We start from the raw sequence: 72,089 nt of genomic DNA, 5'->3' as shown, positions 1-72,089 counted from the left end.
TATAGTATCAAAACCAATAACATAAAATGATAGTTCTAAATTCCTCATCAATTATTAAAACAAAAACAATAATCCATAATACTAATTACATTGTCAAAATCCAAATTTTAACTAAAATATTGTAATAGTGAAGCGTCTAAAATATCGAATCAAAACTAAAAGAAAAGCCTCGCGAAACAAGCAAGGCATACCAACTAAAATTGAAAAGCTGGAACACTCAACAAAGTCCACTTACTAAAATAAACTAAGAACTTGAAATAATATTAAAAATGGGAGGTGAGTTCAACCAACTCAGTGAGAGAATAATATTTAATATACATTTTAGATATTAATAGATTGCAAGTTGATTTATCTTGATATACATATACATACTAAGCATATTATTAAAAAGTAGTCAGAGATCAAATGACACTTGAAGGTGACCATTTTGGAAGGATCAGTCGCCATAGGTTGGTGCCTCTCTCACCAACTAGGTATACATAATACTATATGCACATAGACTTATTACTCTCTGTTAGCATGGAGTTACTGACAAGTCCTATATCAAGGTATAATAGATATTCATATAATTATCAAAGCAATGTATATCATATCGAATAAAATTTAATTCAACGGGATGCGAATAAAATTCCAAGAATAGATGAGTACTAGGAAAATAAAGTAACAACTATATTCAAGAAATTAACTAGTTGTACTCATCATATAATCAACATACATATATTATTTATATCACATGCATATTAATGATCATCCCACTCACCCAGAAAACAAAAGCAAAAGATAAATGACTACAGAACCGGAGACTATTGAAGATTGTTAGGAGGAACGCCGGCAAAGTAACATAAAAGATTTAAAACTTTGAGCTTAGAGACCAAAACATAAATATAACATTGAACTATTTCACTTGATCAAGCTCGAACACAACCCAAACTTATCAAACCCAACAGACTCAATAAAACTCTACTGTCGGGTTAACCGATTGACTAGATTGACCAACCAATTGACCACTACACAAACCAACAGGTCGACCAGTAGCAACAAGTGAATCGATCGACTGGTTGATCAGGACTCCTAGAATCCTAATCTACTAGTCTTCAATTTTGTATATTACTAAAAAACACAAATTGTTCTTTAACAAACCCATAATCCTGACATCAAATCAATTCATTTCAGTCCAACTAACACCCTAATACATCAATTTAAACTCTTAAATCATTATGTCATCAAAATCATAACAACCTTAATTTTTTTTTAATCCTTCCATAATCAAACCATAAAAAAAAAAACAATAAGAAGGGAGGTACTTACTTACTTTTCAACCCATCTTGAAACCAAAACTCAAGTTAAAACCGATGTTCCATAGTGTATATGGGTGTATGTCACATTGTAAAGAGGAAGGAAAAAAAAAAGGAGAATCATTCCTCTTGCAACCTTTTCCTTATATACCTAGGTTAGCTTAGGTTGGGTTTCTGTACCTTGGGCTTTGGTTAGGTTAAGACTATGGGTCTTATAGAAATTAGTCATTGAAAAGTTAAGTCAAACCACTTATAACTTTTATAATATTTAGAGGAATATGATAGGTTGTTAAACATTGTACTTGATCTTCAAATATAAATAAATTAATTGTTGAATTGAAAATAAAATAAATTGTTTAATTTATTTAATAATTTCTTATTTAGAATTATGATTTATATTTAGACCAATTTATTAGGGAACCTAGCGGGTCACATACATAAGAAGTATTAGTCAAAAATTAAAATGAAATGATTAATTAAGTGTGACTTGAGTGTGTGTGTGAAGAGAAACCCAAATTTTAAATGTGCTAGTTGTTTTTTTAAAAAAAAAAGAATAAAAAATGCAAGTTCATTCTGAAATAATGTTGTTGGTAATTACCTGGATGTAATTTATATTACTATATGCTGAAAAGAAGGTGATGATAATAGTGTTGTTAAAAAATTGAAATTTTATAATAATTTTCAGAAGCCTAGTTATAAGTTGTCTTCCCTTTTTTTCAATTCATGCATGAATTACTAATTAGGAGCCCCATTTTATGTTTCTTATAGAGGGAGGCTTATTGCATGGTGCCTTATGGACATACATAGTAGTTGAAGAAATAGTTTATTAACTTTAATTAGTGAGTCTCTTAAGAAAAAAAATAAAACCTTTGATTATTTAGGAACTAGTAGGATAGCATCCTAAAATAATAATTAATTTGGTTTCAAATCAATCTACTTCACAATCAAGTATTTTACCGTAATTAGTGGGTCTTTTGTAAAGATAAGTTAAGCACTGGCATTGGATATGCGAGTAGTGATTGAAAACAACTATTTTTTTATCCCAAACAGTTAGTTTGATACTTTCATTCCATGATTCTCACTACAACATTATCCAGTTTTACCGACGGACTAATTCCGTCGGTGACAGTAATGAAATCCGTCGGTGAAAATAATACCGACGGACTCACCGACGGAGCACGTCCGTCGGTAAAACAGTCGTCGGTAAATCCCATTTCCGTCGCTAATTCTATCGCAAATAAAAAAAACCACCCACCGACGGAAACACCGACGGTTTACAGACGGATACGCGCGCGCCAAAAAAAAAGTTTCCCGCAGGAACATTACCGATGGAATAAATCCGTCGGTAATTTCAAGGGTAATTACCGACGGCATTACCGATGGAAACTCCGTCGGTAATTATGGCATGGCTGGTAATTTTGTTGCAACTCTCTGTGTAATACCGACGGATATTATCCGTCGGTAATGCCGTCGGAATTTAATCACCGCCGGATTATATCCGCCGGTGATGCCGTTGGTAATGATGGCATGGATGGTAATTGTTCGGCAACTCTCTGTTAAATACCGACGGATACTATCCGTCGGTATATCCATCGGTAGGTATTTAAAATATATAAAAATAATAATTTATTAATTGTAAAAAACCTTAATAAACAAATAGAAATGCATTAAACATTAATAATGTAAAAGTAATGTTAAATAATATTCATTACAAATTTAATGTGTTTAAAAAACAAAATTAAACTAGAATAGCGGCGGAGCTGGAGGAGGAGGCGGAGGAGAAGGAGGAGGCTGGTTGTTCCCGGGACCATACGGCCAAAATGAAGCTGCACAAGTATCGTCACCCATCTTTGATCTCATCTCCATGACTATTTGACGGAGCTCATCATAATTCGTCGAGAGTTGTTGATATGAGAGCTTCCAACAGTTGAGACACTACGAGTCGAACGTAAGTTGTCAGCCGTAGTTATGGAGAGCCCGTAGACCCTATTTTTATCGGGTCCACCAGACGATCCCGCCTCCATCCACAAATCTAGATCGAAATCTGGATGGGTCGACGGATTGTCCTCATATCTCTCCCTCAACCAGCTATTATAGGTCTCCTGAAAATTCCATCGGTAAAAAAATCATCAAATGCAATTCAAGATGCAATTCAAGAAAATAATAACTTACAAAATAAAATGAATGAACGAACATACCACGAAGTGCTGAGCACGGTTGTCCACGAACTGTTGCACCCCCTTTTGGCGGTCTTGACTCCGCACATGCGTCTCTAGAAACAGCTCCATTGAACTCGGTTCACGTCCAAGAGACGCAGCCTGTAAGGAAAAAATAGGTTGAAAGTTAAATATATTATAAGGAACGACAAATTAATTAACGATATATTTCATTAAAAATAATCTTACCATCCGCTTTGCATGTGCGCTGAATGGGATGGATCCACCAGTATACGTGGTCACCGAACCATAAATTTGCCGGTTCCGGTTGTCGGCGCCAGACTGTGAGCGCCATGAGAACCGCTCTGAGGTCACGTGCTCAATATATGCCGTCCATATTTCCCCCGAGATGAATGGCGGTTTGAATTCCTGCCAAACCGCCACCTCATTCCATCCTTCAAGACCGTTATCCCTCGCATGTCTTTTTGATTTTTTTTTGGTGTCATACCAAAAATCACGCAACCTACTTCCATAGTGACAAATTAGAATTTAAAACATAAAATTATAAAACAAAAATAAATATTATTTTCGATGTTACCTAGTTGCCGCGTGATTCTCCCATACCCTCCTCACAACATTGTTGTCCGCCCTATCCCACTCAAATTTGTTTTGTGTATATAAATAATTCATATAAAATAAAAATAGTACAAGATATAAAATTATAAAAATCATTTATTAAAAATTAACACCGACCTGAAATCGCTTAAACCATGCATTGATATTAGGTTTCCACTCAGGATGTTTGGAAACCTGGCTCCATTGAAACAATGGAATCTCCATCGACGATTTAAACGCCAATGTTATAGTCCTTGCAGCCTCAATGTTTGTGAACCTGAAATTAAATAAAAGTAGTAATTAATATTAATTAGTTGTTCATAAATTATGTTTTAAGTATATATATAAAAAACTAAAACCTAAACAAACTTACATTGAGAGGTCATCCTTCCATTGTGCCTGGTACTTGCGGGTGAATTGACCGCGCTGTGAAGGCACACCGCTTCTGCGCTGTGAAATCGCGCTAGAAGAGGCAACATCACAAGTTGGCGTAGATTCCTCGCCGTGATCAGCACCTAAGGATACGTCCTCCTCGCTGCTAGAAGAACTAGCTGCAACCGTCTTCTGACGACGTGCTGTAGATTTCATTCTACGCATCTACACAAATGTATACGAATAATTACATAATTAACTTCGATTATTTAAAAAAAATTCAACAGAGTCTCCCCTATACTGGGGGGTCCCAAGTTGTCGACAAAATCATATTACACTTCCAATTTTATTTCACATCCCGATTCAATCATCCTGGATCTCAACCCAACTCATCATCATCAACACAACATTTTATTCAATAACATCATATAGAATTACAACTATGAACATTCAAATTTACGGATTAATATTATATTTTTAACATAAATTCAACAATAACAATTATAGCAATCCAAACAATAATATCCTAAATTAAGATAAACTAATTAAATGCAATTCTATATATATAAATTAACATTTTTAAAATAAATCAACAATAACAATTATATTTATAAATTAACATTTTTAACATAAATTCAACAATAACAATTATAGCAATACAAACAATAATATCATAAATTAAGGTAAACTAATTAAATGCAATTCTATATATATAAATTAACATTTTTCAAATAAATCAACAATAACAATTATATTTATAAATTAACATTTTTAACATAAATTCAACAATAGCAATTATAGCAATACAAACAATAATATCCTAAATTAAGATAAACTAATTAAATGCAATTCTATATATATAAATTAACATTTTTAAAATAAATCAACAATAACAATTATATTTATAAATTAACATTTTTAACATAAATTCAACAATAACAATTATAGCAATACAAACAATAATATCCTAAATTAAGATAAACTAATTAAATGCAATTCTATATATATAAATTAACATTTTTAAAATAAATCAACAATAACAATTATATTTATAAATTAACATGTTTAACATAAATTCAACAATAACAATTATAGCAATCCAAACAATAATATCAAAACTAAAAAACTAAAATTAATAAATAAAATAAAAAAACTAAAAAACACTACACAACACACAACATAAACACAAAACAAACAATACACAAAACTAAAAAACATTATATCAATTCAAAATAAATTTGGGAATAAAAAATGCTTACCTTAATAATGTGTTGAATTTAAGATTTTATCTACAAACAATATACAAAACAAAGAACACCAAAAAAAATAATCATAATTAAAATAAAAAAAATACAAAGATAAAGAAAAAAAAATACATACCTTTTAAAACTACAACCAAAACAATAAAATCCTTCTAAAAGCTAAATATAAATGAGAGAAGAAGAGCAAGGGAGAAGAGAAAGGGAGAAGAGGAGAAGAGGAGAAAATGAACAAAGTGGGGGGATGGGCGGTATATAAAGCAATATTTCCGACGGAATTTCCGACGGAAATTAATTGTTGTCGGTGCAATTAATTTCTGTCGGTAATTCCGTCGGAAATTAATTGAAATTCGCACCAAAAAAGTTTGGAAATCCTGCCAAACTTTTCGATCCGTCGGCAACTCCGTCAGAATTCCCGTCGGTAATGGTGCAGACGGACACGTGTCAGACATGCGTGATCCGTCGGTAATGCCGTCGGTATTGGACGTCGGAAATTCCGTCGGTACTGGTGCAGACGGACACGTGTCAGACATGCATGATCCGTCGGTAAGGCCGTCGGTATTGGACGTCGGAAATTCCGTCGGTAATCGTGCAGACAGACACGTGTCAGACATGCGTGCGACAACCCGTCGGTGATTCCGTCGGTATTGGACGTCGGAAATCCGTCGGTGAATGTGGCAAAATCCCGTAATTTTTTTTGCAACTCTCTGTGAAATACCGACGGTTTATATTCCGTGTGGCAAATTGCAAGAGATAATGAGTTTGTGATAGGACTGACATGTGTTCTAAACCATGTGGCAAATTGTTCATCTTGTAATTGAAAGATCTGGGATTCGGCCAGCTGTGAGTTATTGGACAGTAAGTATCGTCGATGTTGCCTGCAAGGTTGTTCCAAAGTATATGAGTGTATGGTATCACTAAACATAAATAGTACACTCTTGACAAAGTTTAAGTCGAACATCCACTTACTTAATAAAAGGTCTAAGCTCATCACAGTTAAATAGGACATAATTGTGTGCTTGTCTGAACTCAATTTCAGACAAATATCTTCCCCTCACGGCATTTTTAGGTGTGGGTCGTCCAGGATTGGAGAATATTGACAAGTTCCCACTTGAATGCACTTCACCACCATCACCATGCCGTGGAACACGGTTTATCCTCGTTCTCAAATGAGGTTCGAAATAGTATGAGATAAATGTTGAGATCTCCTCAACAATATACGCCTCACATATTGACGCCTCAACATGCACCTTGTTCTTAACCTTTTTTTTAAGATTGAACAAGTACCTGCATATATATATATATTAATAAAAAATTATCAATTAAAAACATTAAAATAAAAATAAAAACATTTAATTATAAATGTCATAGCAACTGTAATATCTAACCTCTCGAATGGATACATCCATCTATACTGGACCGGTCCTCCAACTTTTACCTCAAACAGTAAATGTACGGGTAGATGCCCTATTGAGTCAAAAAATGATGGAGGGAATATCATCTTAAGTTTGCATATTGTCTCGACGATATTCTTTTCAAGCCTTTCAATGTGATCAACATTCAACTTGCTGGAGCATATGTCTCTGAAGAAATGACTAATCTCCGTTAGTGCATCCCATATCCCCTTTGGCAACAAATCACGAAAAGCTAATGGGATGAGTGTTTGCATAAACACATGGCAGTCATGACTCTTCATTCCATATAATCTGCATTCCTCCGTATTAACCAGCCTTGATATGTTCGAGGCATGTCCATCGGGGAAACGCAGACTCTTAAGCCATTTGTAGACTAGTAGTTGTGCGTTTTTCTCTAGCACGAAGCTTGCTCTTGGTTTTGCGACCCGTGACTCATCACAAACCAACTCCATATTTTTACGGTTACAGAACAGCGCTACATCCAATCTAGCCTTGATGTTGTCCTTTGTCTTCCCCTTCACATCCATGACGGTGTTGAAAATGTTCTCAAACACGTTCTTTTCAATGTGCATGACGTCAAGGTTATGGCGGAGAAGATTGGTCTTCCAATAAGGAAGCTCCCAAAATATACTTCGCTTCACCCAATTATGGGTCAAACCAAAACCAGGAAACTTCTGCTTACCTGATTGGAGACCAAACACAATTTCACTGTACTCTGACACAACATCAAACAATTCTTCACCAGAAAGACGCGGGGGTGCAACATCATTTTCAACTCTGCCAACAAATAAATCCTTTCTGTTCTTTCTGTACTTGTGGTTATGTGGCAAGAAACGACGGTGACAGTCAAAAAAAGAAGCTTTACCCCCGTTTGTTACCGTGAATGCCTTGTTGTTCTCCATACAATATGGACATGCTAGCTTTCCATGCGTGCTCCAACCAGAAACCATTCCATAAGCTGGGAAATCATTGATAGTCCACATCAAAGCTGCTCTCATAACAAAATTTTGTTTCCTCGAGATGTCATAAGTCAAAGGTCTAGAGGACCACAACTGCGTCAACGCATCAATCAACGGACGAAGACAAACATCTATATTCCGCCCCGGACTGCTTGGACCTGGTATGACCATAGATAAAAACATGAACTCCGGTCTCATACACATCCCCGGTGGCAAGTTATAAACCATCAGTATTACTGGCCAACAAGAATAAGGAGCAGCAAATGACCTGAATGGGTTGAATCCGTCTGTACACAACCCAAGACGCACATTCCTTGATTCAGCTGAAAAGGGAGGATGCATACTGTTAAAGTGTTTCCAGGCTTCACCGTCAGAATGATGAACCATCACTCCATCAACCGCATGGTGTGATTGGTGCCATGTCATGTGCTCAGCAATCCTTGGTGACATGAATAACCTCTGCAGTCTAGGTGTGATTGGGAAGTATCTAAGTTTTTTATATGCCACGAGAGTCTTCCCTCTACTAGTTCTGGGTTTGTAACGGGAATGCCCGCATGTCATGCACTCGGTCATCTCAGCATTTTCAAGGTAGTATAACATGCAGAAGTTAGGGCATATATCAATTTTATGGTATCCTAAACCAAGGGGTTTTATCATGGACTTGGCAGCATAGAAGTTCTCTTTCAGCCTGTTCCCTTCAGGTAAAATGCTTCTCACCCATTCAATAATCTTGTCATAACCGGCCTCACTCAACCCGTGATCTGACTTGATGGTGAACACCTGTGCTACGGCTGATAATTTACTGTGGTTCGTGCAGCCATCCCATAATGGTTCGTCAGAATCTCTCAACAGATCAAAAAACCTTGTTGCATCTGCATTAGGTTCTTCTTCTACGATTGGACATTCCCTGACATTACCTTCACTCATTCTCATTGCATCCATAACCATATTCCTGTAAGGATTACTGTTCGCATTTCCAACTTCATGCATGTTGCTAGCACTAGAAGTTGACCCAACCACCTGTTCTTCCATGCTCTCATCAGGAACAAATAGTTCTCCGTGAGCATACCAACACAGGTAATCTTCCATGAACCCTTTGGTTAGAAGATGCATCGTTACAACATCTTGATGCAGAAACTTTAAATTTTTACACTTCCTGCATGGACACCTAATACCGCCATCAGTAAAATTCCTCGAAATAGATGTTGCGAAATTAATAAAACCCTGGACACCGTTACAATAATCCATCCTCCGCAATCCTTGGGGTGAGTCCCGATACATCCATGAACGATCATCCATGACTTCTATTGAACCTCTATAAAACATAACAAAAATATTGGTTTTCCCCAACATTATCCAACAAACTAAAACAACACTTATGTTAAATATTCATTATCAATTATCAACTATCAACGTTCATACATACAAATTTATACAAATATAAATTTACAGAAATCACAACTTCGAAATATAATTCATAACAATTAAACAAGACACTTAAACAAGCTATTAATTATTTATTTCATCACAACGACACATTTAATTTGGTGTAATTCAAACAAAATTTCAACAATTTACAAACAAATATAATTTGACAAAATCTAAAACAAACTATAACAACTACAAAATTATACATTCATACTACAAGTTTCTTTGACAAATAACAATTAAACAAGTACAAACGTTAACAAAATACATATACTAAAACAATAAAATTCACAATTAAATATTAAAACTAAAAAGGATAGATTTACTTACAAAAAAATGATAAAATCTACAAGAAACGGATATTGTGACCACGTACAAGATATAAGAAACTTGAGTGCTCGTGTTGAGAATAGTGGAGAGTTTGGGATGGGTGTTTGGCTGCAGTTTGGGAGGGGAGAGGTGGGATGGGAAAGAAAAAGAAGGAGAAACAGAGGAAGAGAGTGTCGGCAGATGGGTGCATATAATGGTTTTTTCCGACGGAATCACCGACGGAAGGCATCCGTCGGTGATGCCGTCGGTGACAGTGCCACGTCACTGTACGGCTATCTCAGTTTGAATCCCTCAGTAATTTCCGTCGGTAAAATCACCTGACGTCACCACGCCATTGCATATTTACAGACGAATTGTATACCCCGTCGGCGAAACCATCGGTATATACCGATGGAATTACAGACGAAATAAATCCGTCGGTATATACCAACGGATTTTGAGATGGAATTATTTTCGTCGGTATATACCGACGGAAAAATTCTGTCGATAATTCCGTTGCTTTTCTCCGGTTTTCTGGTAGTGTCTGACATCCAAATTGGCCTAACACGTTCCTCTAATTACTTGACTTCCATCACTCTTGACTCAAGGAAACTCGGCTTGGATTCACTTGATCGTGGTTTGAATCATTGACTCAAGGAAACTCGGCTTGGATTCACTTGATGGTGCTTTGAATCATTGAATGCATGCAATTAGCCTATCAAGTGCTGAACCACTAGAGCTCTAGTTTTAGAACGGGTCAAAGATGAAAACATTTCTATAGTATACAGTGGTGGAGCCAAAAAAATCAACTACTCAATATTGTATCAAAAGAAAACCTTTCGTATTATGTCATTATTTAATTTTCAATTGAAATGTGACTTGTTAGAATATGATAATATGGGTGTGTGTGTGTGAAAGGATCAACCAATTAATACGCTAGTTGTTCTCAAGAAAACGAAAAAAGATATGTAAGTTCGTTTTGTTAACATTCACATAATGTTTTTTATAGTTGCCTGGATGTAATTGATAGTACTATATGTTAGAGAATTGTTTCCTGTTGATTCCTTTATTGTAGAAATTTCCTACATTCTATTACAAGGAAGTGATTATGGGTCTAGATATCCACAATTGTGTAAGCAGTTAAATTGAAACTTGTTTGACCTACCAAGTTGTCAGTGATTTAATTGACCTGAACAAACCTGTTTCAAACTTAACGGAGTCAATTACAAGAATGTTTATTTTAAGATTGAAATAATATAATTTTGGCTAAAATAATTGGCATAGTAACCCACAAGTTGACCTAGTAATCGAGGTTATTTTCAAGTTGGTTTCTTAATTTAATTTGACAATTATGCTTGTAGCTAGAAAGCAATCATGGTGAATATCAAGGGTAAAATTAATTTTGTTAGGGATCTAATTGGTGAAAACATAAGTTTGAGAGCCAACTTGGAATTTTAGAGGACCAAATCAAATTTTTACAAAGTCAATTGGTTCAAATCAGGGGTAAAATCGCAAGAAAATCAAAGTTTTGAGGTCAATTAGAGGTTAAATTAAAGAAATTCAGAACCAAGGATCATTTTGAAAAAGGCGCCGAACTCTAGGACCCAATTGATTGAAATCAAGGGTGAAATTGAATAAATCCAAAACCAGTTACCAAAATGAAAAAATTCGTTGAAATCTGGGGCTGATATTGAAGTTTGTCAGGGGCAAAATTGCATAAAATTGAAAGTTTAGGGCCAATTAGGGATGCGATTGAAAGCAATTAAAAGCCAAAGGACCAAACTAAACTTAAATTAGAACCCTAAAAAGTCCAAAACAACACCGTTTTGAACCGCAAAAAAAAAGACCAAACGATGTATCGTCTGGTTATTGCTCATCTTCTTTTTTCTAGTCACCTGAAAAAACTATCTAGGTGGCTGCTTTTCAAGAACATTAAATGCTCCATCTCTCAACCAAACCGGACAAATCATACACCACCATGATGGCCTGACATTGTACTACACCCTATAGTAGGTCTCGCTGGTCAACTGTACCTACAGCCGCCACGACGCCACTCCAAAATGGACAACTCAGGCAGCCTTTAGCTAGTAACTTTTTCATGTCATGATAGCAACTTTGAACCAATGGTTGGGATCCTAATAAAGACAAAGTGTTTCTCTTCCACCCCCTATAAATAAGGGTGCATTCCAAGCTTTAAGGGGGAAGAAATTAGTGCCAAAATTGGCTAAAAATCACATATCCTTTCATTCTCTTTCTCCATCGCTTCCTCAACCACCACAACCTCCCCCACGCCATGACCGATGACGACCTAGTAACTTATCAAACCCATCTCCTCATTGGCGATAGAGACAATCACTGCAAACTTCTCCCTCTTTGTCACAAGTTTCTTCTTCTTCCTGCACCACAATAGCTATTGTTTCTCTCTCCAGCCACGCCGTGAGCCACCAACGCCTCCACCTTCCTCACGCTAGACTAGTGATGACAACCACATCCTCTCCACGTCAGGTAGCCTTCCTCTTCCTTCCTTCACTTTCCCCCCACGACTTACAATTTCTCCAATTTCATGTAAAACATGAACATTGATTCACATTATGCAAAATAATGAACTTGGAAGCTGTGTTTGACCTGTTTCAACCTAGTCTAAATGGTTGGGTCGGGTCCATTCCAGCCCCCCCAAAAAAGAAAGATGTTAGGTTGAAAATCGACCCAACCCAATTGAGTCAGGATGGACCCATTTCAGCCCAGTTGGATGGCTAAGCCAAGTCCAGCCTAATATATTTAATAATAATATTAAAATATATTTTAAAAAAAAAAAAAATCAAATTTTCCAAAGCGTATTTTAAAAATATTTGTGGGTCCCTTGCATTTTTTTTCAAATATTTTGCATAATATCAAACTGCAAACTACACTGTAAGATACATATTTGATATTAAAAAACTCAGTTTCCTCTGAAACTTCAAAAAAAACAAAATTAAAAAAAAATCAATTAAAAAAACAAGAAAATAATGTGACAATAGAATGCTTGTTTGAACTTCATGTGAAAATTGTGTCTCCCATGTAGAAAACAAAACTTACAATGCTTTTTCTATCATTTGTATCTCTAACCCAATTACTATCACTATAACCCACAAGAACAAAGCTATTAGAATAACCATTGAATAAGCCAAAATATATGGTTTCTTTGATATATCATAGAACTTGCTTTGAGGCTTTTGATGTGAGTCATAGTTAGTGTTTCCATAAACCTACTCACAAGTCTTACTCCATAAAGAATATCTGGATGAGTACATGTCAAATATTTCAAACTCCTAACTAAACTTTTAAATGTTGTAGAGTTTATCTTCTTAATTTTGAGCATGCTTCTTGTCATATTAAGGATACTTCTATTCTTTCTCTCCACCATACCATTTTGTTATACGGATCTAGGCACCGTTAGGAGTCTCCTTATACCATGATCAAACAAACATGATTTGATAAGAACACAAACATTGACATGTATTTCTTATAAGGGTTGATTTGCTCTTGATGTAGACTCCTTTGAAAAACTCTTACGAAATTGCTTTCCCATTAAACATCCTTCACATAACTGATTTGGATGTATAATGGATAGTAGACCCTTTAACATCTCCTTTTGTGCCATCATCTTCAAGCTATCAAAGTTTACATGCCCAAGTTTCATATACCAAAGCCAAGTTTCATCTTTCACACATGCATTTGGGTATTTAGGCACATACGTCTCTATGTTTAGTAAGAACATTCTATTCTTTGTCATGGCTACCTTTGTAATCATATCTCCTTTAGTGTCAAGTAATGTTAAAGTACGATATTTCATCTTAATCTCATACCCTTTCTCCAACAATTGTCCTAAGCTTAATATGTTGCTTTTTATCGTTAGTATATAATAGACATCACCAATAAATTGATGACTTTCATCTTTTAATTTAATCAAAATCATACATTTTCCTTTTATGGCAACCTTTGAATAATTCACAAAGTTAACTTTACCTCTAATTACTTCATCAAGCTCTATAAAATTGTCTTTGTCTCCACACATATGGGTGTTGGCTCCATTGTCTAAATACCACATCTTCTCCTTGGTTTGTATTCATTCATTATGGAATAGTAATAGAGTGACTTCTTTCTCTTTTTCTATAACAAGATTGACATTCTCCTCAACCCTTCTGTTTGGATTCTAACAATCCTTAACATAATGACCCATTTTTGTATAATTGTAACATTTAACTTTTGTTTTGTCATACTTAGATCTTGGATTTCCAAATCTATCTCTTGCTCTTTTTCCTCAGCTTTATCCATGTCCTCTACCCTCCTTCGAAATATGCAGAACCGTCTTGTTTTAAAAAAGTGCTTGTGCACCCAACATCCTCTTGAATCACATTGACTCTTTCTTCTTGGGTTTGTAATTTTCCTTTTAGACCTTTTATTGAGAGAACATCTATATTTTGTGATTCCTTTATCGCGAACACCATATAATAAGATAAAACCCATAAGTCCTAAGTCTTTATCTATCTAATGATCCTATAAACCAAAATACCATTAAATACCATCATCCGTTCTTTCTTTTTGTAGCTAAGATGAATAAGGAATCCTTGTAAGAAAAGGATTCTGAAACATTAAAATTTTTGCCACACTTGTAGAACTAGAAGATTCCCAAAACAAGTTGTTACATCCTTGTAGGAAAAGGATCATTGCCACATAGGAAGTTCACTAGTAAAAAGAAAGTAAATAACAAAATTTCTATAGTTTGTTCTGACTTATATCATAAGTCCTTTCTTAACTCCAATTCACCTAAAAGTTTACTCCATCATAGACAAATACTTCTGGAATCCTCTGGTAAAGTTTTAGCTCAATTCAATGGTTGGATTTAGAGTTATCCTCAATAGCATAAAACTGGATGGTAGAAAATTTAACGCCAAAATCCAAAACTGACCTTGCTTTAATCGTATCATTCCTTCTCTCTTCAAGATGACTCATCCTTGAATCACCAATAAGTTTAATGGAAAATTCATTAGCCTCTTGTTGAAGCCTTTGAAGTTCTTTTCTTTCCTGCACTTGCATCCAACAACATTGTATGAAAGTTTTAGCTGATAATAATTTCAAATAAGCACACCTTGTCATCCATTAGCATATATATATATTTCTGAATGATAACCATTGTTGCCCTTTTTTATTTTTAACCTTTTGGTGTTATTCTTCATTTTTTATTGAAGCTTGAAGGTCATAAAATAATCTTCTACACTTATCAACCTTAACATTAGGTGGTTCAACTTTAGTAGGGACAAAAGGCTTTGGTTGGGTAACCCCAACTCCTCTTTGATTCAGCCTTTATGCTGATAAAGATGAAGCTGATTTAGTTTGAAAACATGTGTTGCCCTTTTTTTATTTGTCTTTCCACCTTCATTTCCATATGGACCATATCCTCCAACTCCACGTCATGTTGTAATTCTACCACATTCGTAATCTCCTTAGTCAGCCCATTAAGAAATCTAGTCATCATAGCCTCCTTATCCTTAATTAAATTAGCCCGAATCATTGTGATCTTTATCTCCTTGAAATACTCATCCATGGACTTAGAACCCTGATTCAAACCCTGTAATTTTAGATTTAAATCTCTATAATAGTGGTTACACACAAATCACCTCCTCATCAACACTTTCATCTCCTTCCACAATGCTATTGGCCTTTATCCACTCCTCCTTCAACTAATCATATTCTAATCCCACCAAATCAGTGTGTAATGTGTAAATTCAATGACTACCGATTTCACCTTCCTTGCCTCCAAATAGTTATAACATTTAAAAATCAAATCCACCTTCTCAATCCCACTGTAAATACTCCTCGGGATGTTTTTTACCTTGAAAAGTAGGTATTTTCAGTTTGATAGCATCCAAATCACCATCTACATCATCACGTCCTTAAAGTTACAAAAATTTCCCATTTGGCCGAGTTGGCCCCTAGTTCTATTCCCAAAATCCTTTTGCTTTCTAGGCTGCTGAAAACCTTTCCAATGGCTTATGGTCTCATCATTAAAACAACCATTACCAATATCATCAACATCCTCCTCAAAATCCTCATAATCAGCCCACCTTGGCCTTTCAGCCTTACTACCATTGTTTGATTTTGGATCAGCCCCAACCTTCCTCGCATCTTAGGTACTTATACCAGCCTCATAACCATGTTTATACATCCTTCCAAGTCTATTGCACACATTCCCCATATTAAAATTCATCCTCTCAATCAATCTTCATCATGACTTGAAGTTGAACTTAAGTTCACCCTCGGGAAGAGGTGGTGTGTTGTTTGAATCTGATATGACAGTGCTTGTAAAAATTGGTTAATGGTATAAAAATATCCTCATGTTGCTCATGTTTAACTCAAAATTAGGCTTTTCCCCTCGTCTCACCTTCTTTCGACTCATGCAGAACTGAAACCAATATCAAATAGTACCAACTCAGTAGCGCAATCTAAATAGGTGTATATGACTCAAGAAGCAATAAAAACATAGAAAACATGCAAGACAAAACTGTGATGATAGTCTCGCAAGTAGCAAGCGAATCTATTCGAAATATGAACGAAACTAAAGACTTGAATAAAAACAGAAATGAAGTATGAAATATAATGGAAAAACACCCAAATAAGTTAGATATGTTGTAAATATACTACAAGAAATATACTACAACATAAACAAAACAAGTTTTAAAAGTCGACGCAAATATAGACTCGTGTACGACAAGTTAAGTCTAAATCTCGAACCTAAGGTAAATGATTTTCAATTGAGCTACAATTTGAGATGTAGTGTAATTTCAACCAAAATAGATAGAATATTAAATTTCAGCAATTTATGATAAGGTGTGATATGCTAACACAAAAACATTATGAATCAGACCTAATTAGACAAAAAAATTGAAAACCTAAGCAAACAATATCTAATTGACCCCAAAATTAATATGTTCTGCGATTAGGATCTCAGTAATCAGAGTATCAAATTTGAGCTAATTCTGAGTTGATTTGATGTAGTTTCCTCTTGTTTAGTTTTCTGCGGCAATAACAAATATGTGTCTTTTGGAATGACTTTTTTTTTATTTTCTTTTATTTTTGTTTTTTTATGTTATTGATATATTTTGGATAGTAACAGGACAAAATAACAAACCCCTTTTTTTATATCCCAGTAATCCAGGAATTTTAGTTTTCTGCGGCAATAACAATTTCAAAAGAATATAACCTAATTAATAGAGCCAAGCTCTGATACCAAATGATGTAAACCTCTTGAACACTCGGTTAAGCAACCCATATGCAAAGACATAAATTCCTGGAAAACCAAGTAAATCAGGTTTGATAGGATTTCGACACAAAAATAACTCATCTGGGCACCAACTGTAAACCCCGGGAAAAAAATATAAAAAAATAAATAAAAAAAATAAAAGTGAAGAAATTCATGCATATGGTTAAATAAAAACAGAAATTCAGAAATTTTTGAATATAAATTTCCGGGCGAAATAATTCGAGACATTATAATAAACCCGGTACTGTTGAGGGTTGGATTTAATTGAAGAGAATAATACACTTAAAGGAAAAGGGGGGCTTAAATGCAAATAAGGGAAAATATAGAGTATAAATACTCTCTCCTCACCAAAAAAAAAGTTGTAGGAACCATAAGGAGAGAAGATAGGGGGTTTTATACCCATTCTTGAGAAATCAAGAGAGAAACACTAAGATTTCAGGAACCCATCCAAGATTAAGAGCTTATAGGTGGGATAAACACTTGAGAGCAAAGGATTGCCAAGAAATTGAACAAGAAGAAAAGAAAGGAGGGAGTTGAAAGTCTTCAACTGATTGAAGATCAAAATCTTAATTTGTACCGGGTAAGTTATTCTAAACATGATCTTAAAAAAATTCATTTTTAAATTCGATAAAAAATTGATGCCTTGATATTGAATCATAGGTTAGGGTTCTTAGACATAAATTGGGGAAAAAGTACTTATTGTTGAGATTAAGTTAATTCATGTGTGTGGTATGTGGTTTATGAAAGTATTGTGTGAAAGGGAGGGGGAGACAAATCTGGACAGACTTGTCTCCTGACTTTCGGTGAGATTTCAGGTAGGAGGATGAGGGAATTAGGATTGGGTTCCTCATAGGAATTGTAAATTTGAATGTTAGCTAACCAAGGAAACTAGTCTTGCTTAATTTGGAGATGTAGAACTCCAGTTATGGGTTATCAGCTGAGACTGAGTCATGACTGATTATGTAGGGTAGTAGGACTAATTAGTTAATGAGCAATTTTGACTATCTTGGAGGAAAAACTGGGTTCTCCTCCCCTTAGAGAACTTGTAGCCTCGTGTCTTAGCTTTCTAACGAGATTAATCTCACTTAAAATGAAGTTTTAGAACTTTAGATATAGTTAAAAACCTAGTGAGTGTTTAGACAGTAACAGTTCAAAATTAGACAGTAACGGTTGGACAGTAACAGTTGAAAATTAGACAGTAATGGTTGGACAGTAACAGTTGAAAATTAGATAGTAACAGTTCAAAATTAGATGGTAACAGTTGGACAGTAACAGTTGAATATTAGACAGTAACGGTTGGACAGTAACGGTTGAAAATTGGACAGTAACGGTTGAAAATTGGACAGTAATAGTTGAAAATTAGACAGTAACGATTGGACAGTAACAATTGAAAATTGGACAGTAACAATTCAAAATTAGACAGTAACGGTTGGACAGTAACAGTTGAAAATTAGACATTAACAGTTGAAAATTGGACAGTAACGGTTGAAAATTGGACAGTAACAGTTCAAAGTTGGACAGTAACAGTAGACTTTCACGTGAATACTATATATAAGAATATAAAAGAATTGAGTCATACGAATACTTGCACATTGAGATACTAACTCTGAAAATATACATGATATATGTATGTATGTTATTATGAGGAAATGAACATGCTTAGAAAGTAACATATGAGTAATGGATGAATATGGATTCTCTATAATATCGGCTTGAAGGAATCATAACCAAAAACTTCCTTATGATTTAGGAGGAGTAACCAGGATTGAATCTTCTGTTAGGGGAGGTCGCGATACAAGCAAAACAGGTGCGTGATTTTCCTCCTATTTGCACTTATACAATTTAAAATTCTTCTGGTGAATGCAATTACAATAAATGTTGTGTTCAATGTAAATAAAGTCTAGCGTAAATACAAGATTAGCTTCGGCTAATGGCATCCGTGATAGGATTTCCGGGAGATGATTTACAAGATTAGCTTTGGCTAATGGCATCCCTGATAGGATTGCTGGGAGATGATTTGCAAGATTAGCTTCGGCTAATGGCATCCGTGATAGGATTGCTAGGATATGAATTATAAGATTAGCTTCGGCTAATGGCATCCGTGATAGGATTTCCGGGAAATGAATTACAAGATTAGACTTTGCAAGGTCACCCAGTTCATGCAAGTAATTAAGAGTATTCAAACTAAGAATATACAAATGAATGTTAATTGGGTTTAAAAGATTTACAAGCAAAATATAAGTTCTCTGTTAGAATTCTTATGGATCCGATAGAAAGTTAATACTTCATTCGTATTTATTACATGAGCATATATATATTCTTTATCAACATAATGGTATGTTTATTTATGTGACAGGTCCATCAAATATCCAGGAAAATCATTAGTTTAGGACTCTACTTTGTGAAGCTTATGTAAATATTTAACTCAAAACAAAAAGGGAATTAACGTGTTTATGTGGTATACTATTATGTAAACCTTGATGTATTTATAAAAGTTCAGCTTAGCATGTAGTATTTTAGTTATCTTGTAATTAACCCTTTTGAAATATTTAAAAACACTTATTATGTTGTAAATATTTTCTTTGCATGTTAGTATTCCTTTTCTTTTAAATTTTATGATATGATGTTTGGACTATATTCATATTGAACTTACTCGTAGGATATGTATATATATATATATATATATATATATATTGTGTGGAATGTATGAGGCGTGGAATTATGAGGTTTGATATAAGGTCCGGAATTATGGGACCTTGTGATGATGGGTTGATTGAGTAAATTGATAGTAGTCGATAACTTGGGATGTCCTAAATGCAAACGAAACTTTGCCGAATTTTTAGAAAAAAAAATTACCCCAAATAAAGAGGATATGTTGGGATTTTTTAACATTGTTCGAGTCGTACAGTTCGGACTGTTACGCCAACACTATTCGAAACAAAAACCCCTACCCAATGAATATTGATTCACGAACAAAAAACATAAGGAAGGCGGCATGAAGTCAGTTGTTCTTCGATAAGTCGTTTCCAGTACTTTAGAGAACCAAGAAAGGAAAAATATCTCACCAACTCACACAACAAGGTACGACAATGAAGTTTTTATTCATTTGAATTATGTCCCCTCCATGTCTTGTTATGACTCTATTTATATTGAATTTAGACTAAAATAAACCATAATAGATCTCCATAGTGGATTTGTTTGGCTCACTAACAAATTGATTAGTACTTAAAAGTGCATTTTTATCAAGGTTTTATATCATCATTTTGCACTTAAAGTATCAATAACTCCTTAACTAAAGCATGTTTTATAATAACATATCTAATTATATAAGATACCTTTAATTTATGGTAAATGTTCATCTTAAATGCAGGTCTATCACATAAATGAAAGAATTGATTGATGAGTTGAAGTACTGAAATTGAAAGGACAAAGAGATGGCCAAACTTAGAAAAGAGATGCTGGTGCAGTCCAAACTGGAACACTGTTCGGTAATTGGGTCATATCTGGAGCTGTAGATCTTGGATTTAGGTCCATTTTATATGGATGGAAAGATAAGACATAGGCCTACAACTTTAATGTGGAGCCCAAGATTTAAAAATGCTGTTTTCAAGTCCAAATTGTAGCAACAACGAAGAAGTCCGAATCTGTCCTGCAGCCCAGACACTGTTCAGTGTTCAGCCCATATCTCGAGTTCTAGAAGTCCAAATGATCTCAAATTTTTACCCTGGAAAGATGAGACAATTTCCTAGAACTTTCATGATTCAAGTTTGTTCAAATTATGACGTCATCAATGACGTTTTTGCCAGACAAGAAGATAAGAATTGTCACCAAGTCAAGATGTGGCCACCCACTCATCAATTAGTCAACAAATCAATAGTTCCGAATTTTGGCCTATAAAAGGAGGCATTTGCCATGTATTTAGGCATCTTGGTGTTGAGATCAAGATCATGCTCTTGCTTTCTCTCTTTATATTTTGTAATGCTTAAGTTTTGCTTATATTAATTTCTTGCTTATGCTTTTCATTTCCTTTCCTTGTTTATTTATGTTTCTTCCTTTCATTATGTTTAACTAAGTTAATTATGTCAAGGTGAAAAGGGTACACTAATGGTGTAAGAATAAGTATAATATAAACTTAACATGGACCTTAATGTTGGATACTAACATGCTTTATATTTGTTATCTTGTTCACTTTTAATACTTTGCTTGTTAAATGGTTAATCTAGATTTATGTTGTATAACATTTGGTACAACAAATACTTGGCACTTTCATAGCCCATACTGTATGGTATAACCGACACCTGAGCTATGAAAGGAACTTGATTTGTTGTTAACATAAGTTATAATCATGAATGCCTGACAACATTTACAAGTATTAGCATTATTCGAATAAGATAACTAATGTAATCATGTTAACAATTTATAATCCGATTGGAACCTCCTTTATGTGTGGTTTCCAGTTGAATAATAAGAGTTTATACTATACTTGTTTGATATACCATTAGTGGATCCTCTAACCTTGACATTTGTTGTTATCATTGTTTAATCCTACGTTAATCTTCCATCTCAAAAGTTCTCATCAACTTCTTCCTCTTCTTCTTCACTATTATTATTATCATCATTGTTGTTATTGTTGTTGTTACTTTTGTATTATTGTTATCTATAATTTATACAATTAACCTCCCTGTGGTTCGACCCCGGTCTTGCCGGGTTATTTATTACTTCGACACTCCTGCACTTGGGAGAAGACATCAATCTTTTGGTCGTGTCAAGTTTTTGGCGCCGTTGCCGGGGAGGTAAATTCTTGTACAAATTATAGTATTTATTTTATTTTCTCTTTTCTCTTTTCTTGTATCTAACTTTGTTTCTTTTGTTTTGTTTCTTTTTCTATTGTTTTTCTTTTCTTCCTGTTATTCTCTTCTTACACGTGCATGAGAGTGTGGTCACGTACATTAAGTGGTAGACTTTGTAGGGTATCCTCATCATTTTCAGAAAATATGGCTGAAGAAGATAACCAATCTCTTCATAATGAAAATAATGAGAATATTCGGGTTAGAACTCTTAGAGACCACATGAATCCCACAAGGACAAGTGCACCCTCATGCATAGTTTTTCCTCCTGATGCATCTCATTTTAATTTTAAGACAGGCATTATTCAACTTTTACCATCTTTTCATGGCTTAGATTTAGAAAATCCATACTTGCATTTAAGGGAATTTGAGGAGGTTTGCAACACATATAATGACTCAAATTGTAGCATGAACACCATTAGATTGAAGCTTTTTCCTTTTTCATTAAAAGATAAAGCTAAAACATGGCTACAAAATTTGAGACCTGGATCCATTCGTGCTTGGGATGATATGCAACAACAATTTTTAAAGAAGTTTTTTCCCTCCCACAGAACAAACTCTTTCAAAAGACAAATCATTACTTTCTCTCAAAAACCAGGAGAAACATTTTATCAATGTTGGGATAGGTATCGAGACTTACTTAATACTTGCCCCCATCATGGTTTTGAAAGATGGAGATTAGTTTCACATTTTTATGAAGGGTTAACTCCTAGAGATAGGCAAATGGTTGAATTGATGTGCAATGGAACTTTTGAGGATAAAGACCCTAACGAAGCAATGGAGTACTTAGATTTGCTAGCTGAAAATGCACAAAATTGGGACACCACAGGAACTTATGAGGCACCAAGTAAAACCCAACCTCATACATCTAGTGGGGGCATGTACAACCTTAGGGAAGATCATGACCTCCAAGCCAAGTTTGCATCTTTAGCTAAAAAAGTCGAAGCACTAGAATTGAAAAAGAGTGGTCAATTAAAATCTGTTCAAGACATTGCATGTCAAATCTGTGAAACCAACGAGCATTCAACCAATGACTGTCCAACCTTGCCTTCTTTTAAAGAATGTCTCCATGAACAAGCCCATGCATTAAACAGTTTTCAAAGGTCCAACCATAACCCATATTCGCAAACATATAACCCTGGTTGGAGAAATCATCCAAATTTTAGTTGGAAGAGTGAGCACAATAATGCTCAAAATTCACAGCCACCGTTTCAAGCACATCATAATTTCCAAAATTCTCATGGATATGCACCTCCTTATGCTCCACCTCCTAGAAGAAATCTTGAGGAAACATTGCATGCATTTATGGAAAAGCAAGAGGCAATTAACACTCAACTTGCTCAAAGCATGACAGATTTTAAAGATACTCTTGCAAAATTGACATCTGCTCTCAGTTTCCAAGAGAAAGGTAAGTTTCCATCTCAACCACAACAAAATCCAAAGGGGCAATACAATGTGAATGCAAGTAGTTCGGGAAGCCAACACATGGATCATGTAAAATCAGTCATCACTCTTCGCAGTGGTAAGGTTATTGAAAAACCCATTCTTGAACCTTGTGAGAATGATGATGAATCAATCTCTGAGGGTAAGGAAGGGGTTGAATCTGATCATTGCAAAGAAAAGACTGATTCTCCGCCAGCACTTCCATTTCCTCATGCCATGACTAAACAGAGGAAAGTCAATCACAACTCTGAAATCTTTGAAACTTTCAAACAGGTAAGGATCAATATACCTTTGCTGGATGCTATCAAACAGGTTCCTTCTTATGCCAAATTTTTGAAAGATCTGTGCACTGTGAAGAGAAAACTGAATGTGAAAAAGAAAGCCTTTTTAGCCGAACAAGTAAGTGCCATTCTTCAAAACAATAATGCTTTGAAATATAAAGACCCTGGTTGTCCTACAATTTCTTGCTTTATTGGAGAACATAAAATTGAAAGAGCCTTACTTGATCTTGGAGCTAGTGTGAATTTACTTCCATATTCAGTTTTTCAAAGTCTCAATCTAGGTGAGTTAAAACCAACTTCTGTAACTCTTTTACTTGCCGATAGATCTGTAAAAGTGCCTAGAGGAATAGTTGAAGATGTGTTAGTACAAGTCGATAAGTTCATTTATCTTGTGGATTTTATTGTCTTGGACACACAACCTGTTGAAGCATGCAATTCATTTCGTGTTATTTTAGGACGTCCATTTCTTGCAACTTCTAATGCATTGATTAATTGTAGGAATGGACTGATGAAGCTATCATTTGGGAACATGACATTGGAGATGAATATTTTCAACATTTGCAAGCAACCTGGAGATGATAATGATTTACAAGAAGTAGATTTTATTGAAGAATTGGTTTATGATCAATTTGAATCTACTTTGAGTAATACTGAGTTTGATGAATTTGAAGATTTGCAAATGACTTATTCTCAGGAAGAAATCACGGATGAAAAAGGCATTGAAAATGTTGATGCGAATCTTTTGTCAAGAGCAACAACAGATTCGATATCTGACATCACATCAACCAATGATTACTTTCCTGACAAATCCTTACTTTCTCTTAGTTCAATGCCTTGGTTTGCTAAAAATATCAATTTCCTTGCCTCAGGAGATTTGCCAACTTATTGGAGTACCGAAGATAAAGGAAAGTTTTTGAACGAAGTGAAGAAATTTTATTGGGATGACCCTTACTTATTCGAATATTGTCCTGATCAAATATTTCGAAGATGCATTCCTGACAATGAGGTAAGTAATGTCATTAAATTTTGTCATTCTGAAGCATGTGGGAGTCATTTCTCATCAAAAAAGACCATTGCGAAAATCTTTCAAAATGGATTTTATTGGCCCACCATGTTCAAGGACACGCATGCATTCTGCAAAGCTTGTGAAAATTGTCAAAAGTCAGGATTTATTTCAAAACATAAGGAATCTTTAGATAATCTTCTATTGACTTTGGAGACATATCCTGGTGGAGATGTGCATTGTGCATTTCAAGACTTATGACCCCATTTCCTTAAAGAACGTGATCGACTTAGTCTTGGGAATCTGACTATAAAAGACCCTGTTTGCCAGTTTTTAAGAAAACTGGATGGGAAGCCTATCCCCGACCCATAGAGGGCGTTTAAGCCGTTCTTGGACGTAAAACCAAGGGAAGATGTGAGCCACAATCACAACTACGATTTGAGTCTGAGTTTGTAAAAATTTATGTCTTTCAGTTTTATTAATAGCATAATATTTTTTTTTCTGTTCTGTTATTTCTTATATTTGTTTAAGTGTGTTTCAGGTTTGTCAGTGTTCGTTGTTTCAGGTGATGTCTTCTATACTCTATCTTTCTACCTTAGGACATTGAGGACAATGTCTCGTTTTGGTTGGGGGGAGAGGGTAGTAGTAATTAAAAAAAAAAAAAAACTAACCAACTAACTGTTTTTGTTTTAAAAACCATTTGGCAAAACTGTTATTACTAGGATGGCAGAGTAAGGGGGAATGACTCTTGAGACGCATCTTAGTAAACATTTTCTAATGGTTATTTGCAATATTCATAACAAGGCCTATTAGAATACTTCTTGAAATATTCAGGTTTACAAACTCTCGCATTGTTATCACTTGGTTCTGCTCCTATACTCATTTAACAAATATTCTTAAACCTTCATTTTCACACACACACTTTAACATATGATTGTGGGTTGCACATTGGATTATTACATTATTTATGTTCTTTTGTTAAAGGTAACAACTAAGGGATAGGGATAGTCTATAATTTGCAAAAAAAAAAAGAAAAAAGAAAAAAAAAAGAAAAAAAAAAGAAAAAAAAATGATGATAATAAGAACGTAGATAAGTTTGATTTCGTAGCCTCCCTAACCTAAGCAATTAAGCCCGAAGGGGTGTTTTAACACCTAATACCCTAAAGTCAACTGACTTGGGAGCTATTGGCCCAAAGCTTGTTACATGGGTTAAGGAGAAAAGCTTAAGGGAATCAAACATTGCACTATCTACGTATCAGTATCTGCAACCCGAGTTACTAAGCTCGTAGGGGTGTCTCAACACCTAATGCCCTAAGATCAACTGGTCTGGGAGTCATTAGCCGAAAGCTCGTTACATGGGTTAAAGATGCATTGTGTTTTAAGTTATATGTATAGATATTAAAAAAAAAGAAAAAGAAAAAAAAAGAGTAAAATAAAATAAAATAAAATAATCCCAACCCAAGGAAGTTAACCTTAAACATTAGAACAAAATATTGTTTTCTTCCAATAAAAGCCCCATCATCTATGTTTCATACATTGAGCACATAACAAGGAAGGTTTATTAATATTTTGTTTAAGAGATATTGAGCAGATATACAAAATTTAATGAGAGTTTGTTTATCTGAATAGATTAATGGAAGTTGAATGATGAATGCCTTGCTTTGTGAAATTTGCAAATTGTTTTTCTACTTTAACGCTTTAATTACTAGGGACTAGTAATAAGCTGGTTGGGGGGTGTGATTAGTACTTAAAAGTGCATTTTTATCAAGGTTTTATATCATCATTTTGCACTTAAAGTATCAATAACTCCTTAACTAAAGCATGTTTTATAATAACATATCTAATTATATAAGATACCTTTAATTTATGGTAAATGTTCATCTTAAATGCAGGTCTATCACATAAATGAAAGAATTGATTGATGAGTTGAAGTACTGAAATTGAAAGGACAAAGAGATGGCCAAACTTAGAAAAGAGATGCTGGTGCAGTCCAAACTGGAACACTGTTCGGTAATTGGGTCATATCTGGAGCTGTAGATCTTGGATTTAGGTCCATTTTATATGGATGGAAAGATAAGACATAGGCCTACAACTTTAATGTGGAGCCCAAGATTTAAAAATGCTGTTTTCAAGTCCAAATTGTAGCAACAACGAAGAAGTCCGAATCTGTCCTGCAGCCCAGACACTGTTCAGTGTTCAGCCCATATCTCGAGTTCTAGAAGTCCAAATGATCTCAAATTTTTACCCTGGAAAGATGAGACAATTTCCTAGAACTTTCATGATTCAAGTTTGTTCAAATTATGACGTCATCAATGACGTTTTTGCCAGACAAGAAGATAAGAATTGTCACCAAGTCAAGATGTGGCCACCCACTCATCAATTAGTCAACAAATCAATAGTTCCGAATTTTGGCCTATAAAAGGAGGCATTTGCCATGTATTTAGGCATCTTGGTGTTGAGATCAAGATCATGCTCTTGCTTTCTCTCTTTATATTTTGTAATGCTTAAGTTTTGCTTATATTAATTTCTTGCTTATGCTTTTCATTTCCTTTCCTTGTTTATTTATGTTTCTTCCTTTCATTATGTTTAACTAAGTTAATTATGTCAAGGTGAAAAGGGTACACTAATGGTGTAAGAATAAGTATAATATAAACTTAACATGGACCTTAATGTTGGATACTAACATGCTTTATATTTGTTATCTTGTTCACTTTTAATACTTTGCTTGTTAAATGGTTAATCTAGATTTATGTTGTATAACATTTGGTACAACAAATACTTGGCACTTTCATAGCCCATACTGTATGGTATAACCGACACCTGAGCTATGAAAGGAACTTGATTTGTTGTTAACATAAGTTATAATCATGAATGCCTGACAACATTTACAAGTATTAGCATTATTCGAATAAGATAACTAATGTAATCATGTTAACAATTTATAATCCGATTGGAACCTCCTTTATGTGTGGTTTCCAGTTGAATAATAAGAGTTTATACTATACTTGTTTGATATACCATTAGTGGATCCTCTAACCTTGACATTTGTTGTTATCATTGTTTAATCCTACGTTAATCTTCCATCTCAAAAGTTCTCATCAACTTCTTCCTCTTCTTCTTCACTATTATTATTATCATCATTGTTGTTATTGTTGTTGTTACTTTTGTATTATTGTTATCTATAATTTATACAATTAACCTCCCTGTGGTTCGACCCCGGTCTTGCCGGGTTATTTATTACTTCGACACTCCTGCACTTGGGAGAAGACATCAATCTTTTGGTCGTGTCACAAATCTTACCCAAAAACCTTAAACTAAAAAGCCTATAATCTGATCCAAACAAGCCTTAAATCCTAGCTGAAAACAAAGTCTTAATTAAGCCTAAACAAGCCTTGGTTGTAACTAACAAAAATAAAGATAAAGCTCATAAATCCTAAGTCTTTATCTGCCAAATGATCCTAAAAATCAAAATGTCATTAAATACCACCAGTCATTCTTTCGTTATGTAGTTAGGATGAATAAGGAATCCTTATAAGAAAAGGATTCTAAGACATTAATGAATCCTTCCACACTTGAAAAGTATGTTGCAACCCATTAAAGATCCTTGTAGAACTAAGAGATTCCCAAAACAAGCTGCCACATCCTTCTAGGAAAAGGATCCTTGTCAAATAGAAAGTCCACAAGTCAAAAGGAAGTAAATAACAAAATTCATACAGCTTGTTTTGATCTATATTGCAAGTCATTCCTGAATTCTGATTCATCTAAAGATTTACCCCAATATAGAGAAGTACTTTTGGAATCTTCTGGTAAAGTTTCAGCTCTATCCAATGATTGGATTTGGAGTTATGCTCAATAGTGTAAAATTGAATTGTATGAGATTTTACACCAAAATCCGAATCTGACCTTTCTTAGATGATATCACTTGGGCTTGGGTTTGGGCCAAAGATTTTTGTCTTACATAACAACTTTAGACGAGTGAGTTTAAATTGAGTCAATATGACTACGAGTATGCATTTGATGAAGAAGATTGAGATAGGGTTGCTGAAAATAATAGGTACGATCAATATAATTATTGTATGAAGGTTGAGATTTCTTCTTTAAGTGGTGATTTCGGAGTAGAGAAGTTTCGTAATTGGTTAGCTGAATGTGATAGACTATATAAGTATACGGGAATCTCATATTCAAGAATGGTGAAAACTGCATGGTTTATTTAAAGCATGGAGCTTTAGTCTGGTGGGATAGGATATTGAAGGCTAGGAGATGAGAGGACAGAATACCTGTTAAGATTTGGGAATGAATGAAGCATTTGTTGAGAAGTAGATTTTAACCCCTTGATTATGATCTTCTGTTCCATAAGTGTCAGAGAGATGCTCCCAAGATTAACGGAATTCTCGCACCTAGCTAAGATCAACTTATTTTTATAATTATAAGCTGCTTAAATGATGAAATAAATCATGTGTGTTATATTGAAGTCTAAACCTGCAAGAACAAAGTTAATGAAGTAAAGATATATAATTGTTGTTCTCTATTACTTGTTAAATAGATATGAAGGGAAAATTGGAGTTCATCGTGAGAGCATCTGAGGTGATTTAATTCTGAGGCCAATGTGGTTGATGTTTGCTTTTTTTTCCTTTTTTCTTTTTTTTTTGTCTTCTTTATAATCTATACAAATGTAAAGGTTGAAATAGATTGTCCATTTCTTTCAATCTGATAATATTGAGCTTGATAGCAGATCCCCTACTTTCAAAAACTTTCTTGTGATCTTCTTGTTTTTAATATATTATGCTAATATATATCTTGTATTTCACACATACCACCGAAGAACAGACCCAACTCTAGGCCAGTAAGAGCACACCATCAAATCAGGCCCAAGAAATTCTGCACCCATTATGAATGAACCAAACTTGGTGGTGGTGGTCTCTCTAGTGAGGGGACAAGCTGTCACTGTGATGTGGCCCTCACTGCCATGGAAATGAATGAAACAGTGAAATGAAAAGTCGTCCATGGTGGCCAGAGTAAACATGGCCTGTGCTTTTCTTCAAGTCACAAGCTAATGGCTGCCTGGCTGTATGCATTTAATCTGTCATTTCATTCGTTTTCAACACTTGGATCTTGCAACATTTTTCTTGCCTAGTCTCTATTGTTCACCAGCACTTTGCATGTGTGAGGACTCATCACTACATTTATTTAGCTGGTCTTAGTCTTCTTTTGTTTTTTATATTTATATCATGAGTTTCAAGCCACCAATATTATGATAATCTCAAAGCGAAGAATATTTTTTTAAAATAATCACTATTATAATATTAAACAGATTCTTAATGTATTTGTCTACGCAGTCCACTATGTGTTAAACCTTGGCTGGCTGCAAGGCTGAAAAAAACATAAAATTAAAATGATGTTTTTTTAGCAGCTAACTGTTGTTTAAAACACATTTGACTGTGTAGACAAACAAAGCTATTAGAGTGTGTTTGGAATTGCATTTTGAAAACATTTTTAAAAAGATTTTAAATTTTTTATTTTATTTTTTTTTGTTTTAAATTAATACATTTTTTATGTTTTCAGATCATTTTGATATGCTGATGTTAAAAATAATTTTTTAAAATAAAAAACATTATTTAATATGTTTTGAAATGAAAAAACTTTAAAAAGTAACCGCTACCAATTAGATTTCTAGGCTAAGGTTGCTTTTCTCCCAACTTTTTTTTTGGCAACTTGCATACAGTATTTTTAATGATAAAAAATTACTGAAATTAGTTTCAATGAATGCACAAAATAATAAAAATATCAAAAAAAAGGTTACAACTTATTATAATTGGAAAAAGCATATGCAATGCAATTAAAATAAAAGACATATTTACATATTTTTTATTTTCAATGTGGAACAAATGAAATGCTGTTTTTTTTCCTTTTTCTTGGAACAACAAACAATTAGAGGAAACAAATTCGAATATATAGGAATTGTAAATATAAATGGTGGAAACTGCATGTGGAAAATCAGGTGTTCCCAAGCCATCTTCTCGGGTCACCAAAGCAAAAGAAGCAAGAAAAAAAAGGTAAATGGTGAGGAAAAGCTCAGGTGACGGTAGGCAGAGATACGCAACGACGGGTGTTTGAGAGAATGATAATAATTATTTTTTAAAATATATTAAAATAATATTTTTTTTATTTTTTAAAACTTATCTTAAACACTAGTAAAATATAATTAAAATGATATTTTAAATTAAAATATAATTAAGAGACAAGGACAATAATGTTGGGGGACAGTAAGAAGTATATTTTTTGATGATTAAAGCAAGAGAAATAAACTATATGGAAGAGGAAGGCAGGTCCACCATGAGTAAAAGAACTATTAAGGAACAGAGTATAAGAATAAAGTATTAGGAAGTGGAAAGAGGACTCTTTCTTGTTAGAGTATATTAGAGTACATTGCTTTAGATTGTGACACTTGTCACAATCTTAATATAGTGGATAGTTAGTTAATTAGCCCAAGTCTGTTAGTCTGTTACAAACAGATATATAAACACAACTATCTCGTGGTATATGGAATTATGCAAAATAAGAACTATTATCAAGTATTCTCTGTTGCTCCTATCTCTCTGTTTCTTCTTTCTTTCTGCAGAATTATAGATCATGTTAATCAATTGACATAGCTTAACATGGTATCAGAGCTGATTATTGCTCACGCTTGAAATTTCTAGATCCTCTGTTGCTTCCGCATTTTACTGTTATTTTCTCTGCACTCACTTATTGTTCTTCATATTTGGAGTATATAGTGCTTCGTTGTGATCTTCATCTTGAGTTCTATTTCTTTCTGCAACTTGCACAGCAAGTGTTTGGTGTATTGTCTCATCCACGGATTAAACTTGAAATCCTGATGGTGACTGCTTCGCAACTCCAGTTGCTTCAATCTCCAGTTACAACTCTTATTTCCTCCATTCCTACATCAGTCAATGTCAAACTTGATGAATCGAATTACCTCAATTGGAACTTCCAGATGCAACTTTTACTTGAAAGCAATGGAATTATGGGGTATGTTGATGGTTTGCTCCCCTGTCCACCTCAACATTGTTCAATCTCAGCTGAATCTGGTATCACCTCTTCTTCCTCTCAATCTGATGAATATATAGTATGGAAAATGCATGATAGAGCGATTATGCAATTGATTACTGCCACATTATCACCGATTGCTATGTCCTGTGCAATTGGTAGCACTAGCTCTAAAGATTTGTGGATTAGATTAAAGGAACAATTTTCCACTGTGTCTAGGACTAGTATTTTTCAGATGAAATCCAATCTGCAAACCATTAAAAAGGGTTCAGATTCAGTTTCACAGTATCTTCATCGAATTAAAGAGGCTAGGGACTACTTGTCTGCTGCTGGGGTATATTTTGCAGATGAAGACATTGTGATTCTTGCCTTGAATGGCTTACCTGCTGAGTATAATACTTTTAGATGTGTTATAAGGGGAAGAGAAAGTGTGATCTCATTGAAGGACTTTCGCTCACAATTGCTTGCAGAGGAAGTGATTATTGACACTTCAGTTAATTCTCCATTCCTGTCAGCTATGGTTGCTAGTACAGGTGACACATACACACAAGGGAGTTTCTCTCCACATCATGGGCAGTCTCAGGTGCCTACTAGACAGTTTCAGCCATATAATGGAAACAAGAACAGGGGTAAAGGTCGATTTACTCAGGGCTCTCGATTCTTTGCTTCTAGACCAGGTTTTTCCTCCATGGCATCTGTGCTTCCCAACTCACATTCTGGACTCCTTGGTCAATCCCCTACTCAGCAATTTCAACATCCTTCTGCACTCATGGTTCCAATCTGTCAGCTATGCAACTCTGAGGGACACACTGCTCCCTTCTGTGGAGCTTCTCCTCCTAAGAGAACTCGATGCAACATCTGTGGTAGAAGCAATCATACCTCATGGTATTGTTTCTATAATGATAAGGGTCCAAATTACATTGCTTCGTATTCTCCACAGTCATCCTTTTCTCTGCAGCCACAGTCTCTGCAGTATCCTTCATATCCGGCTCCCTCTTCACAGAACAGGGAAGTACATCAAACTCCTATGCAAGTTATGCAGCAATATAGTCCACTTCAGGCGTCATCCTCACAGAACCGGGAAGTACCACAATCTCCTATGCAAGCTATGCATACAGTGATCCACTCTGCCTCTCCAGCATCTTGTTCCTCAGGATCTTCTCAAGTGTGGCTCACCGATTCTGGTGCCACGAATCATATGACAGCTGATTTGGCGAATCTATCGCTGGCCTCCCCATATCCATCCACTGAAACCATTCATACTGCCAATGGTGAAGGTTTGACAGTATCCCACATTGGTCATTCTACTCTTCATTCATCCATTTCTCCAATCAAATTACATTCTGTGCTTTGTGTTCCTCAAATTACTCAGAATCTGCTATCAATACACCGTCTTTGTCTTGATAATAACTGTCGGCTCATATTTGATGCTCTCTGTTTTTGGATTCAGGACAAAGTCACAGGGAGGATCCTTTACAAAGGGCTGTGCAGTAATGGATTGTATCCTATCCACTCTTTCTCGCCTGCAACCTCCCAACAGCCTTATCAAGCTACAGCTTATCTTGGTCAACTCGTTCAGTCCACCTTGTGGCATCATAGGTTAGGTCATCCTACAAATAATATTGTTTCCTTGATATTAAATAAAGCTCGCGTGCATGTCTCCAAAACACCTACACCTCTCATGTGTCATCCATGTCTTGAAGGAAAGTTTAGTAAACTACCTTTTCCACAGCATGTCAATAAGTCTGTAATTCCATTTCATACTATTCATACTGATTTGTGGGGTCCTGCACCATCTATTTCAGTTGATGGTTATAGATTCTACACTATCTTTGTTGATGAATGTACTAGATATTGCTGGATTTTCCCTTTAGTAAATAAATCTGATTTGTTTTCTACCTTTGTTGATTTTTATTCCTTTGTTTCTACTCAATTTGCCTCCACCATTAAAACTCTTCAAACTGATGGGGGGGTGAGTATACCAGCAATCGATTGAAACTTTTTCTTCTTAACAAGGGCATTTCCCATCGCCTTTCTTGTCCATATACTCCTGAACAAAATGGGGTTGCAGAGAGGAAACATAGACATATAATTGAAACCATTATCACCTTATTACGAACCGCTAAATTGCCATCCAAATTCTGGTCTTATGCTTGTCAAACAGCCACTTATCTAATCAATCGTATGCCTACTGTTGTTCTTCATAATAGCTCACCATTTGAGATGTTATTTGGATCCTCTCCAACTATTACACACCTTCGAATTTTTGGATGTGCTTGTTTTCCTCTTCTCAAGCCTTATAATAGCACCAAATTGCAGGCCAAAACTACAAAATGTGTGTTTCTTGGATATGCCACAAAATATAAAGGTTATCTATGCTATCATGTACCAACAATGAGAATGTTTGTGTCTAGGCATGTTATCTTTGATGAGCATCAGTTCCCATACTCAGATTTAGTGTCTACCCCTTCAAACACACTCCAATCCAGTCCGCTGTCTTCTTGTCCTGTGACTGTTGTCAATACAGCAAATTCCATTGTCTCCCCCAGCTCAGTGTCTCATTCTCACCCCTCTACCACTCATACACCTGCCCCATCTACAGACTCTGTTAGTCCACAGTCCATTACTGCTCCACTTTCAGCCTCTCCTCTGCTCCCTGTGGCACCTGATATCAGTATGCAATCTGATTTAGATTCTCATGGCTTTATTCCTGATAATCTACAAGTGGTGCTGTCCATTCCTCCACTTAATCTTCATTCAATGCAGACTCGAAGCAAGAGTGGGATTATAAAAAGGAAAGCTCTCTTAGCCACTATCCAGGTTCCTGCGACCCCTGAAATGCAGTTGGTTGAACCAACCAATTACAAGGCTGCCCTTAAAATTCCTGTGTGGCTACAGGCCATGACAGAAGAAGTTGATGCCTTACATACTCAAGGCACTTGGAGTTTAGTTTCATTGCCAGCAAACAGGAACCTTGTTGGCTGTAAGTGGATTTTTAAGATCAAGAGACATTCTGATGGTTCTCTTGCCAGGCACAAAGCAAGGTTAGTTGCTAAGGGCTTCAGTCAGGAACCTGGATTGGACTATGGGGAGACGTTTAGTCCTGTGGTGAAACCTACCACAGTCCGGTTAGTTTTGGCTCTTGCTGCACATTTTAACTGGTCTCTACGACAGTTAGATGTCAAAAATGCATTTTTGCATGGTATTCTCCAAGAGGAAGTCTACATGTCTCAACCTCCTGGTTTTGAAGATCTCAATCATCCTCAACTCGTCTGTAAACTACATAAATCCTTGTATGGCCTGAAACAGGCTCCTCGCGCTTGGAATGACAGGTTTACTCAGTTCCTTCCTTCTTTGGGTTTTGAAACCACTTATTCTGATTCTTCGTTATTTGTCAAACATGTTGGACATGAGATTGTGGTGCTGCTTCTCTACGTGGATGATATCATTATCACTGGGAGTGCGTCTGGTGTGATTCAGCAAGTCATTAGTGCTCTTACTTCTGAATTTGATCTCACCGATTTAGGCTCCCTCCATTATTTCTTGGGCATCCAAATTACTCACACTGCTGCTGGTTTATTTCTGTCCCAGACCAAATACGTTGAGGACTTGTTAGCTAAATCTGAAATGAGTGAGGCTAAATCGTGTGATACTCCTTGTCTACCTTATCATCGACTCCTCAAAGATGATGGGGAGCCTTATCCAAATCCTCAGCTGTATAGAAGTCTTGTAGGAGCTCTGCAATACCTCACTTTCACCAGGCCGGATATTGCTTTCTCTGTACATCAGGTCTGCCAGTTTATGCAGCACCCTATGATGTCTCACTTTACTGCTGTTAAGAGAATCCTACGATACCTAAAAGGCACTCTTAAGTTTGGTCTCTCATATACTCGAGGCAATTTACAGTTAAAGGCATTTAGTGATGCTAATTGGGCAGGGGATCCTAATGACAGGAGATCTACTACTGGATTGGTGGTCTTCTTGGGTAACAATCCCATTTCGTGGTCCTCTAAGAAGCAACAAACTGTTTCTCGATCTTCCACCGAAGCTGAGTATCGTGCCTTATCCTTCACCTCAGCTGAGTTGGATTGGATAAAACAATTATTAGCCTTTCTGCACATTTCGTTGCCTGGCGTGCCTGTTCTATTTTGTGACAATCTGTCTGCCATTGCTTTGTCTTTCAATCCTGTTCAGCATCAAAAGACTAAGCATATCGAAGTGGATGTTCATTTTGTCCGCGAAAGAGTCTCACGTCAACAACTCTCAGTACAGTTTGTGTCTTCCCAGGAGCAGTTTGCTGATATCCTTACAAAGGGGCTGAGTGCTCCTCTGTTTCACACTCATTGTTGCAATCTCATGCTTGGTTCCTCACCGCTTGATCTTGCGGGGGGATGTTAGAGTATATTAGAGTACATTGCTTTAGATTGTGACACTTGTCACAATCTTAATATAGTGGATAGTTAGTTAATTAGCCCAAGTCTGTTAGTCTGTTACAAACAGATATATAAACACAACTATCTCGTGGTATATGGAATTATGCAAAATAAGAACTATTATCAAGTATTCTCTGTTGCTCCTATCTCTCTGTTTCTTCTTTCTTTCTGCAGAATTATAGATCATGTTAATCAATTGACATAGCTTAACATTTCTGTCTTGCAATTATGAATGAACCAAACTTGGGATGTTTCCAATCATCTTGATATGATGTTTGGTTCATTCATAATGTTTCCAATCATCTTGATATGATGGAGGGGAGACTGGGAGCTGGTCAAAGACGTTGGGATGGGGGCTCATGAAGGAATATATAGTCACATACGTCGAGTCTTTCACTCAAAGGTTAAAAAGGGTATCGGTTATAGTTATTAAACTCGGTTTAGCTTTAGTAAGTTGGTGTGGGCAGTTCTGTGATCTTGTTGACCTGGTTAAATCAACAACTCAGTCACCTGGATTGGGATGAGTTTGACGACAATGATTTGAGAAATATTAACTAATCAATGAGTTATATGTGAAATTCGCCACTACTTTAGAATACCGAATTAGGAAAATAATTCGTTACGAGCACAACAACTCGTTGTTAATGAATAATGTAGAAATTCGGTGTAAAGGATTTACTTATGTAGTCTTGACATGTGCATTTCATCTTCCCCACTATTAAAATTATCAAATTACGCAGTAAAATTCTACCAGATAGAGGGTTATATTAGTTTTTCTTTCTGATCAGAAGGGATGGTTTCTGTCAAAGGTACAATGCAAACTTTACAAGAAGAAAGCCCTCAGATTAAATGTTGCTGCAGAAATGAACTTGAAATTCTGGCTCAAAGAATCATTCATTACCCGGTGCAGTTACACAAGTTGCAAATGCTAATTTGATAACGAGACACGAATTGCTGCTAAAAACCGCAGGAGAGGATAGATATGAGAGATTTTCTCATCACTCTCAAAATTATCAAAGTAAAGCCTCTAAAGGATATTAAGAGGGATTGAAACTTTATTTAATGTAGTTAGCATGTATCTTCTTTAAAGTAATTATTTCCACTCTTTTTTCTTTCTACCATTTCTTTGCCTTAAAAAACAGTTCAATCCACCTGCTGCATCGAGTAGTCCTGCAAAACAACATGTAACCAATGACAACTCCCAGAAGCATTCCAACACCATATCCAACCAGTGCAAATCTCCAACTAAATGGAGTACCTTTTTTTCCTGAGTCCTCTTGTTGCTTTCCTGATGGATCGTTCTCAAGATGTCTACATTTCCTTGACAATGGAAATCCACATAGTCCCAAGTTGCCACCATAGGAATCATTAGCGAACGTTAAAAATTGATTGGCTACCGGTATTCTCCCAACCAATCTATTGTAAGAAAGGTTGAGCACAGAGAGGAATGTCAAGTCTGTTAGTTGCATTGGTATCTCCCCTGTGAGCTTGTTCTGTGAGAGGTCTAAAGACTCAAGCTTTGCCAATTTTGAGAGAGATGGTGGAATCTCGCCAACGAGATTGTTTCTAGACAAGTTGAGTACTTGTAGCAACTTGAGATCACAAATCATTTCAGGAATCTCTCCCTCGAAACGATTGTTTGAGAGGTCTAGGACAGTGAAAATGGTTAAGATGTGAATATTTTCCATTCTCTGTCCTTTGTTTGTTATTGTCATCCAATCCCTGTAGTAGAAGCCTCCCATGTACAAAAATTTTTCGTTCAACTTCATCTTCATTGACTGCCATATTCCAATGTAGTCAGATGGCAAATTTCCAGTGAAGTAATTCGAGGAGAGATCGAGTATATGAAGCTTTGGGAAGTCATTTGGTGTCAGTGGCTGACCAATGGAACCATGTAATCTATTGGATTGGAGGATAAGGACTTGCAAGTTAGGAAGCTTCCCTAACCAAAAAGGGAATGTGTCATTAATCTGGTTGTCACCGAGGTCTAAGACTTTGAGTCCTCTGCAATTTCCCAAAGACGCTGGTATTTCCCCTTTTAACTGATTCCTATAGAGATTGAGCGTCGTCAGACTGCATTCTTCAGTGAAATTCCAAAGCATGGACCCAGAAAACTGGTTCTCTCTTAGATTTACTACTGTGAGAGCGGAACTAAGGTTCCCAAGACATTGTGGGATTTGACCAGTCAGATGGTTATAGGAAATGTCCAGGATTGCTAAACTGTTCATGTTGCAAAATGATACAGGAAGCTTTCCAGTGAACTTGTTCTTAGAAAGCGAAAGGAGGTTTACAGAGGGTGGAAATATAGGGAATGATCCTTCTAGGAAATTATAACTAAGGTCAAGCAAGGTCAAAGAACTGAATAGTGGAGCAAGAACTGGTGTTTCAATCCCAGTCAAAAAGTTGTTGGACAAATTCAAGTAAGACAAGCTTTCTAATTGCCATATCCATTTGGGAAGTATGCCTTGGATTTTGTTGTTCGAAAGGCCCAGCTCAACTAATCCATCTTGGTTTCGTAGGAAACTTGGGATTCGGCTAACATTGCAGGAGTCAAACCACAATCGTTGAAGCTGGGGTAGTTTTAAGTTGCTTGAATAGGCAATAGTCAATTGGCTATTGTCAGACAACTGAAGGAATGCAAGGCTCTCAATGCTCTTGATCATGCTTAAATTGATGGCACCGCTAAAGTTGTTGGAAAAAAGCTTCAATTCAGTAAGATTCTGAAGTTCAAGAAACGAATTAGGGATATGCCCTTCCAAATTGTTGATGCTTAGATCAACAACACTTAGGGGCGATAAAAAAGCTCGTTCAAAATCTTGTAGGACGCCACTAAGCCTGTTTTGACTTAGTAGCAATTTCTCCAGGGAAGGTAGCTCAAAAAGTGAGGAGTTCAAAGTCGCCTCCATGGAATTGCTCTCAATAAAAAGAGAGCCTAGATTCTCTAACCCAATATGGTTTACTGAATCGAGTAGTCTCGGGCCTTTCTTTAATGGTGGAAGGAATGGAATCCATCCCAGAAACTTGTTGGATGAGAGATCCAAATCAACAAGTTGGTTTAGGCTTGCAAGAGAAGAAGGTATCAATCCAGAGAAACTGCAATTCCTGAAGTTCAGTTTAATCAAAAATTGAAGATTGCCAATTGAATATGGGATTTCTCCAGAAAAACTTGTGAATAATAAAGATAAAACTTCTAACTTGCTGCCTATTGGAAATTCTGGCAAAGTCCCTGAAAGAGGCGTATTGCTCGATAAATCAAGAGTCTTCAGGTTTGGCAGCTGCATGATACTTTTCGGAAACATTGAAGAGAGATTGTTTCGAGAAAGGTCAAGCTTTGAAAGCAATGAAAGTTGATTGAGTGATTCACAAACGGGACCTGAGAGATGACAATCTGACAAGCTCAGAACTTGGAGATTAGGGGTTGCCAGAGGTAAGGCAATGCACCAGTCGCCACCACCTGCTGATATATTGACACCATCAAGATGAAGTTCCCTTAAGCTTCTCAAATCTTTCACAAGCCTTACAAAATTCGGTTTCTCAAGTTTTGAAGAATCCAAAAGAGAAGTGGAGAGATCAAGAGAAACCAATTTGGTCAGCCGCGATATCTCCAAAGGTACTTGTCCTGAAAAACCTGAATTTGAAAAGTTAAGATGTGTCAAGTTGGAAATCAGATCAAGCCTGGAGGGAAATGGAGACGACTGAAAGTTATTGTTGGAAAGATTGAGTTTTTCAAGGAAAGGGAGATGAAGAAGGTTGGTTGAATTAAAAGTGCCGGATAGTTTGTGGCTGCTAAGGTCGAGGCTGATCACATGTCCTGAGACATGATGACAAGCGACACCTTCCCAGGAGCAACAGTTAATGTTGGGTTTCCATGAAGGAAGCAAAGAACCTGAGGAAGGATGTTGAGGAAAAGAAGAATCTGGTTGAGCTGTTAACAAATCCCTTTTGAGTTGGAGCAAGGCTGTTCTTTCACTGTCAACACAATGTTGGACTGAAATAGAATGAGTAGAAGAAGATTGTGATGACAACGATGTGGAATTTGTTGGAGATGAGAAACACAAGAATAGAAAGCAAAGCACAATTTTGCAATGATTCTTCATTTTGGGAGATATAGAGAGTTGGTATATAGTTGCAGTGATGGTCTCTGAATTTATAAGATCCCGAGCTAGCATGATGGCCAGAGCCATTGCAACGTGCTAGTCACAACTCAAGAAATTACCACCCAATTTCTTGAAAATATACGAGGAGTATCGTCCCCAGTATTCCAATAAAACAATTGAAAAATCAAACGGAACATGTACATGTGCTGTAATAGCAAGAATTGTGAGATCACAAGTTAGGCTAGAAAGGAGTGGTTACTAATACTAGGTTGAATTGACAGTGACAGACCATTATCTCATATCCGAGTGTTTAAATAACTTGTAAAAAAAATTTAAATCAATATCATTAGTGACGTTATCTTTGGGAACATGAGCTATGTGTTCTCAACTTCTAAGCTCATCATTTATAATTTGATTACTGTTTTCGGATATAAAAATTAAATATATTATAAATAAAAATATATTTGGTTAAAGAAATATAAAAATAAATTTATATATGAAATAAATTTTGAGTGAGTTTATGTACTTTCAAAACAAAAAGCAACGAAGGGAACAAGTCCTTAGAGATAATATTTATTATTTTTTATTCTTAAAATATCTTTATAAAAATATTTGAACTCCAAAATTGTTTAAGTAAGACATGTAATGATAAAAATTGTTATCATTATATTTTTAACACTCATCCTAGGGTTGATCCTTAGCGGGTCACTAGTCGAGACTTGGGTCAAGGGCTGAGTTGACTTGAGTCGGTGTAACAATAAAAGTAGTTATTATCATAGTTTTAAAACCCGATTCGAGAGTTGGCTTAGGTCACAAATGAGGTTGACCATTGACCCCGGTCAATATAAAAATAAAATTGATTATTATTATAATTTTAAAAACAACTCAGGGTCGAATTGATGTAAGACTCGGGTCACGTGTCAGAAGGGTCAGCCTAGTTTGACCCGAGTCAACATAAAATAAGAGGGGTTATTATAATTTTAAAACTTATTTCGGGGTTCAACCTTGGGCAAGGCTCGAGGCATAAATTAGGAGGGTCAACTCTGGTTAACCCGGGTCAATGTAAGGATAAAATTTGTTATTATCATAATTATAAAGCTCAACTCCGGGGTCAATCGGGGCAAAGCCCAGGTAAAAAATCAGAAGGGTTAACAAGGGTTGACAAAGTCAACGTATGGATAAAAGTTATTATTATTATGGTTTTAAAACCTGACCTGAGAGTTGACTATAAGCAAAGTTCAAGTCATGGTTTAGGAGGGACAACCCAGCTAACCCAATTTTTTTTTAAATAATCACAGCAACCTTATTTTGACAAGAAAAAAATTTCAAAAAAATCAACGAGTTTTTTATCCTTGTTTTATCCCGGGTTGACCTAGATTTTTTACCGGGGTAGGTCAAGTTAATATTTCCTCTATTTTTTCTTAAACTCGGATAAGTCCATGCCCTATGTCAACCTGTCCAATCAATTTTGATTTTATAACCATGGTTATTATAATATTATTGATTTCAACACTCAATATAAACTAAAGTAAAAAAAAAACATTTAATTATTTTTAAAAATATGTAAGTTTGGTAAAATAGACTTTTTTATATTTTATTTTATTTTATCCATCATAACTTAATTAACAAGATACAGAGACAATCATTTTGTCTTATACATCATTATCAAACACATTCAGTCTCCATCTTATTTTCTGTTTTCTTTTTTGTTCTATCTCTATTATCTTTTTTTTCCAGATGAGTAACCAAATGCTATATAAAGTTTATGATGATACTAATATCCTCCATGGGCTAGAAATTGAAGGTGTAGGCAGTTTATAAACACATGGTACCGCCCATTTCTTGGAGAGACGCTTTTCTAGGACAAAATCCACCTAAAGACTATAAGCCTGAGCATGACAAATTTGTGCCATCTTTATCATAGTTTCCATGAAACTTCAGGTGGTACCAACTGATCCTCTCTAGTCAAATTTTAATGAAAAATCGTGTAATTTGAGCTATCTTTTTCTCTCCGATTTTCCTTAAATCATTCAAAGGTGAGAAAAACTGCAAGAACTTTTTTGAAACCGAATCTTGAGGTAATTAAAACATGGTTGATTTAATGATCGAATATCAACATGTATAATAACCATTTTACCAATTATTATTAACAATTTTGTTGATACGTGTTTTATATATATATATATATATATATATATATATATATATATATATATATATATATTAAATATTCTCGGACTAGTTTACAATCAACTGAGACAATTTTTTTTTTTTTTCAAGCAATCTTAAAAGCACTGTTAACATATTTAATGTAAATACACTCATTCCTTGTCCATCATGCACGGCGATTGGGGGTTAACGTTTCCTTCCAAGAATATCATTGACGAAATCTTTCATTTGATTCTTATGTTTCTTTATTTAGGTAACGGTCATTCATTGATTAGGCTTCTTCCTTGCTGTTTCCTTCCAAGCATGACCAGATGTGAGATCCTGAAGTCAGATTAGGTATCAAGTCATTATCCACCACAGGTTTTAGTGACTTACAGCCTTATTGGCATTAGAAAAATTGACACCAGTTCGATAATATGCTAGCTCTACCATTTGTTGTTGTTACTTGTAAGAATATTGCTGTAGTGTAATTATATATATAAAAAATTAAATCCATGTCTCTTGCTTGTGAACATGGCCAAGAATGTTTTTGAGGATCTAAAAAAAAACACCTTAATAATGTGATTGCCAATTATCTAATTTTATAGATTTAGTAGGAGGAAATACAAACTTGTAGCAAGTCTAGTGGCACAAGTACCAGACAAGTGATGGGTGAATTGGGCCAAATACAAAGAGTCCAGTCTAAACATAAAGAGACCAGCAGCCTGAAATGAAATGAAAAGAATATATCATCATTGTGGTTTCTCTTTTGTTACAATAATTAGACTTCCCAAACAATATTAACATTAACATTAACCATTAACAAATTAAAAATTTCAAAAAAAAGTCAGATGGAAATTTATTGTAAGTTCACTGTTCATGAAGATTGATTTGTCTTTTCACGTCATTGTTTACGGTCACTTTTCCTTTTTAATCCCTGGAATTTTTTGTGTTTTGTGTTTTGGTCATTAAACTTTATTTCTTTGTTTTTTATCCTTGCAAGGTATGTTGACATGGTTTTAGATTTTAGAATTTGTTCACTTTACATGCTCTCACATGCATGTTATGGAAAATATTATTTTTTATGTTAAATTAAATATTGCTATTACAAATACATCTATAATGTTGAACTAAATAAATAAAAGAACAAGTACCAAATTTAATATTAAGAAAGAAGTCGTTTTACCCTTTGATATTGTTCATGAGGAGCGTTTTTCTACACTTTTTTTCTTTTTAAAAATTTACAATTAAGTCATGGAAAATATTTTTTTTTATGTTAAATTAAAGATTGCTATTACAAATACATCTATAATGTTCAACTAAATAAATAAAAGAACAAATACCAAATTTAATATTAAGAAAGAAGTCGTTTTACCCTTTGATATTGTTCATGAGGAGCGTTTTTCTACACTTTTTTTCTTTTTAAAAAATTTACAATTAAGTCATAAAACTTTATTTCTCTTACATTTTCAATCCCTAATAGTTGAGAAAGAAGAGAAAATGTCATAAAAAAAGAAAGGAGAGAGAAAACTTTATACCCACCATAACTTGGTCATCAATAACTCCTATTTAGGTGTTAATGATTCGTCTTTAAAATGTGAGTTTAATGTAGGTGTAAGTGGTTTTGACCTTTAATAATACTAGAAAATGTAGATCAGGATTGAAAACTATGCAAACCTAAAATTGAAGGTGGGTTAGGGTTAAAAAAGATGCATAAGGTGAATATGTATTTTGTGATGAAACTGGCTTGGGGAGTGATGCATGAGAGTGATAGTCTTTGGGTGAAAATATTAAGGGGAAAATATATCAAATCTAATGAGAGTTTCTCATGTTAGTGCTAGGTAAAGAGATTCAAGTTTGTAGAATGCTAACAAAGAACCATTTCAATCCAATAACTTAAGTTGTTAGATGAGATCTCAAGATATGATTTACATATCTAATGAGTGTTCCTCATGTTAATGCTAGGTAAAGAGATTCAAGTTTGTGGAAGGCTATCAAAGAACCATCTCAATCTAATAATTTAAGCTGTTAGGTGATAACTTAAGCTGTTAGGTGAGGTTTCAAGATATGATTTACAAATCTAATGAGAGTTCCTCATGTTAATGCTAGGTAAAGATATTCAAGTTTGTGGAAGGCTATCAAAGAACCATCTCAATCCAATATCTTAAACTGTTAAGTGAGGTCTCAAGATATGATTTATATTATTCTTTAACACACCCCCTCAAGTGAAAGCTCTTTGAGCTTGAAACTTGCAGAAACCCACACTACCTTGTGCTTAATTTTTATCAAATAAATGAGGATAGAGAGATTCAAAACTTGTGACCGGTTGGTCATGAAGACTCTGATATCATATCAAAGAGTTATCTTAACCCAATAACTTAAGCTGTTATATGAAGTTCCAATATATATTTAAAATTATTCTCTATCAAAGACAATAAGTGTTATCTGAAAAATCAGGTTACTAAAAAAGTATGTTGGAGTGTAGGTGATGGTGCATATATTAAGTTTTGGAGGGATGGCTGGCTTAACAGCTATGGACCACTTATCAATAATGTGGGGCCACAATCTCGAACATGGTGGGGGTGGGGGGGGGGGGACAATGGAGATGTGAGTGTTTTGTTTAGTTGCTACCTATACAATAGTTATGGTAATCGCGAATTATCCTTTTCCAGACAGTATACATGTTGGCGGAAGATAATATGTATTGGAGGAGTTCAACTAATGATTCTTTCATAGTAGGCTCGACTTATTCTCTTTAGAATTATGAGCTGGAGAATAAAAACTATAAAGATCCTTTGTGAAAACTGATTCGGAGGTTGAAAGGTATGGAAAGAATTAGGACTTTCTTATGGAAAGTTGGACACATTGCAATATTGACGAATGTAAAGAGATATAGGAGAAGGACTGCACAAAGCCCTTGTTTCCATAATTGCATCATTGGTGTTGAAACTATTTTACATGCATTAAGGGATTATCTGATTGCAAGGAAGATTTGGGAGCAGGTTGTTATAATTGAAGATCAACAAGTTTTCTTTACAGCTAGTCTGTATACTTGGCTGGTGGATAATCTGGCTTCAAGGAAGAGCGACAGTTATGGAGGAGACTGGGTTGTAACCTTTAGAGTATGTAAAGTTATGGGGATGGTTGTAGTGAAGGTAACCCAGGAGAGGTAGGTGCAAGGAGATTTTTAAGAGACAGTATGAGAACGTGAATTTCAAGTTTTGGAGTTAATGTGGGAGTGTGTTCATCTGTGATTGTCGACTTATATTACTGCAAATCCTTATAATATGGATCTTTGTACAATTTTGTATTATGACCTCATTATGTCGACTCTTCCTCATTTAATTTAATTGGGCTGATGCCCCGATATTCACCAAAAAGTATATTCACTAGCCATTCTTAAAGTGGAAAAGAAGATGCTTGAACTAAAGTAAAGCTTCTTTGCTTTCTTGGACTACAAAGGCTGTGTTATGTCAGTGTGGTAATGCTAGTACGTTAGGAATTTGTTGGAGATGAGAAACAAAAGTATAGAAAGCAAAGCACAACTTCACAGTGATTCTTCATTTTGGGAGATATTGAGAGTTGGTATGTAGGTGCAGTGATGGTCGCTAACTTTATAAAATCAGCTAGCATGATGTACAAAGCCCTTGTAATGTACTAGTGAGGACTCGGGAAATTACCACCCAATAAGATACTAGAATTATTGTCTCCAGTACTCCAATAAACAATTGAAAAATCAAACGGAACTTCTACATGGAATAAAAAAGAATAAGAAGAAAAGCCTTGCAGGAACAAGCAAAATATACCAACAAACAAAATAGCAGAAACTTTTAATCAAAGATCAACATGTGAACGGAAGCTAAGAACATGAAATGATATCAAAATGAAGAGATGAGTTCAACCAACTTAATAAGGAAATAACATTTTATATATATATATATATATATATATATATATATATATATATATATATATATATATATATATATCATGGTAGTATAAGAACATAAACAAATGTATATACATATTGAGCATAATAGTAATATGATAGTGAAATACATGTCAGATAATAGACAAAACCTTAAAGTTCCAATAACATATAAGGTTTGTGGCCTCGATCATTATGGGAGAATCAATCGCCACAGGCTACTGTTTCTCTTACCAACCAAGTATACAGACTATTATATGTATATAGACTAACAACTCTATGTTATTATGTAGTTGTTGACATGTATCCCAATATTAAGACCCAATGAATATTCGTATAATTATCAAAGCAAATGAATGTCATGTCAAATAGAATTTAATTCAATGGAATGGGAGTGCAAATTCAAGAATGGATAAGTACTTAGAAAATAAAGCAATATATATAAATATTAAAGAAAATAACTAGTTGTACTCATCATATAATCAACATACATAGTTATTTATATTACATGCATATTAAAGACTATCTCATTCACCTAAAAAACAGAGCAAAAGACAAATAAATACAGAACTTGAGAGTATTGAGAATCTCTAGTAGAAATGTAAGCAGAACCTATAATGAATACGGAAAAACACTCAAAATTACTTGAAACAGAAAATATAAAAGATTATAACTCTAAGCTTATAGACCAAAATGTAATTATAAAGCGGAACTGATTCACTCGATCGATCTCAAACATATCTCAAACTAATCGAACCTAAAAGAACCGATTGAACCCACTGCTCGATCGACCAATCGATTGAATTGATCAATCGGTTGATTGCCACCACAAGCCAACTAGTCAATCGATTAAAACCAACCAGTTGACCAACAACATCAATCCAACTGGTCGACTAGTGCATACCAACTAGTTGATCAGAATTCCAGAATCTCGATATGCTAGTCTTCAAAACTACAAATCCAAAGATAATCAACTTGTTCCTTTGAAACCCATAATTTGAGTCCTTTATTAGTTCTTTTTAAGCTAAAATTAACACCCTGAACATCAATTACACATCTTAAACCACTCATATATCAAATCAATATATTCAACATCATTAAAACCCTAAAACACTTCTTTAGTCTACAACTATCAAATCCCCAATTGAAACAATAGAAAAGGGAGTCATGATACTTGCTTCTTCAACCCTTTTTAAACCTAAGAGATGAAGTTTATATAGAGCTGAATCTGTGGTATATTTGAGAGAAAAGTTACGGTAGGGGAAGGAAAAGTTATGAGGTTATGAGCATGATTGAGGGTCAATCATGTAACATATTTCAACTAATATCATCAGTGACATCATCTTTGGAAACCTTAGCTATGTGCTTTTAGTTTCCAACCCCCTTGACTATAAAAGCTATGATAATATCAATATTCCATAAATATTAAGAATTAAGGGTCCACAGAGCTCATAAATTCAAGGTACTACCTCTCTTGAGAAGTTTTTCTATGACAAAATCCTCCTCAGAACTATGAGACCGAATGCCTCTGACGGATTGGAGCCAACATCATTAGTAGGTTCCAAGAAATTTCAAATTATGTCATCTAGTGCATGGTTACAAGTGGTACCAACTCCTCGCTAGTTAAATTTTAAGAAAACTTTTGTAAGTTGAGTTTTTTTTTTTCTAATATAAATCATTCAAAGGTGAGGAAAAGTGCAATAACTTTTTTGAAACCGAATCTTGTGGTAACAGCTAAAAAATATGGTTGATTTCTTGATCGAATATCAATATGTATAATAAAAAACTTTATGTTAAATTGATAAAAAAAAATGGTATTGATAACCATTTTATCAAATACTATTAAAATTTTACTTGATTCATTTTTTTTTATAAATATTCTCAAACCGGCCAGTACACAAATCGGCCAAGACTTTTTTTCAAAATTCTTAACACATTTAATGTAAATATACTCTTTCCTTATCCATCATGCTTGACGATTGGAGGAGGGTGTTTTGAAAAAGAAGTAAAATAATTTCATTGACGAAATCTTTCATTTGATTCTTATGTTTCTTTATTTAGGTAATGGTCATTAATTAGGCTTCTTCCTTGCTGTTTCCTTCCAAGCATGACCAGATGTAAGATCCTGAAGACTGAAGTCAATGGTGATTAATGTAAAACGTATCTGAAGAGGCAAAAAATTTGACTCTACAAAAACAGAGTCATCCCTGATATTTCTTTTATACTGCACTGAATTCTCACAGATTTGTTCATATACATGCACCTCCAAATTACTTAGTAAATCCAAGTCCAAATCCTGTAAAAGAGTCGGCAAACGACATGATTGCAGCAGCAACTGAAAGTCTGAAAGTCATTCTATGCTATGGAAATCTGATATCTTTGATGCTATAATCTGAACAGCTCTGAATATGCATAGAGGAAAGCATATGACCGTTTTCAAGGTAACAGTTTGATTGTCGATTTGCGATTGAATGATATAAATTTATGAGACGATATATGGCTCAAACTTCGCAACAAATGAAACTCTCTTATGCTTCGTATACAGATGAAAATAGCCACATAATGGTGCTCGCGTAAATGGACTAATCAACCAAGCATCCAAAAGTCCTGAAATTCACCATAAAAGTACTTCATACTAGTTGAAGGGGTGACAACATGAGCCATACAAATCCCATACTTGCACAGTGTTGGGTCATTTAAGCAATCAAACACACACAAATTTACGTGGTTCGGCAACTTGCCTACTCCACGGAGCTACTGGTTTGTATTAATCAAGCTTAGAAACAATACAAACAACAAAACAAGGAGGAGGAGAAAATTCTTCTCAACTCAACTCAACTCTCCCTAGCTCTCTCTCTGTGTTTCTCTCTTGTTCTCAATCTGTTCTCTCTTCAACGTCTCACATCTCAGCAGCTCTATTTATAATCAAGACACTTTCCTTTAGTCAAATATGGTAGCCACCATTTTCAATGGTAGGCAACCTACCATGCCTAACTTTGCAGCCATGTTTGACATGGCTGCCACCACCACCAGCTTGTGTCCACACTTAACACACAGATATTGAAACAAAGGCATGTCTGGATTTTACCTGAAACATCACAACACAAAATTAGGAGGCTTAAGGTAATTTGTCTGAACATTTCCAAACCTGAAAGGATAGGGAATAGAAAAGGAATCAGGTATAAGAGAAGAGGTGTTCAACTACCAAGATTTACTCTAACGGCATCCATGTAAGAGTAGTTAATTTCTTGTTCCGGTGACAGGGTCAGGACTAGGCCTGAATGAAGTGACCATGTCACAAGTAACTAGGATAAGAAACTCAAAATAACCAAAATGCGGTGAGCCCTGGGTTTTGATTCTTCAAATTATCACTAGAAAGAGACTGATTAATTGATAGTGAAGCAACTTTGTGATATGAACTTGTTGTTAAAAGAATCCCTTCTATTTAGTGAAGCAGAGTTAGGGATAAGATAGAATATTCAGGAATTTGCTGTCATCCAGTGTCTATATATATGCATTGAGAGTCTGTCACAATAAGGAAGAAGCTTGGTTATTAAAAGTAATAGCAAACAATTATTTTCCAATCTATACATTCATGTTACTTGCACAGCCAAGAGCCAACATTTCTCTCCCTTTTTTGAGTGCTGGCTTAGCTCTCAGATTCTCTCACCAGCAACTCTCATGGATTTGCTTCTTTGTCAATCAACCGACACACATGCATACTCTCACTCAATAATGAAATGGAAATTTGATGATTTGCCGAGATGTATTTTGGACGTGTTTGCGCATTGGATCTATTTTATGGTTATTTCTTTGATTTGGCTTCACCTTTGGATTTTGACTTCAAGCTGAGCCCTGTGAATTTGTGACTTGTTCTCTTATTTGCTTATATGCCACAATTACTTTATATATGTTTAATCCTACCTTGTCCTAACAAGTTATGCTATAAAAAAAGAGAGCATATTATACATATTTCTACCATTTGTTCCATCTACTTGAACTTTCTTCTTCTTCTTCGATTCTGTTCATTTTTCTGCCGTTTCTATGCCTTGAATGATTGTTCAATCCACTTATTGCATCTCTTGGTCCTCCAAAACAAGATGTAACCAATGGCAACTCTCACAGGCGCCCCACATCCATATCCAACCAAAGCAAATTTCCAACTAAATGGACTACCTGGATCCGAAAGGATGCTTTCTCGTTGAGCTCCTGATGACTGATGATCTTCAACATCATCACATTTCTTTGACAATGGGAACCCGCACAACCCAATGTTTCCCTCGTAGGAATCATTAGCGAAGGTAGAAAATTGATTCCCTATTGGAATCTTCCCCTCTAACCTATTATACGAAAGGTTGAGAACCGATAGGAATGTCAAGCTTAATAGTTTCATTGGGATCTCACCTATGAGCTTGTTTTTTGAGAGGTCTAAGGACTCAAGCAATGTCAACTTTGATAAAGATAGTGGGATCTCACCTATCAGATTATTTGTAGACAGATTGAGTACCTCTAGCAACTTGAGATCACCAATCACTTCAGGAATCTCTCCTTCAAAAAGATTGTTTGACAGGTCTAGGACATTGAAAATTGTTAAGATGTTTATATCATCCATTCTTTGTCCTTTGCTTGTTATTGACATCCACTCCCTGTAATAGTAAGATCCCATATACATCAGTGACCCATTCAACTTGATCCTTATTGACTTCCATATTGCAAAGTAATCCAATGGCAAATTTCCTGTGAAATAATTCGAGGATAGATCCAAGATTTGAAGCATTGGGAAGTCATTTGATGTCAATGGCTCACCAATGGGACCACGCAAACTATTTGATTGTAGGATAAGAACACGCAAATCGGGAAGCACCCCTAACCAGAAAGGAAACGTGTCGTTAATCTGGTTATCTCCAAGGTCTAAAACTTGAAGGCGTTTACAATGCTTCAGAGACATTGGAATTTTCCCTGTCAACTGATTAGCATATAAGTTGAGTGTCTTGAGGCTGCATTCTTTAGTGAATTTCCAGGGCATCAATCCGGAAAATCTATTCTTCCGCAGATTTAGTACGATGAGGGTATCACCAAGGACCTCAAGACATTTTGGAATTAGGCCTGACATGTAATTATAACAGGCATCCAAGATTGTCAGGTTGCTCAAGCTGCATAATGATACAGGAATCTCTCCAGTGAGCTTGTTCTTTGCAAGTGAGAGGAAGCTGATAGAGATTGGTAGAGTTGGAATCGATCCTTCCATTAAATTGGAGGTAAGATCGAGAGAGGTCAAAGAGCTTAAAAATGGAGCAGAAGGTGGTGCTTCAAATCCATCCAAGAAATTGTTAGACAGATTTAAGTAAACTAAGCTTTCTAACAGCCAAATCCATTTAGGCAATTTGCCATGGATTTTGTTGATAGAAAGGTCAAGCTCAACCAACCCACCTAGTTTCTGCACGAAACTCGGGATTTCTCCAATATTGCAGTTGACAAGATTCAGCCTTTCAAGGTAGGGGAGGTTAAGAAACTTGATTGACTTAACAAGACCAGAAAGGTTGTGACCACTAAGGTTAAGGCCAATCACATGTTTTGTAACTTCATGGCAATTGACACTTTCCCATGAGCAACAATCAGTGTTAGGCTTCCATGAAGTAAGCAAAGAACCTGAGGAAGGCTGGAAAAGAATAGAGGATTCAGGTTTGGCTGCAGATAAATCCCTTTTGAGTTGGAGCAAGGCTGTTTTTTCACTGCTACTGCAATGTTGACCCAAGAAAGGGTGAGAAGAAGTTTGTGACAATGGTGTGAAACTAGAGTTTGCTGGACATAAGAAGAGTAGGAATGAAAAGCAACAAGCTATTCGCCAATAACCTATCATTTTTGGAGAAAATTTATTGTCTAGTATGTTATAGTGATAAACTGATGGGTTAGTGAATTTATAAGGAAAATTAGCTAGATGTTGAAAACCAGGATAGGTATTTGAAATCAGCATAGAATCTCATAATCACTCTAAAGAATACCTCCAATAACCATTCAACAATTATTAGTATTATTATTTTGGATTAGAACTTACACCATATTGAAGTAATTACTATTAATTTGGAGAAAAATATCTCATGTGGGATTTCCTTGTCTGCTGCTATCTTTCAAATTTATGAGATATAGACTTGACTTGACTAGGAGAAGTTACTTGTCCTAGGTTGTATAAAAAGGTTCCAAGAAATTTCTTGGTCTTCAATAATATTTCATGTGTCACATTCTCATACCAAATAGCACCAACTGTTTTATATAGTAAAAAAATTAAGAAAATGAAGGTGTGAAATTTGGGGTATTCTTTTTCTTGATTGAGTAAATTGAAAGTGCAAGAACTTTCTTGAATTGGGATCTCAAGGCAAAGCTAATTAAAAAATGTTAATTTGCTGGTTAGTTAATTTAAAGGAATAAGTTATATAATTATTTGTCAATGATTATTTAACATAATAATAATTAATTGGTTCATGTGTACCTACTTAAAGAGCTTGCTTCCAAACAGGTAGGAGAGTAATTAGCAAATAGGGATAAATATCAAATTAATCCCTCAGCTATAAAATTAATTTTCAATATAGTTCTCATACTTAAACTTCTATCAATTGGATCCTCAAAGTCTAATTTATTCCCCAATTTAGTCTTTTTATTTAATATCTTTCAAAAGTTTTTAATGGATAACGTAAATTATTCTGACATCCTAGTTCACCTAAAACGTTCCTCTAATTACTTTGGCATCCATCACTCTTGACTCAAAGAAACTTGGCTTGGATTCACTTGATGATGCTTTGAATCATTGAACGCAATTATCTTATCAAGCACTCAACTACTAGAGCTCTAATTTTAGAACGGGTCAAAGACGAAAAAATTACTATAATATAGTGGTGGAGCCAAAAAAAAATTCAACTATTCATTACTGTATCAAAAGTAAACCTTTCGTATTTTGTCATTATTTAATTTATTTATTTTTAGGATTTCTTACATTAGTCATGGTCAATTGAAACGTGACTTGTTATTGTTAGTGAATATTTAATGTAGCTAATTGGTTGATTTTTCATAGCACTGATTTTATTCATTTAATATATATATATAAAAAATGATTTTTAATATTTATTAATATTTAATTAATGAATATTATGTTGATTAATGAATCTAGAGTAAAGATCAAGTTCATGGGACAAAATGTTTTACAAAGAAAATTATAAAATTATTATAATTATAAGATTTTTATTGCATCAAAGTATTGTTTCTAAATGTTTCTGGTCAATGTACTATTAAGATTAGTACATATTTTGTTTCTTTTTTTATGAAAGAAAGTGGTTGCTCTCATAAGTTGAGGTATGAAGGATACTTAGAACTAATGTGTAGGTGTTTGTCGGATAACATATACATTGAACTGAGTCATATAAGAATTTCATACGGTGAGATCATATGTCTATAGAAAGGATGACATGACAATTATGTAAGTGATCCTTAAACTTGAAATTACTAAGTTATCTTATATATAGAGTGTTATATTTTGATTTTGATTACACATTGTCTAATCAAGAGTAACAAATAAGAAAATATTGGGTATAACATAAACTATTAAAGGTATTTGAGTAATCAATAGAAGATTCATCACCCTGCGTGAATTAGGAAAAATGTTTTATCTATTCTCAAGTAGTATTGATAGTAAAATCCTTAGCCAATGTGAATGAGATTTGAAATGAGTTTCAAATTTTATTTAATGAATCAGGGGACTGAGAGAAAACCAAGAGAACCCGGGGGGAAGGAAACAGAGGTAGAAACCCAGGGGAGAGCAAGAAAACAAAAAAAAAAGGCAGAAAAAAAAGAACCACGTAGAATCAAAGACCACTGAGAACCGGCATCACCATCTTCATCGTTTCTTCATCTCAAGAACTGGAGCGACAAAATATAAAACTCGAAGACTTAAACCCAGAGAAAACACTAGTGGACGAAAACGCAAAGACGAGAACCGGCATTGGCCATCATCCTTATAGTCTTCAGCAACTAGCTAAGTTTTTTTTATCTCTTCCCGCTTTGCCTCCTTCTTCATTTTAATTCACATTGCCCTGTTCAAGTGAATTTTAATTCACTGAACACTGTAGCAACACGCGTGAATTAGCACACTCATGCTACTTTGCCTAGCTGGGTCACTAGCTTGGGCTAGTGATCGGGCTAGGTCGGATGGGTCAAGCCTAGCCCTTACGGGCTAGCCTGGACCCAGCCCCAAAAACAAAAATTCCAAAATGAATCATGGACCCTTTTGAATTTATTTATAGGTCCATCATAGTATTTTAGGTATTTCACTATATAATTAATCTATGGATTTTTACTGTGAATTGCAAATCTAGTGTACGATACATTTTTATTTTTAGAGAAAAATAAACAAACAAAAAATATGCATGCATTGATTTAAATTTATTTTATTGGTTTATTCACTGACGCTAGAGTCAAAAATATCATTCGTTTTGGTTTTTTGGCCTCGTAATATTTACCAATGCCAGAGTTGGAAGTATCCGTAGTTGAATATTCAATGACGCCATAGTCAAGAATATTACAATCAAACCATCATAACATAAACTAACAAACTTTTAGCAATTTAAGACAAAACCAGCAATGCAACTTGCCTTAGGCAGGATGTTTAAAGGGTGATATTATCTTCCCTTTCATGTAACCAGTCTCGTACCATAGAATCTCTATTAACCAGTTAGGGTTCCTAATAACCATAATATTAAGTGGTGACTCCTTAAACAAGACCTTTCTCATTTTAAGAACAATATGCTAGAAATTTGTTCTTTTCATTGAAATATAATTTTTTAAGGTCACCGCGATGTCAAATGCGACAGGTAGTAACCTTGGGTTCTTATTCTATTCTTTGTTCTTTTAATTAAGCTAAGTTATTTATATATCATTAAACAACATTTGGTATCAAGGCTTATTTTTCATCTTTAAAGAGATACGAGTAAAACACAAGAGATTACTGAGGTTTAAAAACAAAATCTTTAAGCTTTCCTGAAAAAACACTAGTATTCACAGGGCAAAATTATAGTATGGGCTATTAAAATGGAGGCTTATCTTAAGGCTCTTGACTTGTGGGAGATAATAGAGAATGATAAGCAACCAACTCCACTAGAGAACAATCCCACAGTAGCACAAATGAAGTTCTTTAATGAAGAAAAGGCAAAACAATACAAAGCTCTTACTTGTCTTCATAATGCTATGAGTGAAGAAATCTTCACCAGAATTATGGCTTGTCAAACTGCCAAAGAGATATAGGACAAGTTAAAAGCTAAATTTTGTGAAGATGAGAAGTCTAGAAAGATGCAAATTGTAAATCTTAAAAGACAGTTTAAAGGTCTGAATATGAAGGAAACTGATATTGTCAAGACTTCTCATCTCAAATTTCAAAGATTGTGAATCAAGTAAGGCTTTTGGGGGGAGATTTTCCTAATTCAAGGATAATGAAGAAGGTTCTGGTAAGTTTACCAGAGAAATTTGAGCATAAAATTTTCTCTCTAGAAGACTCAAAAGACTTATCAGACATGAGTCTTCAAGAGTTAGTAAATGCATTACAAGCAGTTGAGCAAAGGCAAGCTTACCAATAAGAAGGCACAAGTGAAGGAGCCCTTGTTGCAGTTTCAAAAGAAAAGAATCGGGCTAAGAACTCTTATAGGAGAAATCTAGAAGGAAAAAGAGAAAAAAAGAAAAGGTTGACAATCAAATAACTGACAACAAAACAACATCACTAAAGGGAAATACAGGAGATAGCACTTCCTTCCTTGCAAATACTGTCAAAAAACAAATCATCTTGAAGTTTATTGTTGGCTCAAGAATGCACAATGCAGAAACTGCAAGCAATTTGACCACATCCAAAGATTTTGTGAGAACAAAGAAGAAGTAGTAAAACAAGCTTAAGTTGTAGAAAAATCAAAAGCTAAAGAAGAGCTTTTGTTCATGGCTACAATAGATATTTCATGTACAAAATCTCTCAAAAATGTACTTTATGTACCTAAGATTAATCAAAATCTTGTCAATATAGGACAACTAATTGAATTTAGTTAATCATTGTTTTTGAATGATGGAGTGTGCTATATTAAAGACAGAAAAGGGGTATTATTACTCACTATTAAAATGATGAATATGAGTTTTTAATGTTGATTGGAAAGAAGTTTGTTTGAGTGCCAACACTATTGTATAAAATGATTATGTTCTATGGCATAAAAGGTTGGGGCATTTTAATTATGCAACCTTGAAAAGGATGGCTGATTTGCAGATGGCCTCTGGTTTACCAAAAATACAACGAAATGACATTTGTGAAGCCTGTCAGTTAGGAAAGTAGACCATAAGTGTTTTTCCTGATAATACTTTTAGATCTTCATTAAAACTCTAGTTAGTACACACAGATGTGTGTGGCCCTATGCAAAATGAAACTTTGAGTGGTTCAAAGTACTTTCTACTATTTATTGATGACTATAGTAGGTTTAGTTGGGTTTATTTTCTTAAATTTAAGGCTAATGTGTTTGCTGAGTTTGTGAAATTTAAGACAGCAGTTGAGCTAGAAACAAGAAACAAACTAAAGATGTTGAGGTTTGACAATGGGACTGAGTATACCTCTAGACAATTTGAGGGTTATTTGGTGAAGAAAAGGATCAAACATCAACTGACAGTGCCTTATACTCCACAACAGAATGGGGTTAGTGAGAGGAGAAACAGAACATTAATGGAGATGGAAAGATGTTTGTTGTATGAGAAGAAAATGCCATTAAAATTCTAGGCTAATGCAATGAACACAACATCCTACCTTCTAAATCACATGGCCACAATAGTTTTGGCAGATTAAACTCCCTATAAAATATGGTATGGTTTTAAACTCAATGTTAATCATTTAAAAGTTTTTGGTAACCCTTGTTATGTTTTGAAACCTGAAGTAAAGAGGAGTAAACTATGTCAAAAAGCAAATGTAGGAATTCTTATAGGTTGTAGCACTCAATCTAAGGCCCATAAAATCTATGATCTGAAATTTAACAAGGTGGTGATTGCTAGAAATGGAAAAGTTGTAGAAAATGTTACATGGAACTAGGAAAATGCTTTAATCGAAGGGCTAAAACAGAAGCAATAAATTGAAATGGATGTTGTAAAGGATGATGATGTCAATGAAAAACCAGCGAAGGGGACAAGGTCTTTAGCTAATAATTATAATACGTGTTGCTGAAATAAAACCAACATATTTTGAAGAAATAATCAATTCACAAGTTTGGAAAGCAGCAATGAAGGAGGAGCTCACTATGATCGAAAAGAATGAAACCTGGATATTGGTAGATAGACCAATTCACAAGAAGGTAATAGGTATGAAGTGGATTTTTAAAACTAAATTAAATGCAAATGGAAATATCAACAAATACAAAGCAGGGCTTGTAGTAAAATGGTATTCACAGGAACCAGGTATTGATTTCATTGACACTTTTGCTCCAATGTCTAGGTTTAATACAATAAAACTTTTACTTGCTTTAGCAGCTCAAAGTACGTGGTTGGATGTCAAATCTGCATTTTTAAATGGCATTTTAAATGAAGAAATATATGATGAACAACCTGATGGTTTTGAAAAAGAGATTGCAACAAATAAGGTGTATTTGTTAAAGGCTTTGTATGGACTTAAACAGGCTCCTAGGACCTGGTATAGTAGATTAGATAGTCACCTCTTAAGCTTAGGCTTTGAGAGGAGTATGAATAAAGGAACTTTGTATGTGAAGTATGTTGATAAACATAAACCGATTGTGATAGTATATATAGATGATTTATTGATCACAAGTGACAAGGAGCAACTTGTAGAAGAGTTTAAAGGCAACATGAAGGATAAGTTTGAGATGAATGAACTTGGTTTGTTGACATATTTTTTAGGTATGGAGATAACTCGGTCTATATATGATTATTTTTTATGTCAAAAGATGTTCACTTTGAAGCTACTAAATAAGTTTGTTATGGAAAATTGCAAACTAGTTAATACTCCTATGGCACTAGGAGAGAAGTTAAAAAAGGACTATAGAGCTTAAAAACAAATGGTAAAGTCTATAGAAGTTTAGTTGGCAGCTTGTTATATTTAATTGCTATACATCCAGATATTGTGTTTGTTGTCAATTACCTCTCTAGATTCATACAAAGTCCAAGTCAAATTCACTTTGTGGCAGTCAAAAGGGTTTTAAGATATCTGAAAGGTACCGTGGAGTTTGGCATATATTTTGTGAAATCTAGTTCTATTAAACTTGTTGGTTTTTTAACAATGACTGGCTTGAAAGTGATAATGAAATGATGAGCAACTAAAGATATTGTTTTACTATAGGAGGAAGTGTTTTCTATTGGTGCATATTTTATTGCAGACAGGGGCGGAGCCAGGGAGGGGCTAGCAGGGGCCCCGGCCCCTGTAAGGAATTTTTTTTTTCAGCCCCTCCCTTTATGATATTTATAATTTTAGTTTAAGTAGTAAAGTAATTAAAATCTTGGCCCCTCTTAATTTTATTTTCTACTTCCGCCACTGACTGCAGAGGTAGAGTGCATAGCAGGATATGTGGCAGCAAAGCAATTAGTAGACTTGGCTTTTAGCTAATGATAGATTTGAAGCTACGAGGAAAAGGATTGAAATGTGTAGCTCAACCATAAGACATTGTGGAATTTCTCCAGTCATGTAATTATAACAAAAACCCAAAATTGTTAGACTGCTCACTTTGCAGAATGACACAGGAATCTCTCTGGTGAGCTTGTTGATGGCAAGTGAGAGAAATTTGATGGAGGATGGTAGAACTGGGATTGACCCTTCTAACAAGTTGGATGTGAGATCAAGGAAGATCAATGAATCCAATGGTTGACTAGAAACTGGAACTTCAATTCCATTAAGAGAATTGTTGGACAAATTCAAGTGAACCAAACTTTGTAATTGCCAAATCCATTTCGGCACTTGGCCATGGATTTTGTTGTTAGAAAGGTCTAGCTCAACCAACCCATCTAGGTTTCGGAGAAACCTCGGGATTTCTCTAATATTGCAATTGACAAGATTTAGTCTTTCAAGGTAGGAGAGGTCAAGGATGTCACTCGAATTAACAAGATCAGAAATGCTGTAACCACTGATGTTAAGGCCAATCACATGTGTTGTGACTTCATGGAAGGTAACACCTTCCCAGGTGCAACAAGCAGTGTGAGGCTTCCATGAGGGAATCCTGTTGAAGTTTTAATCTTGTGTTTGATTGTGTTTATTTGATGATTTGTAGGTTGATTGTTGATTTGGGTAGTAGGAGAAAAAGGTTTGCACAGAAGGTTGAAGAATGGAGAGAGTTGCAGAAAAAGGTAATTCTTGTATATATTTTCCACACACAACATGCTTGACAAAATGCCCCTTATAAACTGATTTGGGGAGAACACACGTATTGTGTGATCTTTTACAGCCTTTAACAGCTAGGCCTACAGAAAAGCATTTAATTACTTTTTCTTTTCTTAGTTAGTTACAAATAACTGAAATGCAACTAACTAATCATTACATAACAACTTTCTTCAGCTTCTTCTTTTCCTCCTTCTTTACTGTCAACTTTTCCCTTCAATCTTCTGCATTTGCTTATTTGTAAATCCAGCTCAGCAACTTAATTACCAACAGCCTCTCCTAAGTTGCTGACTGGTTTAACCCCAAGAGTCAGTCTTAGATAGTTGAATCTGTCTTTAGGTAGAGCCTTGGTGAATATATCAGCCAACTGGTCCTCACCCCTACAGAATTGCATGTTGATCAACCCTTCTTTCAAAGATTCCCTGATAAAGTGATATCTCCTGTTTATGTGTCTTGTTTTCTGATGGAAAACAGGATTTTTGGCCATCGATATTGCTGACATGTTGTCACAATACAATGGAGTTGCCTCAGCCTGCATCTCTCCAAAATCTTCAAGCACAAACCTAAGCCAAATGGCTTGTGCCGTGGCTTCAGAAGCTGAGACATACTCAGCTTCTGCTGTTGACAGAGCCACTGTGCTCTGTTTTACAGAAGCCCAAGAGAACACACCACTTCCAAAGCTAAAAGCATAGCCTGAGGTACTCCTGCTATCATCCTCACTGCCCCCCCAATCAGCATCACAATAACCGATTAGAGTAGCTGATTTGCCTCTTGTGTACTCAATCCCATAGTCTAGGGTACCTTGAACATATCTCAATACCCTTCTAGCAATCCCCATATGTTTCTTTGTAGGGCAACTCATGAATCTTGATAGTAAGTTTGTTGAATACATTAGGTCTGGCCTTGTTGCTGTCAAATACAGCAAGCTTCCCACTATCCTTCTATACAACCCTTCATCTGCAGGTTCACTGCCATCTTGCTTCTTTAATTTTTCACCCACGGTTAGAGGAATTGCAACTGGATTGCAGTCCTCAAGTCCGAACTTAGTAAGTAGAGACTTAGCATACTTACTTTGGTGAATAAAAACTCCTTGATTGGTCTGCAATACACCAATCCCTAGAAAGTGATGAAGAAGCCCTAGGTCTGACATTTCATACCTCTACATCATCTCCCTCTTAAACTCAGTCATCATCCTTTCACTACTTCCAGTATACACTATATCATCAACATATATTGAGATAATGATCTGGCCTCCTTCACTATCACTTCTGGTGTACAAAGTTGCTTCACTTGCACTCCTTTCAAATTTGCAACTTGTAAGATAAGCATCGATTTCACTGTACCAGGCTCTAGGGGCTTGTTTCAGTCCATATAGAGCCTTGTATAGTTTATACACCTTGTGGCTGGACCCCTTCACTTCAAACCCCTCGGGTTGCTCCACATACACCTCCTCGTCAAGCATTCCATTTAGAAATGCTGACTTAACATCTAGTTGGAATAATTTCCAACACTTTTGAGCTGCCAACGCAATGAGAGTCCTTATAGTATCCAACCTTGCTACTGGAGCAAAAGTCTCATTGTAATCCACCCCTGGTTTTTGAGCATATCCCTTGGCTACAAGTCTAGCCTTATGCTTGTGTATGGACCCATCAAGATTGAGCTTTGTCTTGAAGACCCATTTCACACCTATCACAGGCGCATCAGAAGGTCTGTCAATTAGCTCCCATGTATGATTCTTCTCTATCATCTCTAATTCAGTTCTCATTGCATCCTGCCAGTCTTTACTCTTTGCTGCTTCTTGATAATTTTCTGGTTCAATGAAGCTCATGTGACATCTATTATAAATGTCTTCAATGCTCCTTAACTTCACTGGAGTTGAACTAGGTGATGATCCTTGACTGATATTCTCAACTGATTCTGTCACTGAACCATTTGCAGGTGAGCTTAACTGATCAATGCCATCATAATTCTATGCAGCATCTACATTTGTTTCTTCTACTTCACTCTCTTCTTTGTTGCATTCAAACCTTAGTTGCTGTGTGACTGATTCCATGTGATTTTCAGTCCAATTCCAGAACCTGCTCTCATCAAAAACAACACTTCTTGACAGCACTATCTTCTTTGAATCCAGAATATACACCCGATATCCTTTCTCACAACTTCCATAACCCATAAACACTCCCTTCTCTGCCTTACTGTCCAGTTTCTGTCTTAGTGCTGCTGGAATGAGTGTGTAACATACACACCCAAACACCCTTAAGTGTTTAATTCCAGGCTTCCTTCCCGTGAAGGCTTCAAATGGTGTCTTACCCTCCACAGCTGATGTAACACACCTATTTTGAAGATACACAGCAGTATTCACTGCCTCTCCCCAGAATTCAGTGGGTATTCCTTTCTCAATCAACATTGATCTTGCCATTTCTCCTATGGTCCTATTTCTCCTCTCAGCCACTCCATTCTGCTGAGGAGAATAGGCTACTGTGAGCTGCCTCTCCACACCCAGACTTGCACAATAATTCTGAAATTCATAGGAGGTATATTCTCCTCCTCTATCACTTCTCAATTTTTTTAGAGAGTAGCCACTTTGTGTCTCAACAAGTATTTTAAATTTCTTGAAAACACTTAATGTGTCAGATTTATTTCGGAGGAAATATACCCAACACATTCTAGAGTAGTCATCAATAAAGGTAAGAAAGTACCTATTCCCACCAATTGATGCTGCCTGCATTGGTCCACAGAGGTCAGTATGCACAAGTTCCAGTGGATGTTTGGCTCTCCATGCTTCCCCTTGATCAAATTTCTCTCGGTGATGCTTCTCTTTTACACAGCCTTCACACACATTCCTTGAATCTGCTATCACAGGTAAGCCATACACAATCTCTTCCTGTTTCATCTTCTTCATACTTGCAAAATTTAAATGGCCAAGCCTTCTATGCCATGTTCAAGAATCTTCATTAACTGATGCTTTCATAGCTGCAGGAGTTAAAGATTCCAGTGCAAGGGGAAAACATCTATTCCCCTTCATTATTACTTTTGCAAGCACATTCTCTAGTTTCTCATTATCAAATATTACTGCCTTGTTGCCCCCAAACAAGATGTAGTAACCATGTTCCATCATTTGACCTACACTAAGTAGATTCTCATCCAAACCTGGGACTAGCAACACCTCATTTATGTATCTTCTGCCCTTTTTGGTTTCAAGAACTAATGTTCCTTTTCCAGTGGATTGAACCAAATCTCCTGAACCCATTTTCACCTTGCAAGTGATACTTCTATCAACATCAATTAAATTCTCCTCTTGAGAGGTCATATGATTACTACATGCACTATCAATGAACCACACATCTTCATTCTTTATGCTGGCAGCATGACATGCATAAAACATAGTGCTTGTGCACACTTCTTCCTCCTTTGCACTATTAGCTAGCTGCTTGTTGCTGTCACAGTCTTTGGAATAATGTCCAAACCGACTGCATTTCCCACACTTAGGCTTCCCCTTATATCTACATATTCCGAAATGAAATTTTTGACATACAGAACATTGAGGCTTTGTGTTTGTTTGATTACCTTCACCTCTGTGCTGTGAACTGGTGCTGCTACTTCCAGTTCTGTTATTCCAGTTTGTGTTGTGACTGAAATTGTGATGATTATTCACATTTCTTCCTTGAGACCAGCCCACATGCCTTTGATCATGTCCCTGCCATCTTGGACTAGATCTCCCCTGCATAGCCTTGTTTGCAGCATGATTATAGCCCATTTTGAGACTACTAAATGCCTTTTCAGTCCTTGTAATCTTATCTTGTTCATCATGCAGGTCTTCCCTCTTGTCAAATACTTTGACAGAGGCTATAACTTCTTCCACCTTCAGCACATCAAGGTCCCTTGTCTCTTCAATGATAGAGACAATGGACTTATATCTCCTATTTAAACTCATTAGGAGCTTCTGCATAATCCTAATCTCAGGTACATCTTCTCCTAGAGATTTCAGACTGTTTATAGCTTCAAAAAACTTAGAAAGATAGTGTTCTAAGCCTTCTCCTTCTGACATTCTCATGTATTCAAACTCTGCCCTCACAGCTTGCAATTTCACAGACCTCACTTTCTTATCACCTCTATACTCTCTTTTCAGCACATTCCATGCTCCTTGTGCATTATTCTCATTCCTTATTCTAGGAAAAAGTTCATCAGTCAAGGCTCCTTGGATGAGGCTCAATGCCTTGGCATTTCTTATTTTGTTTTATCTGAAAACAGCTTCTTCAGCTATGCTGCTCTTAGTTTCACCATCTTTGCTCTCGGTTTCATCATTCTTCTTATCTTCTTTCTCAGATTCTTCTTCTTTCACACTTGAACCTGATTTGATGCCAAACTCAACTACATCCCATAGATCAAATGCTATGAGGATTGTCTCTATCTTTACTGCCCAAAAGTCATAGTTCACACCGTTGAACTGAGGTGTTCGTAAATCTCCACTGGACACCATCTTTTCTGGAATTTTGTGTTTTTAGTCCCTTGTTGATCAAGTTACTGCTCTGATACCATGTTGAAGTTTTTAATCTTTTGTTTGATTGTGTTTATTTGATGATTTGTAGGTTGATTGTTGATTTGGGTAGTAGGAGAAAAAGGTTTGCACAGAAAGTTGAAGAATGGAGAGAGTTGCAGAAAAAGGTAATTCTTGTATATATTTTCCACACACAACATGCTTGGCAAAAATGCCCCTTATAAACTGATTTGGGGAGAACACACGTATTGTGTGATCTTTTACAGCCTTTAACAGCTAGGCCTACAGAAAAGCATTTAATTACTTTTTCTTTTCTTAGTTAGTTACAAATAACTGAAATGCAACTAACTAATCATTACATAACAACTTTCTTCAGCTTCTTCTTTTCCTCCTTCTTTATTGTCAGCTTTTCCCTTCAATCTTCTGCATTTGCTTATTTGTAAATCCAGCTCAGCAACTTAATTACCAACAAATCCAAGGGACTGACACGAACAGTGGATTCTGGTATTGCAGCAGATAAATCCCTTTTCAGTTGGAGCAAGGCTGTTTTCTCAATATTGAAGCATTGTTGGCTTAAAAGAGGGTAAAAAGAAGCTTGTGACAAGGATGTAAAAGTAGAATTTTGTGGAGATAAAAAGAACAAGAATAGAAGACAGCATGCTATTCTGCAATATCTCTTCATTTTGGGGGATGAAATTATATCATGGCTTCTGAAGTAATGAATCAGCTTAGACTTTAGCATTAAAATAACTGAAATAAACAAATTAATGGTAAATAAAGTAGCTTCCCAAGAGTATAACATGTACCTGAAGAGTTCTCAATCATGCCCTTAATTACTGCATCCCTTTATCCTTTGAAACAAGATGTTACCAATGGAAACTCCCACAGGGACATCCATATCCAACAGCTTGGAATTGCCTAGCAATGACAACTCTGGTCCTTCTGATTGATTTTGCACAGCTTGGAATTGCCTAGCAATGGCAACTCTGGTCCTTTTTGCAGTACGTAGGTTTCTATTTTCTTTCTATATAGAACCAAAATTTTGTCAGTGAGTTCCAAACTTCCAATATAAAGATGTTTATTTTGTTTTCCTTTGGTAGTAGCTCAAAGACCTTTATTTGCTAACTTTAGTTCCAACTCATCTTGATTTTCAAGTCAAGTACAATCAAGATTACAGTATCTAGCATGAACTTTATGGTTCATGTCCATTATCCAGTACGCTAGAAATGGACAAAATGTTTGATAAATACAAGGTTTGAAATAATTAGAAGCAACCCCGCGAAAGAGCATGCATATATGCTATGACCATAATGTCCCTGGCCCTCTTTTATTAGTGTATATCCAAATATGTTTGCATATTCCAAGCCTTCCACGGTATAGCTCAGAAAAACCTTGCTCATGAATCAATATTAAACGAGAGCTACCGGACAGCAGAGGATGTTCATGATGTTGTTTGTATCATTGTCGGTGGGTCTAGTACTCAGCAATCAGAGAAGCTTGAAATTTAATTACCAAGTAAATCAGCCTATTCATTTGTATGAAGCTTGGCATAGAAATCTTGAAAGACTTTCTGACCGTCCCCAGTTGTTCAGCTTTGATTACAATAGTTAGGTTCTGTTCTGGGATTCTGGTTTCAGTTGGTAGCTTGGTATATACCCTGTACCTGGGACTTGCAACGATTCCAAAGAAAATAGAAATTAGGGTTACTAAGTCTAACATCAAAGACCACCCTGCCGTGGAGTATTCAAATATTCAGCATGCTAGATAGAAACAAAATATTTCATTGATGCCATATCATTACATGTATAGGAGAATATCATGCAGTTTGGTCATTAACACCAGGAATGTCGGTAGCTTCTCTGCCATGCAGGCAGGGGACAGGGCATGAATTTGGGTTTCAGTGCCTGTTTTGGTCCTATCTCAAGTAATATTCCTGGAAAATTTGAAGGTACAGCTGTTTCCAGCTGAAAAGGTCTGATCAGCTCTAGGCCCGGATCCTCTTTTATTACTGAATCCTGGATAATCAGCTTTCTTGAACCTAACTTTCTCAACCAAGCGCAGACCAGCATCCTCTGCTAATCTCTCTATCTCCCACTTACTGCACGGCTCTGTGGTTTTATGGGTCACATGAATTTCTCCATTCACTTCCAACATGTCATGAGCACTCCCCAGGAAGCCCTTCACCAACCTTTGATGTTTTCTAAGAAGAGAAAATACATGTTATTGACACAGTTAAATCTAAGAATACTTGCCAGTCTTGCATTTAATCTAGTAGTTCACAATAAATACTATGATACAGCAGACAGGAGAGAGGTATCTCAAGTTCAAATCCTGCCACCTTGAGAACAAAAAACATCAAATGATTTTTTATCTGAACTTACTCGATTTGGCGAATATTTGATTCACTCCTTTTGAGAGCTGTAGCAGGAAAATTAAAGACTATCCTGTCAAACAATTTCTGATTCAGTAGAGGATGCTTGCTCATAGTATGTGTTGAATACTAAACTCAATTTAGAAGGTCAAGGAAGGCAACCACCGACCAGCCAGCCAACAGCTATGACCGACCAGCCGCCAGCCACCAGCCGCAGCCGCCAGCCGCCTTCACACCACCGTTCACAGCCGCCTTCACACTTGAAGGTTGAATTATCTTGTTTTGAATTTGTGTATAAATAGCTAGCTAAGCTTATGTTATTTTGTGTGGGAGAGAGTGGGAGAGTAGAGAGAAACACTAGAGAGAAAGAGAGGGTGTGTATTATTAAGCTTGTTGTGTTTATTTTGCTCCTGTAAGCTTTTGTTCTTGTAATAAAACTTTGTGTTTTATCCCCTCTGAGTGTTTCAAAGCCACCACCAGTGATTCCTCCCACCAACAGTATGTGCATCTACTTCATGCATTACGAGACATCCAAGATCCTCCAGCTCTCTTAAGTTTGTTGCAGCTTTTGAATACTTCAGCATCATGGTCTCTTTTGTTTATTTGTAACAGGATTTATCAGAACGCAAATCCAAGAAATAATAGATCATATAGACGCTAGTAAATATTACCTTTGGAGTAGAGAGAAGTGGCTACCATGTTTACAGCAGAACCAAAGGCTTTTCCCATGCAAGCAGCAAAAGAAAAATCACCTTCTCCTACCAGTAGTATTTTCTGAGAACTGCTGTAATGCTTTATCCATTTCTCTTTATTTTTTATACTGAGTACTTCCATTTGTCTCTCTAAACCATCCATAGCTATTTGGCACTAAGTGATTTTGTTTAGAGGGTTTGAGAAGAGATGAATAAACAGAGAGCAGCAACAAGAGATTAGAAGTAAATGGAGAGTCCTTGCTTTGTAGCTGGAATCTATACTTCATGATGATAGAAGGGCCATGAGGGATACTTTTTCTCATGGAAATTTACATCTCGATATTTCGTTTGCAATGATACCATTACTGGTCCCTTCATGAAATCAAATCAGTAGATAGCACCAATAGCAGCCTTGAGAGTTGCATAGTAGCAGCTACCCACGCAAAAGAAAAGGAAGGAAACAAGAAAAAAGAAAAGGCAAAAGTAGGTTGCCTTGTTGTTCTGCAATGAATGGTGAAGTACAAACAGAAATAGACCTTGGATAACCTTAGATAAAGGGAAAGGGAAAACAAAAGAAGTGTGAAAACCTGTTCAACATCCCTAGAAAGATTGAGACCGAACAGAAATGTGAAATCACATTGGACGTAGTAATGTTAAAATGAAGCTTAAGCCGAGTATTTATGGAACCAACGAGCCACCTTAGAGAAAGAGGTTTACAAGCACAAGGGATGCAAAATCAGCCCAGCATCAACCTCTACAAATTTCTCAATTTCCCACTTGCTATATGGATCTTTAGTCTTGTGGGTCACCTGAATTTCTCCTTTCTCCACCAAAATGTCAAATGCAAGAATCAGGAATCCCTTCACTAAACTTTGATAACTCCTAAAATAGATGCACAGTTATTAATTAGCACTTTAACTTATATTAATTAAAGGCCAAAAACTTGCCCATGTGCGTTGTTATGAGTACAAGAAAAAGACAGGTGTGCAGTTCTAGCCCTCTATACATTCATTTTTTATGTTGGTAACGAAAAAGAGGCTCAAAAACCAGATCTCTCAGGGAAAATGGGGCATGGATGCCAGTTGAACTACAAGCACATTGCCTTGCCCTTCTACTTTAAAAACCAAAAGAAAAACCTGAATTGGCCTAATTAATTAAGGTATATTAGTTCTTCTACCTCAACATAAGAATTTCAGCCATTGGAAATGATATTGAAAATTGATTCGAGAAGAATATTTTGGTAAGATTAGCAGTTTAGCACTACTCAAAAACAATATATGGAAGTATATATCTTACTTCCATATATTGTAAAACATTGGAGCAGGTAGGAAGGGAAGCATGGTGGAAACAACTCTCGTATCATATCATATTACGCTCTTAAGAGAGTAAGTCTCATGAACTTGGACTTAGGACTTGAACTTAGATTACAATACTCTCTATGCATTTACTTGGACTGACTACCTACCTTATTTATATTACCTTCATAATATATATAGAGGAGGGGCAACCGTGTTAGCAGCGGAACCGAAGGCTTTAGCCAAACAAGCAGCAAAAGAAAAATCACCTTCTCCCATTAGAAGGAAGTATTTAATGAGCACTGCTATAATAATGCTTTGCACATTTCTCTTCTTTGTTGTTGTCTGTACTAAGCATTTCCTTCTCGCTTTCTATATTATCCATTCTTATTTGAACTTCATTCCCTTGAAAATGGCTACTTCTATATATGTGGCCTTCAATAATCTCCTCTTTTAGCATGAATATATGCTAATACTAACTAAAAGATCTTATCAGGCACCATCCTCACCCTTTGGATGATGATATTTGTGATCCATGGAGAGTTCTGTTTCAAATTGGTTTTCGTCCAGGGTAGTGTGAAGGGTTTTATTGTCGCCTAGTTTTCTGGCCTCTTCTAAAAAATGGTGATGGGACAATATATATAGTGATGTTTGCAAACAAATTTTAGGACAGTATGATGAGATGCAATTGTATGTGAGATGATTCCTCAGAAATTGTTAAAATTGCGAGTAAGAATTTATTTGGACTTAATTAAAATTCTGGAATTTGTAGATATATTAGACTGTTTTTACACACTCAAATGTCTAACAAGAGAAATCTCAGTCACTTTGTGACCTCTTGCTTCATTATTATTTCCCTCGGAAATCAATTCAGACTACATGATTCCATATTAATGAGTAAAACCTGATTCAAGAAGATCACCTAACCATTGAAACCAGAAAACATGAGACTGCAACTGTCAAGAACATCAAGGTGATGCAGGAGCTAGAAATGCAGTAACTTTCATATAATTAGGATAAGGGCAAGGATTTGTTTTATTTAGAATTTTGCTAGTATTTAAAAGGGATAATTTTATAAAGAGTTCATTCTACCACTCAGCTACCTTTTGTCTTTTCTCTTCTAGCCTTGTGACCTCCCAAATTTAAAAGTACAGCAATCTCCCACAGGAAAACTATCGTCCGCCCTGTCCCCTTCCCCTCTCTTATTACAATATCCTGGAAAGTCCCATCTAAAGAACTCGGACTTTTCAATCAAGCACAAACCAACATCCTCTGCTAGTTTCTCAATCTCCCACCTATCAAATGGATGAGCAGTCTTGTGGGTCACGTGAGCTTCTCCATTCTTCGACAGCATATCATTTGCACTCCTCAGGAAGCCTTTCACTAACTTTTGGTGAGACCTGAAAGTCGTAGAAATACATCATTAATGACACAAGGCGTTACCAAACTCTCATGGGTATTGGATATCAACGAGGTCAGATAGTTTAAGCATACGATACATGCAATTGTGAATCCCGCTTTTGACATGCTCATGTGTTAGCACATGCTATTTAGTTAACCTAGCTAGTACGTGGACAATATCAAGTTCCCACAAGAGTTGATATCTTTTTCTATCATATTAATCGGCATTGCTAGGGACGACAAATCCCAATGGAGGCAAGCTAAAAATGCAAGGTAGCTTGCTTACTCAATCAGGCGGATATCATATTCACGGTATAAATAGTGAAAACCCGCATGAGGAAAGTTGAAGACTATCCTGTCAAACCATTGCTCATGGAGGAGAGGATGGCAGCCCATTGTATGTGCATTTACTTCATGCAGAATTGTGCATCCAAGGTCCTTCAGCTTTTTCAGATTTTCTGCAGCTCTTGAATAGGTGGCCACTAGACATTCTTTTATTGGCATGGTAAAAAAAAAACATTACAAATCAGATGCGTATCTAAAATATTTCAAAGCAATGGAACATTTAAGATTAAAAGAATTCAATTTGGACTCTAGATTGGCTTGAAATATTGCAAGAACATAGCTAGTGTACCTAACTGTTACATGTACCTTTTGAGTCCAGAGAAGTTGCAACCATGCTAGCAGCAGACCCAAAGGCTTTACCTAAGCATGCAGCAAAAGAAAAATCCCCTTCTCCGACTAGTAGTATGTTTTGATGGCTGCTATAATGTGTTGTCCATTTCTCTTTCTCTTCTTCTACTGTTAGCCTTTCCATTGAACCCTCTTTGCTAACTCTTTCTATTTCCCCTTCTGTGCTAACAGTTGCCATTTGGCTTTTTTGTGATATCTCCAATTGATTCTCTGCACCAACTATATTTTCCAATTGGCCCTCTGTACCGACCATTTCCAATTGGTTTTCTGAGCTAACCGCTTCCAACTGTTTTTCTGAGATAGCCATTTCCAACTGGTTTTCAGAGCTAGCCATTTCCAGCTGTTTTTCTGAGCAAGCCATTTCGAACTGGTTTTCAGAGTTAGCCATTTCCAGCTGTTTTTCTGAGCAAGCCATTTCCACCTGGTTTTCAGAGCTAGCCATTTCCAGCTGTTTTTCTGAGCAAGCCATTTCGAACTGGTTTTCAGAGTTAGCCATTTCCAGCTGTTTTTCTGAGCAAGCCATTTCCAACTGGTTTTCTACGCCAACCATTTCCATTTGACCTTTTTTTTACCTTCGAAAATGGTTATCCTCCCCGCAGAGTAAAAGAGATCAGAGGGATGAGATACCTATCCTCACTGTTGAATGCAGGATATACACACACACACACACACATAAATGAGGGATTTAGGTCTCCTTGTTTTCTGCCCCAGTAAACCATGGCTTTTCAACTTTCATCAAGGTTCATGCATGGTAGCTAGAACGTTGGACCATTTATTGGATTTGCCATTTTCTCCCAAATTTAGTAGGAGGGTATTAAGCTTGAATTGAATGCTAATTAATTCGGTACCTATAGATTCACTCAAATAAAAAATCTATTGCAATTGCATTGACTCTTGTCAATTGCTAATTCATGAAAGTTAGGCCAAAAAAACATAGATTAATCCAAGGAGAAATTCATATCACTCAGAGTTAAGTTCAGTAGTAATTGATCTATATCGGAAAACATTCCTGGCAAATTGGAAGGTACAGCAGTTTCCACCAGAAAAGGTTTGAATTTGATCAGCTTTAAGTCCAGTAGTCAGCTTTCTTGAACTAAACTTTCTCAACCAAACAAATGAATTTGTCTATTGCTTTCCAACATGTCATGGGCACTCCCCACGAAATCCTGCATCTAGCTTTCCTTGAAAGGAAACAATAATCTCTCGAACAACTGTTCATTCCAGGTCTGTGTAGTACATTAATCAGGAGATTGCAGTTGCAATTTCTTCTTGAAGACTCCTCTGGGACAAATACAACATCCATTATAAAGTGGAAGCCAGTTGTCCATCCATATGTAAAGCTGTGCTCCATTTCCCACTGTGCGGCACATTGTTCATCATTAAACCTGTCCTTCACCATATATATGCCACTTCAGGCAAAGCTTAG

General features: G+C 35.7%; 5 protein-coding genes across 5 annotated transcripts; all 5 read right to left on the bottom strand.

Moving 5' to 3' along the window:
• Nucleotides 1-37,277: 37,277 nt before the first annotated feature.
• LOC133676327 (receptor like protein 22-like) lies at nucleotides 37,278-40,346 on the bottom strand. Its single transcript, XM_062097991.1, has one exon. It carries the CDS (start codon nucleotides 40,344-40,346, stop codon nucleotides 37,278-37,280), a length of 3,069 nt encoding a protein of 1,022 aa, XP_061953975.1.
• A 10,031-nt stretch (nucleotides 40,347-50,377) lies between these two features.
• Nucleotides 50,378-60,863, bottom strand: LOC133676285 (receptor-like protein 54). The gene is made up of 3 exons (XM_062097944.1): nucleotides 59,981-60,863; nucleotides 59,066-59,511; nucleotides 50,378-51,994 (listed from the first exon to the last, which is right to left on the bottom strand). The coding sequence occupies exons 1-3, from the start codon at nucleotides 60,861-60,863 to the stop codon at nucleotides 50,378-50,380; spliced, it is 2,946 nt and encodes a 981-aa protein (XP_061953928.1).
• Nucleotides 60,864-62,654: 1,791 nt separating this feature from the next.
• On the bottom strand, nucleotides 62,655-64,193 carry LOC133676167 (uncharacterized). The gene is made up of 2 exons (XM_062097777.1): nucleotides 63,963-64,193; nucleotides 62,655-63,869 (listed from the first exon to the last, which is right to left on the bottom strand). Exons 1-2 carry the CDS (start codon nucleotides 64,191-64,193, stop codon nucleotides 62,655-62,657), a joined length of 1,446 nt encoding a protein of 481 aa, XP_061953761.1.
• Nucleotides 64,194-65,972: 1,779 nt separating this feature from the next.
• On the bottom strand, nucleotides 65,973-67,682 carry LOC133703787 (uncharacterized protein At4g26485-like). Its single transcript, XM_062128469.1, has 4 exons — nucleotides 67,254-67,682; nucleotides 67,088-67,174; nucleotides 66,593-66,704; nucleotides 65,973-66,411 (listed from the first exon to the last, which is right to left on the bottom strand). Exons 1-4 carry the CDS (start codon nucleotides 67,435-67,437, stop codon nucleotides 66,132-66,134), a joined length of 663 nt encoding a protein of 220 aa, XP_061984453.1. The 5' UTR covers nucleotides 67,438-67,682; the 3' UTR covers nucleotides 65,973-66,131.
• A 1,927-nt stretch (nucleotides 67,683-69,609) lies between these two features.
• On the bottom strand, nucleotides 69,610-71,468 carry LOC133692132 (uncharacterized protein At4g26485-like). The gene is made up of 3 exons (XM_062112852.1): nucleotides 70,622-71,468; nucleotides 70,257-70,461; nucleotides 69,610-69,969 (listed from the first exon to the last, which is right to left on the bottom strand). The coding sequence occupies exons 1-3, from the start codon at nucleotides 71,217-71,219 to the stop codon at nucleotides 69,690-69,692; spliced, it is 1,083 nt and encodes a 360-aa protein (XP_061968836.1). The 5' UTR covers nucleotides 71,220-71,468; the 3' UTR covers nucleotides 69,610-69,689.
• Between the last annotated feature and the right edge of the window lie 621 nt (nucleotides 71,469-72,089).

The sequence above is a fragment of the Populus nigra genome, chromosome 1 (genome assembly GCF_951802175.1).
Source record: "Populus nigra chromosome 1, ddPopNigr1.1, whole genome shotgun sequence".
In the NCBI taxonomy this organism is placed as follows: Eukaryota; Viridiplantae; Streptophyta; class Magnoliopsida; order Malpighiales; family Salicaceae; genus Populus; species Populus nigra.
This window is presented reverse-complemented; position numbering and strand designations above follow the sequence as displayed.

Coding starts and splice junctions, on each gene's coding strand:
- LOC133676167 (XM_062097777.1), bottom strand. CDS start 64,193: ATGGTGTCCAGTGGAGATTTACGAACACCTCAGTTCAACGGTGTGAAC. Junction 63,870..63,962: donor GCAGCATAGCTGAAGAAGCT/GTTTTCAGATAA, acceptor ATAAGGAATGAG/AATAATGCACAAGGAGCATG.
- LOC133676327 (XM_062097991.1), bottom strand. CDS start 40,346: ATGGCTCTGGCCATCATGCTAGCTCGGGATCTTATAAATTCAGAGACC.
- LOC133676285 (XM_062097944.1), bottom strand. CDS start 60,863: ATGTCAGACCTAGGGCTTCTTCATCACTTTCTAGGGATTGGTGTATTG. Junction 59,512..59,980: donor CAACTTAGGAGAGGCTGTTG/GTAATTAAGTTG, acceptor GCACCTGGGAAG/GTGTTACCTTCCATGAAGTC. Junction 51,995..59,065: donor TTCCTGTGTCATTCTGCAAA/GTGAGCAGTCTA, acceptor ATTCTTTTCCAG/CCTTCCTCAGGTTCTTTGCT.
- LOC133692132 (XM_062112852.1), bottom strand. CDS start 71,219: ATGGAAATGGTTGGCGTAGAAAACCAGTTGGAAATGGCTTGCTCAGAA. Junction 70,462..70,621: donor AACTTCTCTGGACTCAAAAG/GTACATGTAACA, acceptor TGCCAATAAAAG/AATGTCTAGTGGCCACCTAT. Junction 69,970..70,256: donor TATGATATCCGCCTGATTGA/GTAAGCAAGCTA, acceptor TACGACTTTCAG/GTCTCACCAAAAGTTAGTGA.
- LOC133703787 (XM_062128469.1), bottom strand. CDS start 67,437: ATGGATGGTTTAGAGAGACAAATGGAAGTACTCAGTATAAAAAATAAA. Junction 67,175..67,253: donor CACTTCTCTCTACTCCAAAG/GTAATATTTACT, acceptor AATAAACAAAAG/AGACCATGATGCTGAAGTAT. Junction 66,705..67,087: donor CGTAATGCATGAAGTAGATG/CACATACTGTTG, acceptor TTTAGTATTCAA/CACATACTATGAGCAAGCAT.